At 34.0% G+C, this 72,089-nt stretch overlaps 3 protein-coding genes across 5 annotated transcripts; 1 reads left to right on the top strand and 2 right to left on the bottom strand.

Annotated features, from left to right (window-relative positions):
• Positions 1-15,652: 15,652 nt before the first annotated feature.
• On the bottom strand, positions 15,653-16,125 carry LOC128043031 (uncharacterized). Its single transcript, XM_052634824.1, has 2 exons — positions 15,889-16,125; positions 15,653-15,814 (listed from the first exon to the last, which is right to left on the bottom strand). The coding sequence occupies exons 1-2, from the start codon at positions 16,123-16,125 to the stop codon at positions 15,653-15,655; spliced, it is 399 nt and encodes a 132-aa protein (XP_052490784.1).
• Positions 16,126-19,299: 3,174 nt separating this feature from the next.
• Positions 19,300-21,726, bottom strand: LOC105793260 (uncharacterized). The gene is made up of 5 exons (XM_012622184.1): positions 21,470-21,726; positions 21,067-21,359; positions 20,882-21,021; positions 19,662-20,791; positions 19,300-19,630 (listed from the first exon to the last, which is right to left on the bottom strand). Exons 1-5 carry the CDS (start codon positions 21,724-21,726, stop codon positions 19,300-19,302), a joined length of 2,151 nt encoding a protein of 716 aa, XP_012477638.1.
• Positions 21,727-50,055: 28,329 nt separating this feature from the next.
• LOC105791273 (uncharacterized) lies at positions 50,056-65,192 on the top strand. 3 transcript variants are annotated; one of them, XM_052634242.1, is made up of 28 exons: positions 50,056-50,441; positions 50,526-50,621; positions 50,708-50,865; positions 50,970-51,243; positions 51,311-51,378; positions 51,478-51,547; positions 51,647-52,012; positions 52,995-53,074; positions 53,188-53,239; positions 53,460-53,613; positions 53,765-53,852; positions 54,711-54,813; positions 54,920-55,007; positions 55,661-55,675; positions 55,975-56,072; positions 57,123-57,305; positions 57,682-57,933; positions 58,765-58,860; positions 58,977-59,071; positions 59,173-59,236; positions 59,329-59,416; positions 59,520-59,593; positions 62,336-62,482; positions 62,603-62,676; positions 63,415-63,521; positions 63,684-63,802; positions 64,101-64,178; positions 64,413-65,192. In XM_052634242.1, exons 1-28 carry the CDS (start codon positions 50,265-50,267, stop codon positions 64,623-64,625), a joined length of 3,477 nt encoding a protein of 1,158 aa, XP_052490202.1. In that variant the 5' UTR covers positions 50,056-50,264; the 3' UTR covers positions 64,626-65,192. The 3 variants fall into 3 exon arrangements, with proteins under 3 accessions (XP_052490202.1, XP_052490201.1, XP_012474733.1); XM_052634241.1 differs by having other exon boundaries at positions 50,057-50,441; positions 62,219-62,482; XM_012619279.2 differs by lacking the exon at positions 55,661-55,675 and having other exon boundaries at positions 50,057-50,441; positions 62,219-62,482.
• Positions 65,193-72,089: the final 6,897 nt, after the last annotated feature.

Raw genomic sequence — 72,089 nt, 5'->3', positions numbered from 1 at the left:
ATTTTCTTGACATGTCATGTAACAACCCATTTTTGGGTCAAATCAGAATAATGGTTTCGGGACCATAAATCCAAAGTTAAAATGATTATTTTATTATTATTTTATTTTTTGAAGCATGAGTATATGATGGTGTGAAATTTTCGTAAAGAAATTTTACCGTTTAAATGCTTAATTCGGTAAAAAGGACTAAATCGCGTAAAGCGTAAAAGTTGTGTTCTATAAGCTAAAGGTGTCAAATAGCTATAGAATATTAAATTAAAGGTTATTATGTGATAATTAGCCCAATTTTGAGTTATTGAATGATATTTGGTGTGGCATTTGTGTAAATATGAATTTATTTTAATGGCAAATTAGTAAAATGTTAAATAATGTTTAATTAAATAAAACAAAAAAAACCATTTTCATGCTATCATCTTTCTCCATAGCCGAATGTCAAAATAAAAAGATGATTTTGGGAGCTTTGAGCATTCGGTTCATGCATGTTTCAATTGTAAGTCCATTTTGACTTGGTTTTTGATGTTTTTATGTTTTTGTGATCGTTGCAACTAGTACTAGCTAGCTCATGTCTTCGATTTCAAAACTGTTAAAGTATTTGAATGTTGCCATTTTTTAATGCATGAGCATTTTTTTAGTTGATGATGGAGAATAAATCATTGTTGTTAGATGTACAAGTTTTGTAAAGTGAATTTTGGTAAAAATGTCAATTTTGGATTAAATTGTGAAATATGAAAATTTAGTGGTTGAATTTTAAAATAGATGAAAAATATGGGCTGATATGAGAATGGGTAATATTCGACCAGCATGAATCTGTATTAAATTGAATGAATTGTGATTGTTTGTAACAAGGACTAAATTGTGATAAATGTGAAAGTCTAGGGGATAAAGTGTAAATATGCCCAAATGTGTGTTGTGGACTAAATTGAGAGATTATGTGATTAAATGAGTTGAATTTGTTATAATATAGATCAAGAAAAGAGGAACCCGAACTTAGATCGAGGCAAGAACAAAGTACTCGACTAATCGACTAGTTTCGTCGTTTTTACGTCCGAGGTAAGTTCCTATGTAATACGTACTATTTTATCAATTTTTTTATGTTTTGGAACGAATTAAAATGTGAATGTGAGGCTATAATAGCATTCGATGATGATTCGAAAGTATATGGCACTAAGTATGCGAATTTAAGATAGCTTCGACTGAATAAATGGCACTAAGTGTGTAATACCGAGAGAGGTTCGATTTAATGTGATGGCACTAAGTGTGCAACATCGTTATAGCTTCGGCTAATCATATAACACTAAGTGTGCGAGATCTTTAAGCATTGAAAGGTTTCGGGATGGTTTAACGTATTAAGCGAAGAGGTGAGAATGTGATAAATAAATACAATATAGTACAGGTACGTAAAAAAACCTATGTGGTTGTTAATACTATGTGTATGAGGTTTGATGGAATATATATAAGTGAGTAATGATCATATGAAATGAAATGGAAAGTTTGTGTATTGATATGCAAATTATCATGAAATGCTTATTGAATGTATTATATATCCAATTAATAGATTAAGTTTAATTGTATACGAACTTACTAAGCTATAAAGCTTACTCTGTGTTTTCTGTGTGTGCCTTGTAGTGAAATCAAGCTAGCTCGAATCTAGAGATAGTCAGCGACTCAATCACACTATCGGATATTTTAGTTGGTACTTTTGAAGCTTTGTATATATGGTATATGGCATGTATAGGCTAGTGTCAATAGGATACGTTTTGAGATATGAAATTAGCCATGTGAGCTGACTTGTAAATGATGTATACGCTAGTTTTATTATGGATAGTTTTAAATTGTATATAAGTAGCCATGTGAAATGGCTTGAAAGTGAAGTTAATGATGATGTATAATCGGCTATGTAATTAGATCAATTTGGGAAGTATGTTATGGTATATTTTGTGTGATGGGTGGTGGCAATTAAGTTTGTGTGATGACAAGGTAGTTGATGGATGTGTTTTTGATTTGTGGTACACGTTCCTATAAGTTATGATGTGATTATGTCATTGCTTGTGAATTGGTTATTTTGGTACGTAGTTAATGGTGAATGGTGGTCATGTTTTGTGAAGTACCTGTGGTCATAGGATGATTATGAAGTGTCTTGTTATTAGTATTATTTGGTCATGAGATGTTATAAAATTTGTGAGATTTAATGGTTATATTATTGGTATGACTTTTGTGGCTAATTTGATAGCCAAATAGGTGAGAAATGAATTGGTTGTGTATATGTAATTTTGGCATATGCTCGGTATATGAAATGTAATGATATATGCTTGAATATATTTTAAGTATTCGAATGACATGAATTTGATGGTAATAAGGTTCGAACATTGGATTTATGAAACACAAGTAATGTATTATTGATGTATGATAGTTTGGTTCGAAAATTTGATTAGGTAAATGGTAATGAAATGGTTGAATTTCGAAGCATGATTTGAAAATGTGATTTAATTAATAAAGCATGTTCGTTTAAATTAGCTACGTGTTTTAATTTTGTGTTTTATTGATCTAGTTAAATATTGAAGTAAGGTTCGATTATGTGAAATGATTAGTAAAGCATGATTGATTTTTGTTGGCTATGAGAATCTAATATGCGAATTTCGTTTATGTGAATAGGAGAATTGTAGCTAATTGAGTTTGGTAAATTTTGTTAAGAAGTGGATATTACTTTGTGCATGAAATGTAAGAAATGATTGTGTTGAGCTATGTTTTGTTAGGTAATGCCTCGTAACCCTAATCCGGCGACAGATACGGATTAAGGGCGTTACATTTAATTGGTATCAGAGCCAGGTTTAGTCGGTTTTAGGACTAACGTAGCGCGTTTGAGTCTAGCTATAAATGTCATATATATAAACTGCGATAGTGTGATGATTCCTGACAATTAAAATGTGTTTTTGTATAGTAAATGAATCTCGATCGAGCTGTAGCTGATGATCTGGAAAGTAATGCACCCGTTCCCGTTCAAGGGACAGCGCCAGCTGATTCTAGGACAATTATGAGTAGACACGAGGGACAGGCTAAACAAACCTTCTTCCAGATGATGAACGAATGGTTCACACAGTATATCCAGACAAATCCAGCTGCTCAACAACCTCCACCCCCGCAAATACTTGTGATGCCTCAAGTTGTTGATCTAATATGACTAAGTAAGCTTTCAGTCGATAAGATTCATAAATACGGGATCGAAGAGTTCAGGGTCACTATCGATGATGATACAGAGAGAGCTGAATTTTGGCTTGAAAACATGATACGAGTATTTAATGAATTGTCATGTACTCCGGATGAATGTAATAAATATGTGGTTTCACTCGTGAGAGATACTGCGTATTAGTGGTGGAATATATTGATATCTGTGGTTCCGAGAGAACGGGTTACCTAGGAGTTCTTTCAGATGGAGTTCAGAAAGAAATATATTAGCCAGAGATTTCTTGATAAAAAACGGAAAGAGTTTCTAAAGTTGAAACAGGTTCGCATGACTGTGACGGAATATGAACGTGAGTTCGTGAGATTGAGCAAATACGCACGAGAATGCGTTTCAAATGAAATTATTATGTGTAAACGATTCATCGAAGGGTTGAATGAAGACATTAAAATTTTGGTCGGAATTCTTTACTTGAATGAATTTGTTGTTTTAGTTGAAAGAGCTTGCAAAGCCGAGGAGCTTAGCAAAGAAAAGAAGAAAGCGGATTCAGAAGCTAAAGACGAGAGAAAAAGATCTATGAGTAAGCATTATCAATCTTCGTCAAAGAAATTCAGAGAATCACACAGTCGTTCAAATGCTTCAATTGGGTATATGAGTAGAGGTCGTGCAAAACAATACTCCTACCCTAAGGCTCAAGTTTCAATGGAATCAAGTGTTGGTAGTGTCAGAAACAATAAACTTGAGTGTCGACAGTGTGGGAGACGGCATGTTGGTGAATGTTGGGGCAAGTATAATAATAGATTTTGCTATAAATGTGGTTCACGAGATCACTTCATTTGGGATTGCTCAAAGTTAGCTAAGAAAGATAATGTCCAGTGTACGAGGCAAAGTAACACGGCAGCTAGAGGTAGACCACCCAGAAACACAGGAATTGTTAGTGGTAGTCAAAGAGGCACAACAGATACAGCTTTGAGGTCCGAGGCCAGAGCACCTGCTCGAGCATACGCTATTCGCGCTCGCAAAGAAGCGTCGTCTCCAGACGTCATTACTGGTACTTTCACTCTCTATGATACTACGGTAGTTGCATTGATTGATCCTGTTTATTCATAAACATATATCATTCATTTCATTATATCAATATTTCATATACCATCATTTCCATGTATTTCATGTACATTTATTTCAGTAATAGTTTATATCGAACTCAACATTAATCAAATTCCATGTACATATACTTTCCACATCATGTGTACATATAACACGTACAAATCATTATATATATTTCAAGCATATACGGGTAATAATTCATTTCATACTCATATTGTTTCATATTAGAATTTTGCCCATTGAATCATTTAAAATATTGATGGATACACTGGTAGTACACACAAATGTACATAACTGTAATCTGTCAATTCATATTCGGGAATGCTCATTAGAGCACATAATCGGGAAGCACTCTCTCGAGCCATATAACGGGAAGCTCATGTCAGCCATGTAACAGGAAGCTTATCCAGGCTGTATAACGGGAAGCTCGTAAGAGCCATAATCAATAAGCTCATGCGAGCCAATAACTGGTAGCTCCATAGAGCCATTAACAGGAAGCTCCGGATAATCATATATTAGGAAGTTCAAACGAGTGAATATCGAGAAGCTCTAGAGAGCCATTAATCAAGAAGCTCACAAAGAGACAATCAAGGGGAAGCTCACGAAGAGCCATATATCGGGACACTCATAAGAGTTGGGGTGTGTCCACAACACATGCAGGATCACAACCGATCAGGATGCTTCGAAGAGCTATTAACGAGAAGCTCGCAAGAACCATATAACTGGAAGCTCGAGAGGGCTAATAATGGGACGCTCTTTCGAGCTATGGTGTGTCCATAACATATACAAGACCAGAACCAATACGGGAACCCTATATCCATTGAATTTCATTTATTCAATCGGGACTTATTATTTATCAGATATTGTTGGATATGCGGTAAATTTCATGTATATGGCATTTACACAATTCACAAATACAACATTCAATTCAAACATATAAATATACATAATTTAGTTACACAAACTTACCTGAATTGAATTGTAATAATTACAGGAGTTCAGGGACTATTCTGTTATTTTTCCTTTTCACGAGTATCTCTGAATCTTGATCTAAAATATAAAATTATTCATTCATATATTTCAGTTCCAATTTATTTCACAATTTATACCCTTTAATTTTTGATTTTACACAATTAATCTCGCTTTTACAACTTTTACAATTTAGTCCCTTAACTAATTAATTTATCAAATCAACTAATATTTCTCAATTAATAATTTATCCAAATATTCTAAGCTATCATACAACCCTTAATAAAATATAAATTTAATACCAAACCCTAATATTTTAACTATTTTCACAATTTGATACTAACATTAATATTTAACAAAATCACTTTATAATATCATCATACAACAAAATTAAAACTCTAAACCCACTTGATATTAATAATTTCTTTCAATATATATTAATTTAGACAATAAAACAATTCATTTCGTGTAATTTGGTCATTTTATATTTTTACAAAATTTCCCTAAATTTTACTTTTATTCAATTTAGTCTCTAAGCCTAAAACATGCAAATTAGTCATTTTTCATGTAAACCCATGCTAGTTGAATATTCATATATTTTTTCGCCTCCTCCTCTCCATTCCACATCCTTAATGTATATAACATGCTTATATGTAATATTATCTATAATTCCACTATTTACTTATGTTCATATCAAAGTTGTCCACTTGAGTCATAGTCACTAAATTATTTATATCTTGAGCTTGAAATTCTAAATTAAGATCCGCTTGATATTTTTGAAACTAGGCTCAAATATCTTTCTACCATAAAAATTTCAGTATTTATAATTTAACCAATAAGTACAGTAAAATCTTCAAATTTATCATTGTTCTCATTGTTTAACAACTTTGACCTTTCTTTACTAAAATTAATTATCTCTTAGTACAGTGGTTTGGATGATGTTTCATTTGTTTCTCTTAAAAATAGACTCATTAAGAATTTAAACATATAAATTTAAACCTTTAATTCTTTTTTTTAAAATTTTTGATGATTTTCCAAATTCAAAATAGGGGAACTCGAAATCAATCTGACCTTGTCTTACAAAAAATTCATATATCTCATAATATGAAATTCTTTTGCTTGCAACGCTTATGTAAAACTAGACTCAATAGGATTTAATTTAATACTTTAATTAACCTCTAATTCAATTTCTATAATTTTTAGTGAATTTTCAAAGTCAGACTACTGCTCCTGTCCAAAACTATTTTAGTGTAAAATGTTGATAATCAAGTTTATAACTAGTCCTGATCATTGGTCGGGCCACCTGGCCCGGCCTGAAGGCCCACCCAAAATGTGGGAGGGTTTAGGAAAAAATATAGGCATGAAAAATGGGTTTGGACAAAAAAAGGCCCGTTTAAAAAATGGGTCGAGCCTCGGGTAAGGAATTTTTGGCCCGTCCCAGCCCGGCCCGAATTCACTAAAGGACAAAAAAAATCTGCTCTCTTTTTTATTTTTAAATGTTATTTTCTTGTTGTTTTCTCCTTATTTTACTACCTTTTTACTATTACGTTGCTCCTATTATGTTGTCATTGTTTGGATATTCTATAAAACTTATTTTATTGTTAACCTTGTTATTATTTTAAAGGCATTTGTTAATTTTGTTATTATTGTAGAGACATTTACTTGTTAAGTTGCATTTATCTTAGTGTTTTTTAAGTCTACATATTTTTTAAAATTTATTTTCAATTTGTTGGGAAATATTTATTTTGATGTTTTTAGTATTTCTGATATATTACATATATTTAAAAATTATATAAAAATAATATAAAAATTAATATGAGCGGGCTAGGTTGGGCTCGGGTTTTAGCATTTTTATCCAGGTCGGGCTTGGGCAAAATTTTAGGCCAATTTTTCGAGCCGGGCTGGCCCCGGGCCTAGTAAGTGGGCCTTTAGTTGAGCCCGGCCCGAACCCGACTCGGCCTAGCCCATTAGCACCTCTACTTATAACACCCTCCTTTCCTTTCTCTACAATATTTCCCATCACTTCCTCTTATTTCCCTTCACTAACAGATCAAGAATATAGAACCTTATATAAGAAAACTCTACTTTAACATAATTTTCATGCTTTTCAATAATATCACACTTTAAAATATATTGAAATGTTGATTTTCTTACATTGTCCTATTGATTTCAAACTTTAACTTGATTTTCTCTCTCCTCCAGCTTCTATTTCTTGAATCTAACTTGATATTCTACCTCCCCATAGTCTCCTTATTATTTTTCTCTCTTGATAGCTATGAAAATTCTTTTGATTTTTAAGTGAAAATGGTGAATTTTTGGTAAAAGAACTAAATTGTAAAGAAAAGAAAATTTCTTTCTTTCTTTTCTCTTCTCACGTTAGTTGCATGGAAAGATGAAGAGAATTCTTCATCTTTCTTCCTTATATACTAAATAAAATAATAAAATATAATTAAAAATCAAATTAAAATATTAATAAACCAATATTTATTTATTTTATTTAAAATATCACCAACATTATCATTACTCTTCAAAATTATCTTCCTTGATAAATGAATTTTGCCCCTTATGCTTCTTCAAAATTCCTCTATTGACTCATCACTTATTTTGGTAAAACTATGATTTAACCCCTCATACTTTTTGCACTTATTCAATTTGGTCTTAATTCATCCATTTTCCTTAGTTTCTAGATCATTCCACCCTTAAAATATGTGCACTATTGGTCCTTCAACTTTTTCATATTTACACTTTAACCCTTTAAATTTTGAGTATTCTTGGGCTACAAAACTTTTCTCACCTTTGTGATTTAGTCATTTCTTGAATTAATATATTATAATATACTTCTCAAACTGATTTTGTTGACATAACTCAAAATTCCCCTTTTTGTCACTTTATTTCCTTATTTTATTATATCAAGGACAATATTTCACTTTCTTACTATAGTAACTTTCGGGGTATTACATCCACAAATTTAAAGAAGCTACATGGGAGAGGGAAAGCATAAAAAGATACCAAAACCCGCATCTCTTCATTGGTTCAAAATTTTAAGGGTGGGGGAATTGTCACACCATCGTTTGGTGAGTTGGTTCGATTTGGGAGACTACTCTAGTGAAGACTGTCTAAGTTACGAGACTTAAACCGGTTAAAGTTGGTAACTTCATGGTGAAGTAAAACTGTAGAGTTCCACTTCGCGAAAAGCAAGTCTTTGGTTAGGGAGAGAACCGTATTAGGCAGAATTTCCCACTAATAAGACTATCACCTGTGTTTTTGTGTCGCTGCTAATGTAAGTATAATAGCTAGTGAAACACCTTTTAGTCATCTAATGTCCTAGTGAAGGTAACATGTCAATAATTAGGACACTTAGAGAGCCTCGTAGGATGTGATTACCTAGTGGAAGTGTGTGAGAACAAGTAATGATTAAAGGTAATCCTGAGTGGGATTTGATGTGAGTTATCTATAAATAAGATAGTCTAGTAATGGATAGAGGGTTTTGTTTCATCTTGTAACAGCCCGTTTTCAATGGTGTCAGAAACAGTGGTTTCGAGACCGCAATTCTGACGAGTGAATTATTATTTTAATATTTATTTAATGTCTACAAGATCATATTAAGGTCGTATTAAAATTCGTTAGGAAATTTTGATGTTTAAATGGTTAATTAAGTAAAAAGGACTAAATCGTAAAAAGTGTAAAAGTTGAGTTCTATTAGTTAAAGGGGTCCAATGGCTATGAAACCTTAAAATAATGGACTAAGATAGTAAATATACCATCTTTGATATTAGTGGACAAATTTGGACACAATTATGTTAGTTTTAAGTTATAAAATAATGGGTTGTCCAAGGTCCCTTGTAAATTTGGTTAAGTTGGATTTAGGTTAAAATGGTTAAATTTTAAGTTATGAGTTTAAGGACTAAAGTGTGAAAAGTCAAAGTATTAGGGGAAATTTTGTAATTTTACATAAATATGAAGTTTGGATTCACTTGAATTCTAGAAGTACTTAATTGAATGAAATTATTTATTTAGATTAAGATAAATCACAATCGGACTTAAATCGAGGAAAAGTCAAAGCTTCGGATTAACTTGACTTTACTACTACGACTTTAGTATCGAGGTAAGTTCGTATGAACTGCGATCGTTTTAATGTTAGCTAAATTTGAATGTTTATTATGTTGTTGTGATATAAAAGAAATTGAGTATAAATGTATTTATGCTATAATGAATTGACGGATAACGAGTCCCGGTTGAACCTTAAGAATTCTTAGGATACAAATGACACGTCATTAGGGATTTCATGTTTCGGGTGCTGGTCTTGAATGTCCTACTGATGGCTAAGGTCCTACATTTGTTGTGGATTCTCCACAGCTTGTGTGAGCAGTATCGTGCAGCTTACATTTCGACCCACAGCTCGTGTGAGTAGGCCCATTTCATAGCTCATATGAGCATTGATGTAAAGGAAATGTTACGGTTATATGGAAAGAAACACTATGTGTGAGCATTCTCGAGTATTCGATGTAATTCTAGATTGTTCAACAGTAAGAAAAAGAAATGTAACGGTAAGTATGCAAATGAATTGAATCTTGACCTTATGAAAAAGATTTATGAGCTAAATAATATTTTTACCTATGAAAATTTATTTATCTCTTGGTTGATTTGATTTGTATCATGGACAAGTATACAAACTTGTGAGTTTGATGATGTTCTATAGGTTTGTACTAAGCTTATGGTATTGGTAAAGATTTATGTTTAATCTATGAATTGCATAAATGACATGGTAAGTTATTTTTAAGTTTATACGAGCTTACTAAGCACTCGTTGCTTATGTAGTTACTTTCCTTTATTTTATAGATTATCGATTGGAAGCTCGTCGAAGACCTATCATACTATCCAGCAGTCAATTCGATAGTTTTTGAGTATTTTGACCAAGGTTAATAATTGCATGTATAGGGTGTTTTATAATGGTATTTTGAGAATGTGTTAATGGTGATTTGGTATGTTTATACTTTGAAGTTTATGGTTAGTTCGGTGCACTTTAATACCTTAACAAGTTATGTCAAATTCACTTTTAAGTGCTTGTAAATAAGGTTATTTTGGCATGTTTTGATGGCTTGCAAATGGTCATGTATGGTAGCTAAGTGAACTAGGTTTTTGTGTTTTGAGGTATGGTCAAATTGCTTTGGTTTGATTCATAATATATGATGCAATTATGGTGCCTTTGAATGACATATTGGTTAGGCGATTTAGGATGTTTGAAATGACATGTTTATGTGCATTTAAATGATGTTTAAACCCCTTGATTGTGTGCCCAAATGGAATGGTTAGTTATGCATGAATTGGACTTGAAGTGGCTTGATTTTAGGTAAATTTTTAGGTTCACACGCCCTAGGACACAAGCTATCACACAACCATGTGTCATTTGAAAGTTTTTTAATGCTTCAAGTCAGTGAGCTACACGGCCTAACACATGGGTGTGTGTGGCAACTCAGAGAGTTACACGGCCTAACACTCAACCTGGCACACAGGCGTGTAGGGTAACTCAGTGAGTTACACGGGTGAGGACACGGGCTGGGACACAGCTGTGTGTCCCTTGTTCGAATGTTACACGGCCTAGGGTGATGTCATATTGCCATGTGACCCCCTATTTTTCAAATTTTACAACTTTTTCTTAAAACTTCTATTTTCTTTCAAATTAGTCCTGAATTGCTTCAAAGCTATTTTTAGGGCCTCGAAGGCTCGATTTAGGGACAAAATGCATGAGATTAAATATTTTATAATATGTTTAATTTATTCAAATGTTATGATGTTAAATGTTATCCAGTTTTTTGGTAATGCTCTGTAACCCTAATGCGGCGACTGAGACGGGTTAGGGGTGTTAAACATATTCTCTACTAGGCTATTTTCTCATCAAAGAATAACCAAAAGAGTTCTTCGTCGATTAACAAAAGTGTTGTTTGTGAAGCTTAAGAGAACCGTTATCTTAGTTGTCTGTTTGTAAACTCATAAACCTTCATTTAAGTTTTATCAGATAGAAAGAAGTTGCTACAAGAGAGGTGTTGACACCATTTTTTTGATAAAACGGGGTCGACTTGGATTTTGAAAATGAATATGAAAATGAGAGTCGCCACCAATCCTTTTAATAAGGTGTGATTGGATCACCTCAAAAAGTGGTTGTTTTTAATAAACGATTTGATTTTATTAAAACAACGATTTTGGTCCACGAAATTCAAGAAAATAGGTTCGGGAGTCAGTAACGTACGAGGAAGGATTAGCACCCTCGTAACGCCCAAAAATTGGTACATGGTTGATTAATTAATGTCTTAATGTCAGATATTGAAAACTTTAAAGAAATTTAAAGTACGCTCCTCAGAAAAAACTCGAATGACATGGATTAAGATTTAGGAGCATATTTGGCTATTTGGCCGAACGAGAAATCGAAACCCAGCACATTAGGGCACGTTTTCTCGAATTTTCAAGCACAAAACATTGCCTTATTTTGAAATTTTTAAAAGGATATTTGGCTATTTGGTCGAATGAGAAAAATCGAAACCCAGCACATTAAGGCACGTTTTCTCAAATTTCAAAACGCAAAACATTGTCTTGTTTTGAAATTTTTAAAAGGATATTTGGCTATTTGGTCAAACGATCGAAACCCAGCACATTAGGGCACGTTTTCTCGAATTTTCAAACGCAAAACATTGCCCTATTTTGAAATTTTTAAAAGGATATTTCGCTATTTGGTCGAACGAGAAAAATGATACCCAGCACATTAGGGTACGTTTTCTCAAATTTCCAAACGCAAAACATTGCCTTATTTTGAAATTTTTAAAAGGATATTAGTATGCGTAACAAAATGTTAATGAATACAATGGTGTAGCATAAATAATACGAGTAATAACAATGAAAATAAATTGGATAAAAAGGCAAATCAATGACATACAAAATAACAATACATATGAGCAAATAAGATCAAACCATTCTTTCAAAATAATAATGGAAGTGTAAATAAAAAGTAAACAAAGAAAATGAATAGGACTATAAAAATATAAAAGAATATATGTGCATATACATAAAGTTATGGAAATATGAAAATATATGTATGTATATATTTCAAAATTGTTGTATAAAATATATATATAAGTAAGCATATACATACATATGTACGTATTAAAATATGTATATATACATGCACGTATATAAAAATTATAGAAGGTATATAAAAGTATGTATATATACATATATGAAAATAGAATATCTACATAGGTATATAGATATACATGTAAGTTATAAAATATATAAAGAATGTACAAGTATATATATGTATATGTAAACAATGTATAAAATATATACATGTATATACATCATAAAAACGCATGTATGTATATATATAAAATTCATGCACGCACGTGCATACATCATAAAAGGATGTATATATGTAAAAAAAATGAAACATAAAGATGAATTTATAATAACCTTTAAAGATATATGTACATATGTTAGAAAAATATATGTGTATGTAATATACAACAAGCTTTTGGAAATTAAAAAAATGCTTAAATGAGATAAGGATAATAATATTAATGATAAAAAATATAATATGATGATGTTAATACCATTAAAACAATTAGTTTAATAGAAAAAAATTATAATAGCAGATCAAGGACTAAATCACAAAGTAAACAAGGCTTTAGGGCTGAAATTAAAATGAAAACTACAAAACAGACTAATATCATGATGCGCCTGAAAAGACGAGGACCCAGGAGGGAAATATCCCATTGCTAGTTAAACGGCGTCGTTCCAGCGAGGGTTAAATTGAAATCAAAAACAAATTAAAGAGGGAAATTAAAAAAGAGGGAAAAACTAATTACGAAAAGTTAAAAAATATGGAGGGGTTAAAAGCGCAATTTTCCTCTCAGAAAAAAACACGCGGACTCCCTCCGGAGCGGGTCTGGTCGTTGGCGGGTCAGAGTGAAACGGTGCCGTTTTGGGCACCTGAGACCCCACCAAAACGGTATCGTTTTGGTATCCTTTAAAAGCCCCAAAATTCCCAAAAAATTTCATTTTAAACCCTTCACACAAAGAAAAGAAAAACACAACCCAAAAAAACTCTCTCCCCAGTCCCCGGTCCAGCCTTGGTCCGACCATTACTCCGACACTGAAATGGCCGTATTGGCATTGACACATTGGCGATCAAGGCCAACAGACTGTGATGGTTGAAAAAATTAAAATTTCAGCCCGGTCCCTTTAAAGCCTTTAAACCCAAATCTAGCCCCAAAATTTTTAAAAAATTGACAAAAGACCACAAAATCTCAAGAAACCTTTCGGTTTCCGACCACCTATCATCGGAGGTGGCTTCCTCGGCCGTCCACGGCGGTACAGGCTCGAAGATCCGGTCAGTTTTTCTTCTTTCTTTGTTTATTTACTTTCGTATACAAATAATAAACAAACACAAAACAAAAAAAATAATATATATAAAAATAGTAGACTAAAGCGAAAATAAAAAGCTAAAAAATATCAACCTTGAATTGATCTTTTTTCTTTTTTTGTATTGGATTCTCCGAATGTGTGTGTGTAAAAAAATACATGGTTGATGCGGCCTTTTATAGCCGATTTACATGTTGTTTATGTTTGCTTTTATTATTGTTTCTGCCTCTGTTCTTGTTGCTTTTGTTTCTGTCTTTTGTTTGCAGGCGAGGTCAACGGCGTTGAAGGGATAACCCTTGCCATTTTGGTGCAAGGTAGCCAGGGGAGAGGGTCAGACCTCGGGACGAGGTACCTCGGATGGCACGAGAGGGGGCAACGGTGCACATGGCTTGGGGGTGCTAGGGTTTCCTGAAATGTTTTAGTTTTGGGGCCATTAAGGTTTTGGGAATTTAGGCCATATTGGGTTATTGGGCTGGTAGTTTATTATTTTATTTTGTTTTGTAATTGGACTTTTATTGGGCTGGTCAAAAATTGGGCGTGTACAGCTACCCCTCTTTGCTCGTTGTCGTGTAACGAGGGCAGAGCAAAGACTTTGAAAGACCAATTTTGCCCAACCTCACCGATTCTTGACTTGTTCTAGTGTTTGTCTTCTTCAAGTAGCTTCGTTCCAGTCCACTGTGTCGTCAGGGAGATAAGACTGGATGCGATCTGCTCTACTACAACTTCAGAGAGATAAGATCTGTGTTTTTAATCCGCTCCTACTGCAACTTCAGGGAGATAGGATTGGCTTTTGTCTGCTCCACTACTGCTTAGGGAGGTAAGACTGGATGCGATCTGCTCTACTGCAACTTCAGAGAGATAAGATCTGTGTTTTTAATCTGCTCCTACTGCAACTTCAGGGAGATAGGATTGGCTTTTTTCTGCTCCACTACTGCTTAGGGAGGTAAGACTGGATGCGATCTGCTCTACTGTAACTTCAGAGAGATAAGATCTGTGTTTTTAATCTGCTCCACTGCAACTTTAGGGAGATGGGTAACTTCATTAATCTGTTCTCTGGGGAACATGACTTGCAAAATCCATTTCATGGACCTATTTATTCCTAGTGTTTAGGATGTCATGATTAGAATGAATCAAATGCTCCTAACTAGATGTGTATGCATGATATTTGTAGAATGCTATGAGAATGATCCCTTTTTTAATGTTTAGGTTGTCATTGCTCGTTGTTCATCAAGGGTTTATCACTGATGCCATCTTGTTCAGCCAGTATCTTTGACAGAAAAACTAAAGAAATAGTCACAATTTAGACTCTTCTTTCTCCAATTCCTCTGACCCTTAAGTTGTTTAGTTCTAAACAATAGCCCTATTTCAGGTCCTCATACTATTTAGAAGCTTTCAAAGTAATATGCAAAACTTCATTTGCTTGAATATTATTAGTCCATTAATTGTTATTTCAATGAAAGATGCTTGAAAAAGATTATCAAAATTGACACGATGAAATTTTATTGAGAGCAGATCTCTAAACAAATAAATCAATCAAGATAGCAAATTTTGCTGACATACGAAATGAATAAGATAAACAAGGTTATCGCAATGGATAAGATGAGAATTTATTGAGAGCAAAGCTCTAATGAACAAATTAATCAAGATAGCAAATTTTGCTAAGATACAAAGATGAATACAGGTGCCCCAGATATCGCAGCATGAGCTTCTTCGTACAAACTTCTTGAGGACCTTTCTAAACTTGATATGTGTTTATAAGTCCTAGAATGCTTTGTCGATGCCCCAAGATGTGGCCTCTTTCCTGCTTATTAATTCGGAGAGGACAAAACCATCACACACCCCACCTTCGATCAGAACTTGAACTGCCCATTCCTGGGTTTTCAATTCAAAATCCATTTGGTCTCAAAGCGCCCTTTGCGGGTTTTCACCTTGGCCTCTCCTTTTTTTTTGGTGAAGTACTTCTTGACTGAATCTGAATTTACAAGATTAGGCATGTTCTTTCCATCCATCTCGGTCAAAATCAACGTTCCTCCAGAAAAGGCTTTCTTTACCACATAAGGTCCTTCCCAATTTGACATCCACTTTCCTCAAAAGTCTTTTTGTATGGGGAGAATTTTCTTCAGTACCAAGTCTCCTTCGTGGAATTCCCTGGGACAAACCTTTTTGTTGTAAGCTCGCATCATTCTCCTTTGGTACATTTGACCATGACATATAGCTCGTACCCTCTTTTCTTCAATCAAATTCAGTTGATCATATCGGGATTGAATCCATTCCACTTCATCTAGTTTCAGTTCTGATAAAACTAGGAGGGAAGGGATCTCTACTTCAATGGGCAAAATTGCCTCCATTCCATACACCAATGAGAAAGGTGTTGCCCCGGTAGAGGTTCTGATAGACGTTCGATAGGCAAAAAGGGTAAATGGTAACTTCTCGTGCCAATCCTTATAAGTCTCAGTCATCTTTCCTACGATCTTCTAGATGTTTTTATTGGCCGCTTCTACCGCGCCATTCATTTTTGGGTGATATGGCGATGAGTTGTGGTGTTTGATCTTGAATTGATTATAGACCTCCACTATTGTGCTGTTGTTCAAGTTCAATGCATTGTCGGAGATAATCCTTTCTGGCATCTCGTACAAACATATGATCTCCTTCTTTAGGAATCTATTGACTGCTGACTTTGTAACATTGGCGTAAGAAGTGGCCTCTACCCACTTAGTAAAGTAGTCAATAACTACAAATATGAATCGATACCCATTTAAAGCTTTTGGCGAGATCGGCCCAATGACATCCATGCCCCACATAGAGAAAGGCCATGGAGAAGTCATGACATGGAGAGATGAATGGTGCACGTGAATCTTGTCTCCATAAATTTGGCACTTATGGCATTTCTTGGCATAGTTGATGCAATCTCCTTCCATGGTGGACCAATAATATCTGAATCTCATGATTTTCCTGGCCATTGTGAAGCCATTAGCATGTGTTCCACAAACTCCTTCATGCACCTCTTCCAAGATTTGCTTGGCCTCTACAACGTCTACACATCTTAGCAGCACCTGATCTTTTCCTCTTCTATACAAGATCTCTCCTTCTAAGACATAATTGTTGGCCAACCTTCTCAATGTTCTTTTTTCATTTTCAGTTGCTTGGCCTGAATACTCGCGATTCTTTACATATCGCAATATGTCTTGATACCAAGGATGATCGTCCTTTTCTTCTCCATCGTCAATGTTGCAGCAATGGGCTGGGACCTCATAAATACTCATTTGGATAGGCTTCATGTCCTCTTGTTTATTTACTTTTATCATAGATGCTAATGTAGCTAATGCGTCGGCCATCTGGTTTTCATCTCGTAGAAGATAACAGAAAGTATTGTCATCAAACTCCTCAATCAATTCAAGGACCAGCTTTCAATAATTAATCAACTTGGAGTCTCTTGTCTCCCATTCGCCTTTGAGTTGATAAATTACCAATGCAGAATCCCCATACACCTCTAACACTTTGATTTTGCGTTCAATAGCTGCACGAATTCCCATGATACATGATTCATATTCCACTATGTTATTTGTGCAATCAAAATCTAGTTTGCTAGTGAATGAGTAATGATCACCGTCGGGAGATACCAAGACTGCCCCAATCCCATTGCCCATAGTGTTCAAGGCTCCATCAAAATTTAGCTTCCAAGGACCGTCTTTTTAAAAGTCTTTTTCTGTGGTTGCAACATACATCAAATCCTCATTCGGGAAATTGAAATTTAGTGGCTCATAATCTTCCAGCGCTCTACTGGCCAGAAAATCTGCTATTACACTCCCTTTTACTGCTTTCTGGTTCACATAGACTATATCAAATTCAGACCGCAGAATTTGCCATCGGGACATCATTCCATTTAGAGCAGTCGACTCTATCATGTATTTCAGAGGGTCCTGTTTAGAGATTAACCAGGTTGTATGACACAACATGTATTGTCTCAATCTCCGAGTTATCCAAATCAAAGCACAACATAGTTTCTCAATTGGCGAATATAGTTTCTCAATTGGCGAATATCTCGTCTCGCATTCAGTAAACTTCTTACTGAGATAGTAGATCACTCTTTCTTTTCGTCCTGACTCATCATGTTGGCCAAGCACGCATCCCATGGAATTTTCAAACACTGCCAAATACAATATCAGTGGTTTATTTGAGCAAGGTGGCATTAGCACTAGGGCGTTGGACAAGTAATGTTTGACTTTTTCAAAAGTTTTCTGACACTCTTCATCCCATACACCTGGATTGTGTTTCTTAAGGAGACGAAATATGGGGTCACATTTCTCGGTTAACTGTGAAATGAACCAAGCGATGTAGTTTAATCTCCCTAGAAAACCTCGAACTTATTTTTGAGTGCGCGGCAGAGGTAATTCTTGAATAGCCTTTACTTTATCTGGATCAATCTCGATTCCTCTCTCACTGACCACAAACCCCAGCAATTTTCCTGATCTGGCCCCGAAGGTGCATTTTGCTAGATTTAACTTTAGCTAGAATTTTCTTAACCTTATGAACAATGTTTTAAGGACTCGTACATGTTCCCCTTCCCTTCTAGACTTCGTGATCATATCATCGACATAGACTTCTATCTCTTTATGCATCACGTCGTGGAACAAGGTTACCATGGCTCTCTGATACGTCGCTCCCGTATTTTTTAGTCCAAACGGCATCACTTTGTAGTAGAATGTTCCCCACATCGTTATGAAGGTGGTCTTCTCCATGTCTTCAGGATGCATTCTAATTTGGTTATACCCGGAGAAACCATCCATGAAGGAGAACAGCGAGTAACGGGCAGTGTTATCTACTAAGGTATCAATATGGGGTAACGGGAAATTATCTTTGAGACTGGCTTTGTTCAGATCTCTGTAGTCCACACACATTCGCACTTTCCCATCTTTCTTAAGAACAGGGACTATGTTGGCTACCCATTCCGAATACATGACCACCTGTAAGATACCAGCATCGAACTGCTTCTTAACTTCTTCTTTTATTTTCAACAAGACATTAGGTCTCATCCTTCAGAGTTTTTATTGAACTGATTTACATTCTTTCTTTATGGGGAGTCGGTGTACCACTATATCAGTGTTTAACCCGGGCATGTCTTGATAGGACCATGCAAAGACATCTTTGAATTCTTGGAGCAACTCAATGAGATCTCACTTCGTCTCCGCGTCAATGCAAGCTCCAATTTTCACTTCTTTTCCCTCCCCTAAGCTCACAACTTCTACCGACTCTTTATAAGGTAGGATCTGCTTTTCTTCTTGCTCTACCATTCTTAACAAATCAGGAGATAAGTTACAGCCTCGATCATCTTCAAAATCCTGAGAATCCTCTATACCCATGTCTTGCTCAAAAGGGGAGTCTAGTTAGTAGCAGTGTCGCTCATATCATTAATATCTGGGTACCTGTTATTGAGGTGAAAAGTAGATTCAAAGAAAGAATCTAAGAATAGTTATATGCACAGTATGTTTATGAATGGAATGGAAAGAATAAAAGAATATTTCCTCAAAATGAGACTGAATGATATATTTCATTGAAATAAGATTTTAGACATATGCCTTTTAAAAAAAATTCTTATTACTCCCAGGCTCAGAGCAACAAGTGTGTTCTGAATATTACTCTGAATTGACTTTAAAAGTTACAAGGATCTCCTCGGCAGTCCAATTATTTAGAACGCTTCCCGGCTCATAAGGGCGAATGCATGATGATTTCTCTTCTCCAATTTCTTCCTCAGATATGGCATTAATGCTTAGATCCCCTAACATCCCTTCTGCAGTTCCTTTTCTTGGCGTCCTTCGTTCAGGGTGAATAGTTCCCCCTGACACGAATGTTTTGGATATGTGGGGGAATGTCATGGGTTCCCATTTTGTTTCCTCCCCACTCAAGCGTGCCTTTCTTCTTTCCTGCTTCTTCTCCACCTCTTTCCTCTTTTGCTTTGCATCTAGCCTATATCCCAAGCCAAAGCAGTCTCATTTGCCCATCAATCTGGCCATCTCCACCCTCCTTTGGAGTTATTTCCCAAGTCTTTTTTCCAGGTAGAGCCCCTCTTCCAGCCATCATTTGCAGGCCCATCCTCGTTGTTTTGGATATTTTGGGTGTGGGGATCTTATTCCCTTCAACAATGAAGGTTGCATTTACAAATTCCAAAGATCGGAATGAACATTCAATTGCTTCTTCTTCTGTCCCTACATAAGGTGCGTCACTAGTTACAGCTGCAATGATGTCCTTATCTACATTGATTGTCACCAGCCGACCCTCTGTTACCAACTTCAACTTTTGGTGCAACGATGAAGGTACTGCTCCTGCTGAATGAATCCAAGGTCTTCCTAACAAACAATTGTAAGAAGGCTTGATGTCCATTACTAGGAAATCTACCTCATATGTGCTTGGGCCGATTAGGAGGGGTATTTCAATCCTTCCCATTACTCTTCTTTCAGTACCATCGAACACCTTCACTATGTTCTGGCATGTTTTCATGCGCGAGCTGTCCACAGGCAACCTATTCAGGGTAGATAAGGGTAAGACGTTTAGGGATGATCCATTATCAATTAGAACCCCTAGCAACGTATACCCCTTGCAGTGGGTTGTAATGTGCAGAGCTTTGGTCGATCCCATGCCTCTCGACGGTATTTCATCATCATTAAAGAAAATAAAGTTATCAGCGCTTATGTTACCAACCATACGGTCTAACTTGTTCACAGAGATGTCATTAGCGACGTAAGTTTCATTTAATACTTTCATTAACGCGTTGCGGTGTACCTCCGAGCTTAAGAGTAATGTTAGCACCGAGATACGAGTTGGCTGCTTACGTAACTGCTCTATGACACTGTATTCACTGTGCTTTAAGAATTTTAGAAACTCCCTAGCTTCGCTCTCCGTTACCGGCTCGTTGACAGGTGATTCAAGTCGGACCGCCTTTTCCTTCTTTCGTTCGACCACTGGGGCTTTTTCTTTTATAGGCTCGGCTTTTGAGGTTGCTAGATCGTAACGCCTTCCACTACATGTGTAGAAGCCATTATCATTGCTCTCTACTGAAGCATTTATCAAGTTCCTCTCTCCTGGAATTGTCACGTTACAGTCATAATTCCAAGGAACCTTTTTCTTATCCTTATAGGAAAATGGTACCAGTTTTTGAATTATGACTTTCGGTGGTATTTGTATCCCTGCTTCGTTGCTCCTTGGCTATGAAATAATCACCACTGGGTGATTGATCTTCTGCAACCTTTCTACAGGTCTTTCCTTTGAGGCGCAAACCTCTCTTTCTTCAAATTCCTTGAATTCTTCATAAAACTCTATCTCCTTATTGTCCATCAGATTTTGTACAATGGTCTTGAACACTGCACATTATTGGATATTATGACGCTTCTTGGCATGGAACTCACAGTACATTCCTGCCCCTTTAGGCCTTTCGAGTAAATCTCGAGTGATTAGACCCCTACATACCATTTGTTCCCAAACACATTTCATTGGGGTTCTTACCTCCATCACGTCTGCCTTAATTTTCTTACTTCCATCCTCGGCTATCACATTTACCCCTTTATCCGTATGATCGGGCAACGGGTTTCCTGCTACGTTTGGTCCGGAGGGGTCATCTAACTTTACAATACCCATTTTGATGAGTCTTTCGACCACCTTCTTGAACGCAGTACAATTCTCAATCAAATTTCCCGTTATCCTTACATGATATTCGCATTGAGTATTTGCGTCATACCACTTAGGGAACGGAGGTTGCATGGGTTTTAGATAAAAAGGGGCTACCACATGTGCATTAAATAGATTTGGTACAGCTCTCTATACGTTATCGGGATAGGTGTAAATTGGGGTCTTTCTGCCCTTGAATTGGACTCCTGCCTCGGAGGGCCTTGATGACTGGTAGCTACCATCCTTGGTGAACCAACGGTGATTGAGTTTGAATATCCCTTGTTGTATGTACTCACATTATTTACCTCGCCTTCTTTCTTCCTCGAAGTTGGTCTTTTAAAGTTTTCCCCCGCATCTATTTTACCATTTCTTACCGCGTTTTCAATTATTTCACCGGTCATCACTATATCTGAGAAGCTCTTAGTGGCGCTTCCCAATATATGGGTGATGAATGAGGCCTTTAAAGTATTGATGAAAAGCATTGTGGTTTCTTTTTCCAGAAGAGGCAGCTGGACTTGCGTTGCCACTTCTCTCCATCTTTGGGCGTACTACCTGAAGCTTTCGTTCTGTTTCTTCTCCATGTTTTGTAGCATGATCCTATCGGGTGTCATGTCTTCTACATGGCTATATTGTCTCATGAAAGCTTGAGCCAAATCTTTCCATGAGCAAATTTGGGCACAACCCAGCTGGTTGTACCATTTAGCCGTAGCTCTGATCAAACTGTCCCGGAAACAGTGAATTAACAATTGATCATTGTCAATATATCCCGTCATCCTCCGACAGAACATAGTGATATGGCCTTCAGGACAACTAGTCTCGTTATACTTCTCAAATTCGGGCATTTTAAACTTAGGCGAGAGAATTAAATCAGGAACCAAACTAAGGTCTTTGGCATCAATCTTGCAACGGTAATTAGCACTTTCCATTGCTTTGAACTTTTCCTCTAACCACCTACACCTATCTTCAAGTTGCTTCGGTAAATCTACCTTTGCCTTCTCTACTTCCGCCACATCGTCCAGATCAGGGACAACAGGGTTTGTTGGATTATCTCCTGGGTTGGAACCTGAGCCTGTCTGGAAATTCATCGGTGTTGAGGCACCGACTTGGCATTGAGGTCTAATGTGATCACACACTCCACGTGGACACATATCCGGTTGCACTTGAGTGTTCGTTGGGGCAAAACCTGGAGGATAAACATGGTCCTCTTTATCAACTCCTGAATTGATTACGAGACTCTTTCCTTTATCAGCCAATAATTGTGCCAGTTGGCTCATCATAGTTCTTTGGGATTCCAGTGTATCCAATTGTTCTTGCATCTTATCTTGCATTTCTTTTTGCATTTGTTCCAACCTTTCTAACCTTTGATCCATTGATTTTGTCTTCTTTCTTATGCCGTAAGGATGTTCCAAGATAACTGTCATAGTTTTAATAAATTAGGGCCCTTATTTTGAAACTTTAATGCATATTATGCGATGCAAATGAATGGAAGCAAAAAGCATTGATTCTAATTCAATTTCATTAGAAATACTTGACTAGAAAACAAATTTCTTTACATAAAGTGGATTAGATATACGGCTTTGCCTTTATGCTTAAAGCCTTGACTCTCCTAAGGAGCCAAGCTAACTCTCTACCCCGACTCGATTCCGATTCATGTTTCAAACTCAGCATATCTGCTTGAACCACTAAGGTTTGCAAATGATCAGTCACTTCCTGCACTTGAGTCATAGCTTCGCCCATAATGTAATCTCTATCTCTAATTTGACTTTGAAAATATTGCAGTTGCTCTTGGCACTGTTCATTGCGTCTTTCAAGAAGTTCTACTCGTAATTCATAATTTTGCAATGCGTCTTCAAGCTCTCATATCTTTTCCTTCAATTCTTCAATTTTACTCAAACTTGCTCTTAGCTCGATCATAGAGTTATGGCTACGGCACAAGTGAAGTGACTTTTCTAACTCCGCTACCCGAGCTTTTAATCTTACTTCTTCATTTCAGCATTCCAACAAACTTTTCTCCAAAGCGCTCTCTCGAGCTTGGGCGTCTTGAAATTTCTTTTCCCATTGATCAGCTTCGGTCTTTTCTTCCTTGATCTCCTGTCGCCATTGCTCCGACGTTTTAACTAAACCCGCAATTCTTATTGACAGACGCAGCTTTTTATAATCTGTTTTTAGACTATCTAAATCCTCTTCAGCCTTGTTCTTCCCTTTCCTTAACTTTTCAACTTCCAACTTGTGGATATCAACATCTAGTCCCAAATGCATCTTTTCCTCTTCTAGCTGCTCTATCTTCTTTCCAAACTCCAAACTTCTTTTTTCGAAGTCTTGTTTGATGATCTCTAATTCTAATGGAACTACTCGTAAATGCTCCTCTATAGATCGAACATATTCTTCTCTTGGCCTAGGGATGTTATCATTAATCCTCTTACTCCGCTACCCATGATATTCGGGAGTTGCCGTTGCTCCTACGGTAATTCTTTTCACCCGATGAATTTGTTTCCAAGCGTCAGATATCTCTCGAATCTTTCCCCTGTAATTATTACCCTTATAAGAAAACTCACACTCGGCCAGCCCTTGCGTTGCCGGTATGAACTGTCTTGATCTATATTGTCTTAACACAAGCAGAGGGGTGTATCCGACATCTCTCCAAATTCCAAGTAAGGGGACCCATTCGAAGTCCCCACACCGATATAAAATCTGGTTAGGCACCATCCAATGAGTTCTCCATTCAACCTCTTCATCTTTGAGGTTTTGAAGGATCGTCATCCATCTTTCCCCTGTAATATCATCGCATCTTGGCGTTGCCGCTAATTCCTTCAAAGGAGAATAATTTTCTGAGAAAACTTGACAAGAAACCTTATCCACCTTCCAGAAGTGGCTGTGGAACCAAACTAACAGGAGCTGTGCACAACCAATAAATCTTCCCTCTCCCGTTCTTCGACAATCGCTCAAAGATCTAACAGTTTCAGCCAAAATTGCTGGGACTGGTGTGACCCTCCTATCAAGTTGATCGAACAAATCTGTAACTGCTTCGTCTATATGCCCTAACACTTTAGGAAAAATAACCAACCCGTAGATACTTAAAGCAAAAACATCAACCTTCTTCTTCGTATCAGGGTGTGCCAAAATCTGATCTCGCAAACTTTTCCAAGGGATACATTTGTTTTCTCCTTTTTGTTTGATTCGTGCCGTGACCCATTGCTCGCTCATTCCGGTGATTTTCGTTAACTTCTTTGTAAAAGTCAGAACATTGGCAGCTCTAAACTTTATCAACTTGGATTCTCAGACAACGAAGCAAAGCTGTATATTCCTCCACAGTAGGCACCATGTCTACCTCCCCGAAGGTGAAGCAGCTATAATCAGAATTCCAAAATTGGGCCAGAGCTCGAAATAAATGCTCATCCACCTTGATGTCGAACAAGTAGGGCAAATCACCATAATTATAGAAAAACTACTGTTTGACTTCATCATCCCATTGAGCCTAAATTTCTTTCAACTCTTGAAGATTATTCTGAGTTACGTTGATACTAGTGAAATCCCATAATTCTGATGTGTACCCCCTTGTCAGACTATCACCTTTCTCGAGTTGCGTTTTTTCTGACCATATTCGGATAACCGCATTATCTTCCACTTTATAAAGAAATTCACTTTCCATGATTAGCTTTTCTATCTAGTAACCGAATGTGAATCAACGCCTTTTAATGAAATGCCATGTAGTCAAAATGCCATGCAGTCAAAATAAAACAACAAGTTAGTATCAAAATAAAACTCATTACAAGCAAGAAATACTAAAGCACCTATTTGGGTATCTACTAAGGGTTCGAAGTGGTTCTTACCTAGGGTGGGTTCCTAAGGTTCACTATATGTGGTTTGGTTCTAAAGTAAAGGTACCCGAACCAGCAGATTCCTCAATCCTCACCCATTATAGGCTCATACGAACTGAGTTCGGTTCAGGGGAATACATTTCCCTATGGCTGCACGAAGATGAAAATCTCACGAAGACATAGGTACTGATGTATCCCAAAAGCGATCCACTATCCTGCACGGAGGTGAAAACCTCACGAAGGACTAGTTTCTCGCTCCCACTTAAAAAGGTGTGACCAACGGTCATGCAATGCAATATGCAGAAATATATCAAAACTTAAACCAACATAAAATTGTAAAACCACAATGATTGTAATAAAGAAGAATGAAATGCAATGAAAGGATCGTAAATTTAAATAAAATTCTCGATTTTCGACAAAAAGACAAAAAGTAATCAACACATGGCTTGACTCTCTTTTTACGTCCCCAGTGGAGTCGCCAAGCTATTGACACCATTTTTTTGATAAAACAGGGTCGACTTGGATTTTGAAAATGAAAATGAAAATGGGAGTCGCCACCAATCCTTTTAATAAGGTGTGATTGGATTACCTTGAAAAGTGGTTGTTTTTAATAAACGATTTGATTTTATTAAAACAACGATTTTGGTCCACGAAATTCAAGAAAATAGGTTCGGGAGTCAGTTACGTATGAGGAAGGATTAGCACCCTCGTAACGCCCAAAAATTGGTACATGGTTGATTAATTAATGTCTTAATGTCAGAAATTGAAAACTTTAAAGAAACTTAATGTACGATCCTAAAAAAAACTCGAATGACATGGATTAAGATTTAGGAGGATATTTGGCTATTTGATCGAACGAGAAATCGAAACCTAGCACATTAGGGCACGTTTTCTCGAATTTTCAAGCGCAAAACATTGCCTTATTTTGAAATTTTTAAAAGGATATTTTGCTATTTGGTCGAACGAGAAAAATTGAAACCCAACACATTAGGGCACGTTTTCTCGAATTTCCAAACGCAAAACATTGCCTTATTTTGAAATTTTTAAAAAGATATTTGGCTATTTGGTCAAACGAGAAAAATCGAAACCCAGCACATTAGGGCACGTTTTCTCGAATTTCCAAACGCAAAACATTGCCTTATTTTGAAATTTTTAAAAGGATATTTGGCTATTTGGTCGAACGAGAAAAATCGATACCCAACACATTAGGGCACGTTTTCTCGAATTTCCAAAAGCAAAACATTGCCTTATTTTGAAATTTTTAAAAGGATATTAGTATGCGTAACAAAATGTTAATGAATACAATGGTGTAGCATAAATAATACGAGTAATAACAATGAAAATAAATTGGATAAAAGGGCAAATCAATGACATACAAAATAACAATACATATGAGCAAATAAGATCAAAACATTCTTTCAAAATAACAATAGAAGTGTAAATAAAGAAGTAAACAAAGAAAATGAATAGGACAATAAAAATATAAAAGATATATATGTGCATATACATAAAGTTATGGAAATATGAAAATATATGTATGTATATATTTCAAAATTATTGTATAAAATATATATAAATATATAAGTAAGCATATACATACATATATACGTATTAAAATATGTATATATACATGCATGTATATAAAAATTATAGAAGGTATATAAAAGTATGTGTATATACATATATGAAAATAGAATATCTACATAGGTATATAGATATACATGTAAGTTATAAAATATATAAAGATTAATGTACAAGTATATATATGTATATGTAAACAATGTATAAAAATATATACATGTATATACATCATAAAAAACGCATGTATGTATATATATAAAATTCATGCATCGACGTGCATACATCATAAAAGGATGTATATATGCAAAAAAAATGAAACATAAAGATGAATTTATAATAACCTTTAAAGATATATGTACATATGTTAGAAAAATATATGCGTATGTAATATACAACAAGCTTTTGGAAATAAAAAAATGCTTAAATGAGATAAGGATAATAATATTAATGATAAAAAATATAATATGATGATGTTAATACCATTAAAACAATTAGTTTAATAGGAAAAATAATTGTAATAGCAGATCAAGGACTAAATCACAAAGTAAACAAGGCTTTAGGGCTGAAATTAAAATGAAAAGTACAAAATAGACTAATATCATGACGCGCCTGAAAAGACGAGGACCTAGGAGGGAAATATCCCCTTGGTGGTTAAACGGCGTCGTTCCAGTTAGGGTTAAATTGAAATCAAAAACAAATTAAAGAGGGAAACTAAAAAAGAGGGAAAAACTAATTGCGAAAAGTTAAAAAATATGGAGGGGTTAAAAGCGTAATTTTCCCCTCAGAAAAAACACGCGGACCCCCTCCGGAGCGGGTCGGGTCGCAGGCAGGTCAGAGTGAAACGGTGCCGTTTTGGGAACCTGAGACCCCTCCAAAACGGTACCATTTTGGTACCCTATAAAAGCCCCAAAATTCCCAAAAAATTTCATTTTAAACCCTTCACACACAAAAAAAGAAAAACACAGCCCAAAAAAACTCCCTCCCCAATCCCCGGTCCGGCTTTGGTCCGGCCATAGCTCCGATCACCGGCCGCTGTGTTGGCCGCCGACCGCCGACGACGGCGCCGCCGTACGCGGTGGTCAGAAAAAATTAAAATTTCAGTCCGGTCCCTTTAAAGCCTTTAAACCCAAATCTAGCCCCAAAAATTTCAAAAAATTGACAAAAGACCACAAAATCTCAAGAAACCTTTCGGTTTCCGACCACCTATCATCGGAGGTGGCTTCCTCGGTCGTTCACGGCAGTACAGGCTTGAAGATCCGATCAGTTTTTCTTCTTTCTTTGTTTATTTACTTTTGTATACAAATAATAAACAAACACAAAACAAATATAATATATATAAATAGTAGACTAAAGCGAAAATAAAAAGCTAAAAAATATCAACCTTGAATTGATCTTTTTTCTTTTTTTTTTTGTATTGGATTCTCCAAATGTGTGTGTAAAAAAAATACATGGTTGATGTGGCCTTTTATAGCCGATTTACATGCTGTTTATGTTTGCTTTTATTATTGTTTCTGCCTCTGTTCTTGTTGCTTTTGTTTCTGTCTTCTGTTTGCAGGCGAGGTCAACGGCATTGAAGGGATAACCCTTGCCATTTTGGTGCAAGGTAGCCAGGGGAGAGGGTCAGACCTCGGGACGAGGTACCTCGGGTGGCCCGAGAGGGGGTAGCGGCGCACATGGCTTGGGGGTGCTAGGGTTTCCTGAAATGTTTTAGTTTTGGGGCCATTAGGGTTTTGGGAATTTGGGCCATATTGGGTTATTGGGCTAGTAGTTTATTATTTTATTTTGTTTTATAATTGGACTTTTATTGGGCTAGTAAAAAATGGGGCGTGTACAAGAGGTTTAGTAGGATTTTCTTTTGGATACTAGGTAGGAAGGAAACTTCTATCCAAAAACTATTTACATGTGTACTAATTCATGTTATTTCATAAAATTTTGGTTATTTTTTATGTTTAAAGAGGTCGTTTTATTGTTTTAGCCAAAGAAATAGGAGAAGGTCCAGTACCAAAGGGAAGGAACCCATAGAATAGACAAAGTTCTGAGTAAAGTATTCTAGTGAGTTCCTTTGTACCTTGAGTCTGATATCTATGTTATTCATTTAATATTTATCACAGTACAACCAGGTAAGTGGCCTTGTCTTTTGGTTCTTGTACTCGTGTATAAGGAAACACGTCCAAAAGCCAGTGAATGCAAGAGTGTAAACTGTTATTTAAACCTAAAGAATCGGTATATACACGGTATAAATACTCCTTCCTTGGTGCACAAGCTCCATATCCAAATTGGTGTAAGGAGGAAACGATGAGATGTTGCATATGATGATAAAAAGAAGACACAATGTAACACCCCTAACTCGTATCCATCGTTGGAACAGAGTTATGAAGTATTACCGAAATAACCAGATTAAATACAGACATTTCATCTTATTATTTAACATTCATGTCAGATATTATTCGTAAAGTCCCTTATGAGAGCCCTCGAGGCTCAAATTTAACTTTAGAATCGAATTGGGACTAAATCAGAAACTCAGAGAATTTTTTATGAAATTTCAAAATTTTCCAAGGTGCAGGGGACACACGCCCGTGTGGTCAGCCACACGGCCAAGTGACACACCCGTGTCTTAGGCTGTGTGGTATTTGAAGTAAGGCACACGACTATGTCCTCAACCCGTGTAACTCTCTGACTTGCAATACATTTAAGTGCAGGGGTCACACGGCAAAGCCACACGCCCGTATGCCAGGCCGTGTGATCAATTCTGAGCATTCTGTTTTAAAATTTTAAGATGCAGGGGACACAAGGTCAGAACACACGCCCGTGTCTCTGCCCGTGTGGAGAGAATAAGGTCATTTCCAAGCCTTATTTTTCACCCAATTTCACCTTCCATCTAAATAAACATTTAAACACATTCAAGAGCCAATTCAATACATTTAAACCTAGCCAAATTCAAGTCTTATGTATGACATATTAATACCTATGATCAAATGTTCAACTTACCAAGATAGCCTAATACTTATAAACATGTTTTACCAAATACACTATCATAAACTAATATCCAATATACTTATATGATTTTCCCAATTCACCCCTTTAAACATACTCATCAAGCATATTAAGACTATTTACATATCAAAACATATCATTTAATAGCCATTCCAATGGCTAATTTCAACCAACATTAAATTGCCATCAATGGTAACATTTAACCTATACATGCCATTATTACCAAAATTAGTTTACTATTTATATATACCAAAAAGTTTGGGGGATAGTGTGATGTAGCTCCGACCAGCTTCCAACCTTACGAGCCTCCGAGTACTATAAAACAGAGGAAATAAGACAAAGTAAGCACTTAATGCTTAGTAAGTTCGTATAATGGGAAATTGACTTACCATTCATTTACTTATATAATAAACATGCATAATACATCCAAAGCAATTTAGCAATTAGCCTAACACATATAACCTCACAAACATGTTAGTCATGTATTTCATGTGAATAAAAAGAACATGGATGAGCTCATCAGGTATTGAGTTTCCAAGTATTTCATGCATATACAAATAATAGTTTCATTTTGATTTCACATGTTCTCATGTTAGAATTTCACCCGTTGAATCATTTGAAATCTTAATGGATACTTGGGTAGTACACCTAAAGTGTATAATACTATAAATTTGTCAATTCATATCTGAGAGTGCTTTTATGAGCACTTAAACAGAAAGCTCTCTCCCAAGCACTATAACGGGAAGCTTATTAAGCCTTGTAACGGGAAGCTTATCCGGGCAATATAACGGGAAGCTCACAAAGAGCCTATAACGGGTAGTTCCAAAGAGCAATTACCGGATAGCTCCGAAGAGAAATTAACGGGAAGCACCGAATAGCCATATAACGGGAAGTTCAAGCAAGCACTAGCGGGAAGCTCACAAAGAGCCTTTAACTGGAAAGCTCACGAAGAGCCATATAACGGGATGCTCATAGGAGCTGCGGTGTGCCCACAACACATGTAAGGTCACAACCGATCGGGATGCTCCGAAGATCATTTAATGGGAAGCTCGCAAGAACACTATAACAGGAAGCTTAAGAGGGCTTGTAACAGGATGTTCTTTCGAGCTACGGTACGTCCGCAACATATGCAGGAACACTACCATTTCGAGAAACAGAACCCTGTATCCATCGAATCTCATTATCCAAACGGGAATTATTTATTTATCAGAGATTTTCAATTATGAGATCAATTACATACACATATATCAAATTTACACAATTTACATATTCAACACTCAATATAAGCATATAAATATACACAATTAAGTTACACGAACTTACCTCGACAATTGATCGTGACTTGTAAACTATTAATCCAATACTTTTTTCTTTTCCACGATCTAACTCCATTTTTGATCTATCCGGATCTATACGAGTAAATTTAACATCAATTTAATACAATTTACATTCAATTCAATCCAAGTCAAATCTTAAGCAAAATTACCATTTTACCTCTATACTTTTAATTAATGACAATTTCATCCCTAGGCTCAGAAAATGAAATTCATGCAATTTAATCCTTATCCCAAGCCTAGATATTTTCATATATATCAATTGCAGCCCATTAATTCTATGAAATTTTAGAATTTTCCATGAATTCAACAACTTTTCAATTTAATCCCTAAATTATGATTTCATCCAAAATCCTTTACTAAAATACCTTTAAATATCCATCAACATCTCAATTTCATCATATAATAACTAAAACATATAAAATTATCAATGGTATCTTTCAAAACTTTCAAAAAATAAAAACTAATGAAGTGGTTAGTTTGACCTAATTATAAAAGTCCCAAAACATAAAAATTTCAAGGAAAGAGCAAGAATTAAACTTACATGAAGCAAATATTGAAAAAAAAAGCTTAAACCCTCTTCAATGGTTGTTTTAGAACTAAAAAATGATGATGAAAATGTCTAGAATTTCAATTTCCCTTTTATTTTACTCAAAATTTGGCAAAATTTACAATTTTGCCCTTATTTCACATCAATTTCTTGATTTTTCTATGCTTATGCCACCTCAGCCATCCTATGTGGGTCCAATTTCCCTTTTAGTCCTCCTTTATTTACTATTTAGCCTATTTAATCACTATTTCTTTAATTAGCAAGTTTCGCACGTTTTTCAATTTAGTCCTTTTTAATTAATTAACTACCAAAATGTTAAAATTTTCTAACGAAACTTTAATACTACCTTAATGACACTTCGTAAATATTTATAAAAATATTTACGACTCGGTTTATAGGATCGAGATCTCAATACCTCTTTTCTAAATCACTTAACCTAATAAAGCCTTATAAAACACAAATTACTAATTCAAAAATCTTTTAAAAACCACATTTGGCTCCTAAATATTAAATAATAAAAATTTACAAGCTTATTTTTTGGATTTGGTGGTCTCAGACCACTGTTTCCAACATCACTGAAAATTAGACTGTTACATATAAGATAATATGTTTTGCCTCTGGTATGACATTTTGGTGCAAACTGTGACTAGTGAAAACCCAACCTTGTTGTGGAACACTTATGTGTTTGAAAACAAGGAGGAATGTTAATGGGATACGGAGGTGATGATTGGTAAATAGCTCTGATGAGAAGAATGAAGATATAGGAAAGATGGTTCTTCAGAATTTGGATCAAAAGCTAGCACAATAAAGGGAGTATGTGGGCAAAAGGTTGCATGTGTGAAAAATAGTAGTGCACATTGCCTAAAAATAAAACTGTAAGCCTGACAGTTGTAAAAAGTTAATCCATGCAAGTGGCATATACACGGAGCAATTGTGCCTAGGTCCGTTATATGCGAGTTTCCAAACCAATTAGTGTCCGCCAATAGGCTAAGTGTGTCTATGGTAGTATCTGCCAGCTGATACTTCGGATTAGAGAGTTGTATTCACCCGATGCGACCTGCTAGTCTATCAAATTGAGTTTAACCTATTTAGTGTCTAATGATAATTGTAGTGGGAATCATTTCACTAGGAACTCATTAAGTTCTCATGAACTTACCCAGTTACTTCTTCTTATTTTCAGGATCTTATATTAAACATCAAGCTAGCCAGGAATCAGACAGATCAACGGCCATTTGTGATCCTTCTTTGTTTTTCATGGGTAACATGTATTTGTTGGGGGTACTTGGTTGATTGATAGATGCCACCATTTATAAGTCACCAGACTGTATTTTTTAAAAATGATATTTTGTATTTGAAATGTTTACTGATAGCCTTGCTGGCTTTTTTTTTTATTAAATGTGGTTTGTGGAAATATTAGATTGAATTAAGTTGAGATTTAAAACTATAGGTCAAGTAGTAATTCGAAAGAATATTTTGTACTTGAAAGGCTATTTACTTGTACCTTTAATCTTTAAACTGGTATGTTACCGTTTTAAATTTTTGTTTTTCAAGTATATATATTCAAATTTTTAGTACACTGCTTTGGAAAATGGGTACCTGCCAAATTGCAAAGTTATTTAAAAAGAGAAGCTCAGTGCCTTCAATGGTTTGACTTGTGGCGCTCCATACCCAAATCTGACGACCAGGTCGAGTGTAGGTTGTTATAGACCAATTATTGTATTTCTTGCATTGCCCCACCCAACTCCAATATATTAAATTCCCATTTTATCATTGTATATATAAAACTGTTAAAAGAGTAAAAATGTAATAATGTATCATAAAAAACATATACTTTTTGTTTAAATAGTTTTATGAAGAATTATGTTTGAATATTTACTACACTTTAAAATTTTTAAAGATATTGAAGTTAAGTAGTAAAAAGTAAATTGAAGCGGAGTGGAGTAGAGTGGGGCAGGGATGGATGCATCTAACATCCATGAAGGTAGTAGTGATTTTTAAAATTATACATCTATAGTGTAGCGAAGCTGGTGATGGAGCAAAGTGTGTCAACTATGGAGCGGTGGTATATTTAGTAGCATCCACCCCAGTTTGCTCTATTGTCATCCCTAGTGAAGCGTGTTAACCATATTAGTTTTATTATTATTTTTGGACGAATACTAGTTTTATTAATACTAGATTTTATCACACCCACGATATGAGTGAATAAAAATATTTTATATTAAAAATATATTTATAAATTTATTTCAACAAATTATTGTTGGTGGAGTGGTAAGAGATTTTCATATGAATTTGTTGGTTTTGTGTTAAATTCTTAAATAATTTTTTCAATTGTTTTATTTGAAGATTATATAAAAGTAAGAAAAGACAAAAATACCCTTTAAAATAAGGTCATTTTAGTAATTTTACAATTGATTTGGTGTTGAGTTGACTAGAGACACCAACTCAACCATCCATTTTATATATAGTATATATATACAAATACATAACAAATTTACTAAAATCCTATCATATGGGTATGCATATGGAGACCACATATTTAGAACACCGATGTGTGTGTAAAAATAATTACAATAAATAATAAAATGTATGGTTTGAAACTAATTAATAATAATACACAATATGTATGATATTGAAATAAAAAATATTAAATTATGAGTAAAATAAAATTTAAACATATAAATACATCAAATTAATAATACTAAATGAATTACAATTATTTATTATGGTGTTGTCATCAATCATGAGTTAGTGTCGAGTTGACTTGTAACCAATGTAGTCAATATCGTATCGGTGGACGTTTCATTTTTCTATTAGTATTGGAACGTACCGGTACCAGTCTATTTCAGTGCACCATTTCAGATTTATTGCTATTTTTGTAAAACATTTTATGTTTTTAATATATATATATGAAAATTATTTACAAATATCAAATAATAAAATAAATCTCAAATATAAAATACTCATAAAAACAAAACTTTAATTTAAGTGGTAAAGAAAATATTATAAAATGTTAGTGGCATGGTTTCAAATCTCACACGACGTAAAATTTAAGATACCAAAAGAGTAACATAAAATACTTATAAATTGTATAAAATATTCTTTAATAAGCTTCACAAATACAATCCATTGTTAAGTGTTTGTTTGGATAGCACACAATAATTAAATGAAATTGTAATTACAACCCTAGTAATTACACTCTCTTATAATTATAAAGAATTGTAATTTCTGGATGTGTTTAGTTGACATATTATAATTACATTGTAATTCTCTTTGTCATGTTTAAGTAGTACAAATTATAATTACACAACTAAATAATTTATATTTTAAAATATTAATTACTATAAAAATTATTAGTATTATAAAAATAATTTCTAAATAAGTAACAAAATTATAATCAAATTATCATATGTTTTAGGTTAGTCTAAAAAGTAGTTGATAATACGATTATTAATAAAAATAGAAAGAAAAATAAACATCATATAAAATTTTATTTAATTGTTCTAGTACATATTTTGTTGGGTTATTCTCTCTTCAATATTTAACATATACTCCTTATCTCTGTTGGTCCTTCACTAATTTCATCGTCATTTAAATTTGAATATGCATTACTAACATTATCAAGATCTCATTCTTCCATGTACTCTACGATTGAAGTTATGAAATATGCAACATGCTATTACAATCCAACATTGATTTTATGTTATTCTAAGGTAATCTTTGTTAATATGAGAATTTCTTTAGAACAACAAATATTTTCTCCACCACATTTCAAAGCCTTAAATATTTCAAATTAAAGAGTTTGCAATATGTTTATGATGCATGTGTCTAGTACCATTCTTTCAAATTGTACCATAACCCACAATATGATACAAGACTACCATTTCTATTTGCATAATTAGCATTGACCTTATAATATTTAAGTTCATAGTCCAAATAGTATATAGCTTTAATTATAAAACTTATATAAACTTAATTTGGACAAAGAGTTATGTTAGGTTATAACCTTTTTATAAGACGTAAATTAAGTAAAAATAATATAGAATTTATAAAATATAACCTTATATAAAAAAGTTTTATAAGTTATCTAAAACTTTCATAATACTTCTTATAAATAATATAATTTTTTATAACATTAGAATGTTATTTTCTTAACTATAACATTTTTTATGAATAATTATATTTTTATAATAATATATTAAACACTTTTATAACATGTAAATTGTTTTTATAATAAATTATTTTGCCATAGCTTTAGAAATTTTTAAGATTTAGATAATATAATTTTTGTTATAACTTTACAAAATACACAAATTATTTTTATAATATATTTTTTAGGATTTAGAATATAATTTTTTTGTCATAACTATCTCAAACACTCATATATGTTTATGCTTATAATATAATTTTTAAACTTATGTAAAAATATTTTTTTAAATTGGATTTGAGTGTAATTAATTGCGTAATACTCCAATTGCTAGGTGACTTTCACCTTTGTGTAATTACAAACAAATACACCTAAATTCAATTCTTGGGTGACTTTCCAAATACTACCTAAACAAACTCAAAATAAACAACCAAAAAATTTATACCATAAATTAAATAATAAGATCATCTCATTCCATGTATATAACGGTTAATAAATCAATAAATCCAAAATAAATAATAAAAAATTTAATTTAATTTTAAAATATATTTTAAAATTATAAAATTATTTTTTTGGAACTAAATTACCAATAAATGCTGATTTTTTTTTTAAATTTACCAGATTAGGTCGTTTTTTGGAAGAATTGAGGGAGTAGGCCGATTTTATGAAAACGCTTCCACGTAGACGCATTTTCAGGTGTAATGTTGAAAAACGCTCCTAGGTTGACGCGTTTTCTGCATACTGCCAGTAAAACGTTTCCAATTGGACACGTGTTTGCCTAGTCACCTCAAAACCTTCCAACCGGAAGCGTTTTCCCCCTCCAACAACTAATTAAATAACCGGCCCCCCAACGATCACCTTCCCTCCTATAAACCCCCATTATGTTTGTCTCATGAATCACTCTCAAAATTCTCTCAATTCTCTATTAAATTATTATTTAAATTTTATTTCTCTACAAATTTTTTTATTAGAATTATCTTAATATTTTCACAAAATATTTTTGTTATTAAAAATTAATCTGTGTTTTTTGAAATTAGCAAATGATCATATCTCTAATTCGTTTTGATGGCAACCACATTTTCGTCAATTAATTGCAAATGGGAAGAATATTTTTTAACATATTTCAATGTTGTTTAATTTTTTTATTACATTGTTATATTTGAAATTAATATTTTGTATATTTTTTACTTAAATAGGCGGAAGATCGAATTTTGGAGTGCTATATTTGTAATCTACCCGCTCCTCCATCACCATTGGTCGAACTGTACTTGAGGGAAGCCGGTTTTTTGCATGTAGCCCTTGTAGGTATGAGGTGTAAGTTAAACCCCATATTCGTAAACACGTTGGTGGAAAGGAGGAGACCCGAGATGCATACATTTCATCTCTCCACGCGGCGAGTGTACTATCACTTTGGAGGACATGCAGTTACAGTTGGGGTTATTGGTGGATGGGTCGGTAGTCGCTGGGTTCACGCGGCTGATTGAAGAGGCGTATGCAGTAAACTTTTGGGTTTCACTCTGAAGACGATGTATGGAGGCTGGATCGAAATGAGTTGGTTAAAAAGAAACTTCGGGGGGTTAAATGAGGATTCGACTGAAGTTGAAAGAGAATAACACGCTCGAGCGTACATCCTTCAGATCATTTGGGGTATCCTGATACCGGATAAGTCACGAAATCTCGTCCATCTAAGGTGACTGCTAAAACTCATCAACTTTAGAGAAGTGGGTGAACTCAGTTAGGGATCTGTTGTTTTGGTGACCTTGTACCGGGACATGTGTATTTATTTAAATTTGAATCATGTAATATTAACATAGTCGATTTGAGATTTAGTAGTACGCAAATATCACTAAATTTTTTATTATTTTAATATAGTTTGAATGGACACCATATAAGGATCTGACAATTAAAGAATGTATCATTGAGGAATTATTTATGAATCTAAACATCTGGCACGTGAAGATGTCATTGGTAGTGTACGCTATCGTCGAGATACACGAGTCGGATAGAGTGTTGCGGTAATTCGGGTTCCGGCAATATATTCCTATGGCACCTAAAGACCTCGATGATGTGCATCCTATCGACTTATGGGGTTAGACGGAGTTAGCTTGTGATCTGGATTACATGTTATGGTTTAGGATCCATGGCAAGTCATACTTGTAGGGGGAAGAGGCGATGAGTCGACAACTGTATATGAGGGGGCCATGACGAGCCCCTATACATCCAAGGACTGATGAGGTGGGTCCATCGTTAGCACCTATGCAAGAAACGACACTAGTGGTTGTACCACCGATGGCCGCACCACCCACTGGTCAATATGTACCGTCTTATTTTGGTGTGTATACTCACCCTTTCATCTCCATACAAGCACTATATATTCCACCACATTTCCTACTTCTACTTCTATGCTAGGTTTAATTTTCGGACATCCATCCTCGATGTATTAGATGCCCATGCCATCTTCATTTTCGACGACGACGATGTCAATGATGACGTATAGGCCTTTTATGTTCCAGGTATCAATCGAGAGTCTAGTTGTTATGTCATCGGTGTATAAGACATAACATAGTTATACCCATACACCATTTGTGTCACAAACACCTCTAGGATCATTATTCTACCAAGGTGGATCGTCTTCCAAACCACCTATTCCTAGATCGAAGGATACACGATGGCAATCGATGCAATCAACCGAAGGTGAAGAAGATGAGAGGCTGAAGCCAAAACCCCAATCGGAGGTTCAACCAATAAAGAATCCAACGCGCAACCGTCGACCACCCCGATGTGGCATAGATTCTAATCAATATTTGGACTGATTTACTTTATCATTGTGCTCATCATGTGAATATTTAAATAAATATAAAATGTTTATATTGTATTAATGATGTATATTATTATGTTTTTAAATGAATATCATTTTTTCATTTCAGTTGGTATTTGTTATCATTTCACAAATTTAAATCAAGAATATATGTGGATATCGTATTATATTAAAATTGATATTAGCAATGTGTTCTGCTTGTATTGTCTCTTCGATGTGGACATGACGACATTATATGGCCCGAGTTCCTAAACCATCTGCATAACCTCGGTTGGTTTGACTTCTCCCGAATATCCATGTTGTCGTGTATTCGAGTCAATGTCGGTCGACCTTTTGGTTTGCAACGCAATAATCTATTGGGTAACAACTTAAATGGAGCGCTCGATATAGGCAACCACCTATGTTTATCTAAGACTGGTGGGAATACATGTCTTCACACGTTGTACATGCTTTCTAGTTTGTACATTTTGTCTACAAAGCTCATGGGATCCATACGTTGATTGCTACTTGTTGCAATTGCATGAGCACATAGAAAATGAAGTGTATCAAATCTCCCACAGTTTTAAGTCCTCTGTCTCATGTGTATACGGTACACTCCTCCGACAATACCTTGGTCCGGTCTATCAAACTCTGTTACCCGAAACCATAATTGTTTGTGCGAGTGACACACTGGATGTACATAATTTACTCATACTATGGCCTTTCTAACTTTTTTCAGTACATCCTAGCTCTAGATGTGGCCTTCTTGGATCTAGCCAACATAAATTGTCCCTCGATTTGAGAAAAGTTCAGTCAAATGGAAGTATGTCTCTTTTATAACTGAGGTAATCGGCAAATGACGCATTCCCTTCAAAATAAAATTGATATATTCTGCTAGGTTTGTCATCATATGGCCATATCATAGACTCCCGTCGTAAGATTGTATTGATTAATCGAAGGGTATGTTATAAAGGTAGCTTACACCTGCATTGTTAATTGCCCATAAGTTTGCTAACATTTTATGGAAATGGTCTTTCACGAGCTCGTACACTGTCGAAAGAAGTGAATAGTGGCAATTACATACCAAAGAATTTCAAAGAATATTTAATAGTAGTAATTACATACCAAAGAATTTCAAAGAATCTTTAGTAGTGGTGACTACATGCCCATGTTGGTCACTTGTGCTCGCTCAACATTTGAGGGACAATGTCCGTGGTAGTTTGATAAAACATTCCTTAAACAATACTTATGGTGTGTACAGTCCTAGAGGCTTCCTTTCTATTCAATTGCAGCCAATAATCCAAGTCCCCGATAGAAGATGATGTAAATATCAGGTTGGGGGTACGCATGTCTCTCCAATCGAGATAGGAGGAAATCACAATCGTTTATTGACTCTCCAGGGTTGATTGCAAAGGCAATCAGCAGGATTTTTTTATTGTCATCCTGTGCGACAGACAATAACAACTAATGGTTATATCTCCCATATATAAAAGTACCGTCGATCAGTAAAAGTGGCTTGCAGTACTAGAATGCCTCTCGACATTGCTTGAAAGTCCAGAACAAATGTTTGAACACTCGACATCCATGGAGCAACTAAGTATTGTAGTATGCATGACTTGTTTCCATATTGGTTATGTAAGAGCCCGATTTTGACCCTAATGGGAACAATGGTTTTGGGACCACAAATCTGAGCCTAAAAAATATTTTAATATTATTTTTTGTGTTAATTTTGTGTGAATTTATAAGTGTGAAAGTTTCGTGAATTTATTTTATTGTTTGTGTGCTTAATTTGAGAAAAAGGCTTAATCGCGTAAAATGAAAATTTGATGATTTAAATAAGAAAGTGCCTAATTGTTGTTGTCTTTATAATTTGGAGGTTTTATGTTGTAATTTTGCCAATAATAATAGGTAGTGGACGACATATTGATAATACATATGGTTTTTATATATTAAAAATAAAAGTTAAAATAATAATATAATATAATGTTATATTAAAATAAACAAAACTTAAAAGCCATGTTTTCATCTTTCTTCAAACCGAAACAAAAAGAAAAGAAAAAGAACTTAGAAAGCTAGGTATTCGGCCCTTGTTCAAGCAATTTGAGGTATGTTTCGGTTTTGGTTTTTGATAATTTTTATGTTTTTGAGATAGTTGCTAAGTTATCTTCAAAGCCCATGTTTTAATTTTTGAATTTGATGATGATTTTGTGTTTTGCCATTGATGATAGCTTGTGATTTTTGTTGTTTGTTGATGAAATATTAAAGATATGTGAAAGATTAACATGTTTTGTCTTAGGATTTTTGATGAATTTGAGTAATTTGAACTAAATTGTCAAAATAATTTTTTAAGGGACTAAAATGTGAAATAAATGAAAATTTTGGACTTGTTTGGAGCTTGTGAATATTCGACCTAGCTATGGTGAAGTGAAATTTTGTGTATTTTGTGTTTTATGCGATAGGGACTAAATTGCAAAAAGTGTAAAATGTCAGGGGAAAAATGGTAATTTGCCCATTTATGTGTTTTTGGATTTAATTGAATGAATATGTGGTTAAATTAGTTAAATTTGAATTTATTTAGATCAAGAACGGAAGAAAACAGAATTAGATCAAGGGAAATCGAAAGTAGATGAATAGTCGATTTAACCGTTCGACAACGTCCAAGGTAAGTCTATAGGCATTTAAATGTTGTTAAATTTGAGAATATATAAATGTTATATGATGAAATGAATTATTCGATTATATATGTGTTTGGGCGAATGTGATTTGAGATAGGGGAACTATGTTTCGAGCTCGTTTCGATCGAGATAAAATGTCCGAAAGTCCCGTACGAACCCTAGGAATAGATAGGATACATATGTCATGACATAGGACCTCTAATATGTGTTTTTAGTGTAAGACCACGTCTGGGACGTTGGCATCGATTTGTGTTTATGTGTAAGATCCTGTCTGGGATAGTGGCATCGATATGTGATTACATGTAAGACCACGTCTAGGACGATGGCATTGTATGAGCTTTCCGATTATCTGCGTATCCTTTTTAATTTCGAACGGTTCAACAGGCAATGTGAGGTAAAGGTCGAATGAAAAATCGAATTACGGGTTCAGGTATGTGATAGTAAATGTTTATATGGAAACGAGGTAAGTTGATTACTTGAAATGATATAATGTATGTGAATATGAATTTTGGATTAGTATATTTGAACATATGTATATGATTCGGCCTATTGAGGTCATTATGAAATTAAAAGTGAAATTTATGTATGTAATTATAATAGTTATATTCGGCCATGTAATATGTATGTGAGATCAAAGTATAACCTTGGTAGTAAATGATATTTTTGTATTGTAAATTAAGTGAATTCGGCTTTACTAGCGAAATGTTAATATGCCATTATTAATATTTATGTTTATGCTTAAGATTTACTAAGCTTTAATAGCTTACTGTGTATTTGTACTTGTTTACCTCTGTTTTATAGATTTTGGAGTGATTACGAGCTCGGGGATCGTTAGCAAAGTCTATCACACTATCGACTGTTTCTTTCGATATTTTACTAAGTTGATTTTGAGCATAAGGCATGTATAGCATAGTTGAAATGTTTGATTTTTGGGCATGTATATATAAAGCCATGCGAAAATGGCTTGATGACTTTGCTTAGGTTCGGTTATATGAGTTCTTGTTTAAATGTTTAATGTGTTTAGTTTTATCATTTGACCATGGCTTAATTATGCGGTTTATGGTTGTTATGTTAGATAATATTGTGGTAAATGTTTTGATATATATATATATAAAGTGTGGTCTGTATGGATTTAGTATTTAAGTGAGCTTGATTATGTCTTTTAAAATGAGCTATGTATTTAAAGGTTAGAAGTTAATTATATGTCCAAATGTATACGGGTTAGATGATTATAAGTCCAAATGTGTATAAGTTATATTGAATAGGTTTGTATTAGTAATGTATTCATATATGTTATGCTTGATTAATTGGTTAAATAGGTACGGTTGGTAACTTTGGAATTTATTTTATTTGTTATATGTGTACTAGGCTAAGCTATAGGAATTTGACAATTTGATATGGTTACATTGAGTCAAATTGAAATGGTATGTTTGCATTGGTGAAATGGTTTAGAAATGAGGAATATGTGTACAAGAATATTCGACTAAAGTATTAAACTTTTATAAATAGGTGTGTGATATGGTTTATGTTATGTATTAAAACCATCTTATAAGACTAAATATATAGTTAGTGAATGGTTATGTGTATGGATTTAAAGAATGCAATTTCGTGATTTTTTAGTATAATTTGTGCTCAAATGGTTCAAATCAATATGGTAATTTTGCATGAACTTGTGTCAAGAAAAGAAATATATTTGGCCATTGAAATGATACTTGTTTAAATGATTATATGTGTATATATGACTAGTATGCCATGTGGTTAATTAATGGAATAAGTTAATATTGATTCGGTAATTATATGTAGTTATGGTTTAGACATTAGTAAATATGCATATGATATTATAGTAAATAAAGTATGTTTGGTTATGTTTTATATTTCCAATGCCGTATAAATGAATAAATGGAAATTTTTAATAGTAAAGTTTGTTTTGTTTGAAGTTTAAATTTGTATATGTGCAAGAGTTTATATATATTTATAAAAATAAATTTGATATACGACTAAAGGAATAGTAATCTTGTATCGTTAGTTATATGATATGTTTAGATAGATGTCGGATTATGTTTTAACTATGCAATGTTTTTGAATGTTATGATTATTTTTATAAATTTGATATTAGATTAAGTTTCGAGATTTGATGTGGTAAAATTTTAAGTTGTGAAATGTAATGAATATCTGTATGAACTGTGATATGTTCGGTAATGCCTCGTAACCCCAATCCATCGACGGACAGGGGTTAGGGGTGTTACAGGTTACACAACCTGAGATGTATGTCTCCAAGACCCGACACCACTGTCATACCTCGATGTATGACGCGTCCCAGCCACTGTGCATCTTCTTCAATGCCTTTTACTTTGCAATCCACACTTTGCGGTATGAAGGCGTGTAATTGAACTAAGTACAAATATTTGCAATTATCTCAAAATCTAAATTTGGATGATCTTGTGAAATACCTGCAACCACATTGTAATTGGCCCAATTTTCCCAGCCCGTATGTAAATAAATAAAACCAAATACCAAATAAAAATTCAAAGTCCAAATACAGTCCAATTGCCAGCCCAAACCCAAACCCAAACCCGATTACAAAATACACTAAGATCCAATCTAAATCCCTAACCCAATAAACAGTGGCCCAATTATAGAGGCCCAATGCCTAGCCCTAGGCCACGAAACAAAAACCCTAACAAAGAATAGCGTTTCACGCCTCAGAAATTAACCAGCCCTCAGACGTGTTATGGCGTCCGCGCGTGCGCCCTCCGAGCTTGTACCTGCACAACAAAAATGGCAACAAACAGCACAGGCAGGAAAAAATAGCAAGAAAATCAAAAATCGCAAATCAAAGGCGTAGATAACAGAATAAATTTCTTTTGATTTATTTTATTTTATTTTATTTTTTCATTTCAGCTATAAAAAGCCATTGAAAAATTTGTGAAGGGATACGAAAAAAAGAAAAAAAAACAACACTTTGTATTTACAAGCAGAGAAAATAAAAAGGGATTCAAGGTAAATATTCATTTTTTTTCTCTCTTTTTCTTTGTTGAGATTCGTTTTTTTTAAATATAGTAAACAATAAAAAAAGAAAAAAGAAGACTTACCTGTGGTTTCACGACACCCCGCTTTCGGATCCGCTAGAAGGAGAGCCAAAAAGCCTTTTGTGGTGCGGCTCCGACCACCGTTCACGGTGGAATCGTGGCGGAGGCGCGGTGGCTCGAGGAAGGGTTTCGAAACCCTAGCAGAGAGGAAAAGGGGGCAGTCCTTTTTTTTTTTTAAACTGGGGCAGAAATGAACTGTTTTAAAATTTTTTTTTGTTTTAAATAAATATACAATACGACGCCGTTTTGAGCTAAGGTCCATAGTGCCAAAACGACACCGTTTGGTGGCCATGGATCCGATTACCCGACCCACTGGTCCCAGATCTACGTATTTTATAGCGTATGGGAAATGTGCCCAAATGGTCCCCTTCTTTTTATAGTACGTTTAAGTCGATCCTTTTATTTCCTTTAAATTTGGCCACGCATTTTATTTTGCTTCAATTTGGTCCGCGCAAAAACGCAGCGTTTTGGAAGGTAGGGATTATTTTCCCTTTTGGTCCTTCCCTATTATTCGCGCGTTCAGTGTGGTCCTTTTCTTTTTATTTATTTCAGATTTGCCCCTAAATTTCTATTTTAATTTCAAATTAGTCCTTTTGTTATTTCTGCTATTAAATTAATTAGTTTAATACTCTTATTATTATTATTATTACTACTACTGCTATTATTATTAGTATTATTATTATTTTTTATATCAATTTAACTAACCTTTTATATACATTATTTTATTCTATTATATACTATTATTTTAAGTTTTTATATTATTATCGTATATTATTATTTAATTTCATAATGAATTATTTTGTATTTTATGTTAATCCAATAGAATTTATTTTTTTAAATGATTTTATTTTATTATACGTAATTTATATCAAATTATTTTCATGTTCTATGTTATGGATTTGATATTATTAAAACTATCAATTTTAAGTTCTTTCTTTAACATATTTGTATATACTTGTTTAAATCTATCTTCATAAATATCTAATTTATTTCTTTTAAAAACCCTATTTTAATATATTTTACTTATTTCAACTTTTACACATATTGTTATATATATTATTATTTATATTGAGTATTTCATTTCATGTGTATTACCTATTTAGATTAATATATGTAAATTATTTTGGGTTTTGTTTGTTTTTTTCTTCTTATAATACTACTTTAAAATTTACTTAGATATTATTATTCATTTTTAATTCTATTTTTAAACTACTTCAAGTCTTCACATTAATTACTTCTTTTTAATTTTTTATATACGTGTAATTTTGTGTATATATATTGATAATTTCAAATTTATTTTCTCTCATGTTTTTACTTATTTTAAATTAGTTACATTTTATTTGTGATAGGCTTTTAGGTCATTAGCTTTTAAATGTTGGTGTTAATATTTACATGTGATGTGAGATTATTGTTATTATGCTTGTTTGTATTAATTGATTATTTGCGTTCATTTGTAAGTATGTTGGCTTACGAATTATTCTTTCGTGTTATGCATAGTCATTCCATTGCGTTTTATTTGTCAAAAAGATTACATTTCATTTAAACATTAAAATCGTTTTATTCAAAAGTTTTCAAAATAAAGCAATACTCGATATCCAAGGTTTTCGAGAGGATTGTGCCCTAACTTATTGGGCTTGAATTTTCTTCGTTGAATTTAAGTAACCAAGTATCCTTTTTTCAATTCAAACGTAAAAATTTCAAATCAAAACTTATCTCGAGAATTTGAAACGTTGTGTCCTAACTCATTGGATATGACCTTTCGATATCTCGAGATTTTTTTTTAAAATAAAGGCAAACTTATATATCATCTTTGGAACTTCGAGGAATTGTGCCCTAACTTACGGGGTTTTGATTTTCTCATCGAACCAAGATGGTCAAACATTTTAGTTTTCAAATATACAAAGTTTTAATAAAGATTTTTAAAGGTTAACTTATGCTCGGGAATACAAACGTTGCATCCTAACTTATGGGATACGACATTTTGTTGCCTCGGGATGAGAAGGCTTTTACATTTGTTCAAATTTATCTAAGTATTGTTTTCAAATATGGCATTAATAAAAAGGGGAATCGTTTTTAATCTTTTCAAATTTTCGACATTCGACTACAAGACATTAATAATCAATTAGGTACCAATTTTGGGCGTTACGAGGGTGCTAACCCTTCCTCGTGCGTAATTGACTCCAGAACCCGTTTTCTTTTTAAAACTCGTAGACCAAAATCATTTTCAAGGTGATTCGGCCACACCTCAATAAAAGATCGGTGACGACTCCAATTTTCATTTTTTAAGTCGACACTGTTTTTGTTTTCAAAAAGTGGTTTCGACTCACATGAGTACATTAAAATTAGCAATTCAACTGTGACGTAATATATATTGGTATTGATATAGTACCCATCGCAACACACGTATGCGAAGCGGTAAACTTCTTTATCATCCAAAACCCTATCTTCTTCTTAATAGAAGCCATGATTTTCCATCCACATCCATGGTCTTGCATTGCGCACTTCGCCTTGAACTTCTCAGATCGAGATTTAACCACATGGAAGTTTACCCCGATCTTGATGTTGTATCGCTTCACTGCATTGACAAAACTATCTTTAGTGGGAAACTCCTTCCCTACTTCAAAATCTCTCGAATTCAATGAAGAACTCGCTTGTCCCGACCTCCTATGTGGTAGTTTTGCAAACTCTAACCTATCCTCTACCGATAGGTCCACATTATGCATGTGGGTTAGAGACGAGTACGGCTTGAACTGTAGATCTTCTTCGGCATCTTCATCGGGATCTTCACCTCTTCCACCATCTTCTGGTTTAGTTGGAATAGGCAATTCATAAAATAATGTAATTTCTGAACTATCGACAACAGGCTCCTAGATTGGATCGGTATCAGATTCACTAACGTCTTCATTCTCAGACCCACTAACATCTGTCGTATTGGATGTCCCCTTGCCAGTAGACGTCGTAGGGAGTACATCATCCCTTCTCATGTAGTTATCGAAATGTTTAAAATCATTTGTCGATAAACAACCACTGGAAGTTGATGTCGTTCCCCTATAAAAGTTCCTAGCATTGAACATCGGCTGATTGAAGTTCAAATCAATACCACTAATTGAGTGACGTGCATGGGTTGTATATTCTGCCCTACCACTCTAACCTGACTGTTCAGTGTTCTGCCTACCGTAGTTGAAATCTAGGGCTGAGATAGATGAGTGTCTTCACATTGATGATTCTGAAATATCATAATTGGAAGTTCCTAACAAAATGGTGAACCCACCACACAATTGTGTCATTGAACTATCAGCATGTTCTTCCATTCTGGCATCTTGAACAAGAACAGATGTCGGCATTTGAAGGTTTTGGTTTGGCCTTGAAAATTCGACATATAACTCAAGAAATAGTGATCCACTATCCAGATGCGTCTACAACATCGCCTCTAGCCCCCTTGCACCCTGATATTGAAAATGTCATATCTAACGAGGTCATCCGAAGCACCAAATTGATATTTAAGGGACGATACTCTCAGTTGGTTGGATCAGACAATTTTCGCCTAATTCTTGTCTGTAGTTCTAGTAATTGTATGTTCTAGTTAAAAGCCAGTCACACTATGTTCTCTAATAGAAAATGACCCCATTCTCGGTGTCACACACTTCACCGTCATAATAAATAATAACATTAATCCGTCCACTCATTTTCAACCAACAATCTATCGAGGGACATTCGAAACGAAAACATTATGCAAAAAATTAATGCTGCAACTAAATATGAACAACAAAAATCAATGCTTACTTTTATGCAAATTGCGTCGTTGCTCCAACTTATATCTTCTCCACGAACTTATCTTCTTCTGGTCCCCCTAACAACTTTTTATTTGCCTGTAAATGGCTTATTCCACTCGAGGCTAAAATATGTTTCACTTATAGATCAGGGGATGAGCTTCAAGTTGATTTTGAAAATTTTCCCCAGCTAGTGGGAGGTTGAAATTTGTAGAGAGATAACATTCCAAGTAGGACGCACTGTCAGCAAGAGTACTGAAAGCAAGTTCAACTCGAAACATTTTCGGTGCCATGTTAGTTGGATGCTCTTCCAGTTGGACGTGCTTTTAGTACTCTTGCTGACAGTGGATCCTGCTTGGAGCGTTATCTCTCTACAAATTTCAACCTCCATTTGGGACAAAATTTCATCATATATCCCGAGAATCTCGGGATATATTTTTAGAACCCATCTCGTCAATATTAATGCACTATGATAAATAATTTACTAAAATATCGGATCAAACTAGTATTAAAAATGTGCAAAAATTGTAAAATTAATATTTCATCCCAAACGAGTACTCTGAGTTTCGATGAAAATACGATGTTTTTAAATTTTGAATGCAATAATAATTATTTAACAATTAAAAAACCCTAAACCCTAAATAACCTTACTTCAAAAAACCCTAATCTCAAAACCTAAAACATAAAACACTACCCTAAAATAAAAAACCCTAACACCATAAATATATAGGTGGAAAACACTTCCAGTTGGAAGCTTTTTTAGTTGATTAGTCAAAAAACACGTCCACTTAGGAGCGTTTTTCTGCATTACACCTGAAAACGCGTCTACGTGGAAGCGTTTTCGTAAAATCAACCTATTCCCATAATTCTTCCAAAAAACGACCTAATCTGGTAAATTTATATTTTTTTTGGCATTTATTGGTAATTTAGTCTTTTTTGTACTGACTGGTACACCATATTCCGACCTATATGGGCGAAATTAATCGATATGCATCGGTACGGCTGGTACCAATCAGAATTTGCATCGGAACGGAACCTAAAGTTTATTTTTTCGATTTGCATGAGCAATTATGGAATGATACTGACTACAATGTTTGTAGCACCAACTCAATTAACAACATTATCAATATATACAATTGAGAGATGTAATAAAATATGCATAATACAATTGAAATGTAAATATTATATTAAAATAAAGCTTTGATTTAGAGATAAAAGTTAATGTTTTATAAATGCAAATAACATAGATTCAAATGTAATCTCATGCAAAACTTTTATTAACTTTTTTTAAAAATAAAAAGATTAATATATACTCAAATAATATAATTTATTTTAATTGTCACTTTTACTTGCCTGGTTAATATTCTATTGATTGTAACACTAACTCATATACGTAATTAAATAGTAGTATAAGATAAAACTTAAACCCCAAAATTAATATAAAACCAAAAATTAAAGTTGAGTGTCGAGGTGTGCATAGGTCGGGCCGGGTTCAACTAAAAATTTAGGCCCATTTGTTAGGTTCAGGCCCGACCTAAAAAATGAGTCTAAAATTTTGCTCAAGCCCGATTCGAATAAAAATGTTAAACTCAGGCCCGACCTGACCCGCCCATATTAATTTTTATATTATTTTTATATAATTTTAAAATATATAATATATCAGAAATACTAAAAACATCAAAATAAATATTTCCCAACAAATTGAAAATAAAATTTTAAAAATATGTATATAGTAAGATAGTTACAACTTAACAAGTAAATGGCTCTAAAATAATAACAAAATTAACAAAATTCTTTAAAATAATAACAAAATTAACAATAAAATAAGTTTATATAATATCTAAATAATAACAACAAAATAATAGCATAATAGCAACATAATAAAATAGTAGTAAAATAGAGAGAAAACAATAAAAAAAATAATATTAAAATTTTTTAGCAGGACCCATAAAATTTCAGTTGAGTGGAACTAAACTATAGCAAATGATTCGAAAAATCTAATTGAATCGAACCCAAGGCTTTATTTAAAACCGCGCCGTTAACCGGATCGAAGTCGAAGGTCGTGATACAGCGCGCAGGCGAATTCCCACGAGGCCCCAGCCGCGTTGAACTCCATCACCAAAACGGAAAATTTGAAAGAATAATTAAGCTTGTAGTATTTGGTCATCCCAGGCGGAGACACCGTCAATGGCGGCATCATCATCGTCACTGACGGCGGTGAGGTCATGGAGAACGGCATTTCTTACTCTGAGAGACGAAACACTAACAAGCCCTCCTTCCATCCCTCAACTTGTACAATCCCTAATCTTCTCTCACTCTCACTCTTCTCTCATATCTGCCGCCTCCGACCTCCCTGCTCACGAGGTATCTTTTATTTCCCAAAATTCCACCATCTTTCTCGCTCTTATTTGTCATTTAATGTTAAAGATTTTCGATTGTTACTTTCAGGTGACTTCCGATCTTTTATTTCTCATCCAACTTGTTGCCAATGCCTCCCAATTTCAACACGATTTGGTCCATACATTTTCCAACACTTGCCGCTTGGTATTTGAATTTCGATCATACTTGTTCTTATTTGATTATTTTTTATTTGTTATCTAGTTGCTAATCCATATCCTTGTTTGCCCCAGATCCATGATGTCAGTCATCGGGTTTCTCTCGATATCAATACCTCATCTTGGGCCTTGCTTCTTGACTCCTCCACCAAAATCATTGATCATTTTCTTGCCAAAGCAACGTCCAGTGCTTCTTTGTATAAACCAACTTTAGAATGCTTGGGAACTCTCAGGTTCGTTCAATTTCACATTCTTTTCTTATCCATTTTTCTTTTATTTTTTATGCTTGCTCGAATTCATTAATAATAACAATGTTATTAATTTATTCAATCCTCAGATATCTTGTCAGTGAAAACCAACGAAAATGCTCTCTGCCAGATGATATTCAGTTGGTAAATGTTCTTCTTCACATCATTGCACGTTCTCATACGGATTTAATCTCCTTGTATTCTTCAAGTCGCAATCAAAAGAGTGCTATTGAAATGGGGAAGAAATTACAGAGAAATGGTAGTTTATGGGAAGTTCTAACTGCTTCCTTTACTATGCTTGGTGAACTATATTCAAGGAGTGGTTCTTCCTTTCCAGTTGATATTTGGCAGTCAACCATTCAGGCAAGTTCTCTATTTGGCTTTGGTGGCTTCTGTAAACATGATGCTGAAGTTGAGTTTTTTTAATTAGGTTTTTAGGAAGATGATGGATTTATTAGCCTCTAAGAATTTGGTTGTGGAAGACATTATCATGTCAAGGTATGATCTTTCCTTCTTATCCGTGGAGAGAACTTGATAAAATAAAAACACGCATTGCTCTTTCAAGTATTAATTAACAAGTTTTCTTGTTGTGTACAGGTTTTATGCTTCTCTTCTGCATTGCCTTCATTTGGTTCTTCTGGATCCTAAAGGTTCTCTTTCAGAACATGTAAGCAAATCGTTACAACTTATGGACATAGTTTTAATTTAAATGTTAAATTCTTTTTGCTTTGCTACTGCATGAATGTAATACAAAAGTTACTTTCAGGTGTCTAGTTTTGTGGCATCCTTGCGTATGTTTTTCGTTTATGGCCTTACCAGTGGAAACCAAGTCATATGTGCTGCTGTCAGTTCCAAGGAGAAAGAATTTGGTTCACCAAGGCTTAAGCTGACTTTAGAAGAGCCTAAACAAACAAATAGTACTCCATATAGGCCTCCACACTTGCGCAAAAAGGACAATTTAAATACTAGGCAGGCTAAAGCTCTAGATCCTCAGAGTTCTTCTGATCAAATTTCTTCTATGGTTGATGTTACATCATCAGACTCTGATTACAGTGACAGTGATGGATCACTTAAAGATATTAATGATTCTCGATGCTCAAAGATTAGAGTGTCTGCCATTGTTTGTATACAGGTAAGTTTAGAACATCATTCCTTCTTACTTGTGACTACCTTTTGATTTTATTTCCCCAATGTTTATATGCAGCTATAAAGCCTTCTTTGAGGTGATTTTTGAGCTTTCCATATTAAATGTGGAAAATTTTTTAAATGTGGCGTTTTTTTGATATAGGAATTACTGGGAATACTCATGAACAATGAGGAAGATACCCAAATCTAGGTCGTTCAGCGTAGACCAAGTCTTTTAGAACTGAAAATTTGTAGTCTAAATTGTTAAAATTTCTGATTAATCATATGAATTGAAATTAAATAATTACTATGAAATCAACATTGATATGGCATGAAGGATGTTTTTTTGGTGGTTTGTTTTATATGTTTGATTTGATACTTCATGCATTTAGGATTTCTTATGTCTGTAAATAATTAGGTTGGAAGTCAAATTGGTTTTATACGGTTAATTGCTCTCCATGTTCTTCAAAACAACCAAAACTCTATTTTATGCTTCCTAAATCTTTATTAGTACATTCTTAAGTACTCGTTCCTGAACACCAGTCATTTTGTTGATGCTGGAATTTCTGAAGTATCCAGCTGTTTTATATTTGGTTCAAAACTATGATCTGATAGCCCTTTACCTTTTTTAGTTTTGTGATAGTATTTATTTTGTTACTGTGATATTGCTTTCTGCCACTCCTGGATTAACTAATGTGTATTGATGATATCAAAACATGGACATCGCATGTCTTATTAATTTTTTATTTTATGGTTTTCAAAATTTTGTGGAATGGCACTTCTTGCTCGGTAGCATTTTGTGGCTCCATTTTGGCCATTAATGGGAAAGGTACTAGTGAATGATCTCATTGTCCCTAAAAAAGGAAGAGTGCCCTAATTCTTTAATTGCTCCAAAAGACTTGGATTAATGTTCGTGTACTTTCACTTTGTGCAAGCACATGAACTTGAATCTGAATCAGGGCTTCTTTGGTTGCGTGTTTCTGGTGCAGGATCTTTGTCAAGCTGATCCCAAATCCTTTACATCTCAATGGACAATGCTTTTGCCGACCAATGATGTACTACAACCAAGGTAATGTAATCCTATTATTGCTCTATTGAGCTAATTTTCCATGAAGTTTTTTATCATTTTGTTTTCCTGTAGCAAGTCTTTCTGTTCCATTTATTTAACATAGCTGACTGCAGAAAATTTGAAGCCACTTTGATGGCATCCTTGCTATTTGATCCTTACTTGAAGGTAAAACTTTTGTCTTTGTAGGTTTTTTTTTTCCTTAGCCTTTATTGTTCTTGGAAAATTATATGACACCTATGCCTCATGTTTAGTTTAGTTGACAATACTGGATTATGACAAAGATATGTTCTTTGTTGTTTATGGCTTTACATCATGTAGTTGCCAGATGTGTTACTTAAACCTAAATCGTGCTTTTTGCTTACATGAGCAATTTTGTGATGCCTAGGCACGGATGGCATCTGCCTCAGCTCTGGCTGTCATGATGGATGGGCCTGCTACTGTTTTTCTTCAGGTAGCAGAATATAAAGAATCTGCTAAATTGGGATCTTTTATGGCACTTTCTAGTTCACTTGGCCAGATACTAATGCAGCTGCATACTGGTACTTGATTATATCCTGTGTGGTTCATTTTTTTAAAGACTCTGCTTGCCTTTGGTACTTCCCATGTGTGTTTCTTACTTGTTAGTTATTATTATGAATTTTGATAAAGTTATTTATAATAATATCTTTGGCGCTTGCCTTTGTGATGTAGGTACTCTATACTTAATTCAGCATGAAACTAATAGTCGTTTGCTGGTGTTGGTTTTCAAGATTCTAATGCTTTTGATATCATCCACACCGTATGAGTCTTTCTTCTTATCTCTTCTTGTGGTTGTTAAAATGCTTACTAATTTTCTTCCTTTTTAGCTGGTAATTTATTTCTTTTCAATTAAAGCTTTCTGTTGCATTTATATTCATATGACACTGAACTCTGTTTCTTTTACTTCTGTTCAATCGGGTATAATAAAGCTAAATCTGTGGAGTCTCTTTTAGGTGGCAATATAGAGACAAATGTGGTGAATTATACCTACTGAGAAAAAAGAACAAAAAAAGAAGAGAGAATCTGTTCAAAACAAAGAGAATGAAGAGAAACTATAAATTGATGGGATTATTTTAAATTCATATTTTTTTACTTATGAGATTGATGAGTGGCCTTATATCAATCCCGGGGTGATTTCATTTCTATCTTCTTTCTGTCCTTTGTCGCCCCCATCATCCTTTCCCTTCTCTTTCACTGCTAATATTGTTTTGTATGCTCTTAGTATCATGATATCTGGTCATTGTCTGGAAGACCGATAGGATCTGCTTTTGTGGTGTGCATGCAAAATGATTTACATGATATGCACTTCTGTAATCCAGGTTAGAACAGTTTTACAATTCTCTGAACTGATAAGAACAAACTAGATAATCAGATCTATTTTCAGGGTCACTTGGACTTACGAAGGATTTAAGTGGTAGAATTGTTTGAATAGTTTCTACGCATAAAGAAAAAACCAGTGTGGTTTTTATTGGATGCGTTGGATAGCAGCTTGAAAAGGAACTGATTACTTTTTATCCATGACTTTATTAAGTTCATATGTTGCCTCCTTTGATCTTTTAGGAAGAGCCTAGCATGTTTATATTGGATTTATTTTGTCGTTTTGCTTGTAATTCCACAGATATTCACGAATGCCAGGTGAATTGTTGCCGAAAGTAATTTTATCTTTACAAGCAAGGATTGAAGCTGGTTTTCCTTTCAAAAGTGATCAGACTGGTTTGCAGGCAGGGTTCTTTTAATTGTTTTTATATTTTATCTTTGACTGGTGTGGATGGCAACATTTAGGCCTTTTCGCTTGTGAAGATAATTATATCTTACTTCTTTTGTTAGGCTGCTGCTATTAGCTGTTTGACAACTGCTTTATCAGTTTCACCTTCCATCCAAGTCAAAGAAATGATTTTAAAGGAATTGTCGACAGGTTATCTCACTTTTTATAAAATTTGCCCAATTATTATGGTCAAAATTAGTTTTCTTTTCAGTTAGGTTCTCCTCTCTTCTTTTTATGGGGGGAGGTGGGGGTTGGGGGAGGGTGGAGGACATGAATTTCGGTTGTGAAACTAGTTAAAGCATATATGGTAATCATTAGAGTGATTTCAAATGAAAGAATTTATTAAAAAGCAATATGCTGAATGGTTATACCTTTGGTAATAAAATTAAAACCGTGGAGCTGATAACTTTTATAACAACATCTCATGCTTAGGAGAGAGAAAGTTGAGTGACTGAACCCCAGTCAGAGTTATAGGAGGCACCGGAATGTACTCTACTCTTAACCTTTTGTCCTTGGTATTCATTTTGTTTCTTCAACCATTTCATATAATCACAAACATACGTCTCTCTTGAAGGATTAGAACTTTTTCCCTTTATCACTCATGTATCATTCCATTGCATGTTGTAGACTAATGTCTTTTAATGAGTTTTTCACTTTAATGTTGTAGACTAATGGCATAAGAATAGAAGCCGGTTATGACCTGCTCGCCATGTTTGTGACCCATTACCTTGTTGAACACTTTACACATGGTTCATAAAAACGTTTGTTAATGGAGAAATTGCTGCAATTTCTGTTTATTGTAGGAGGATTTTTGTTGGGTATGTCACAAAGGGACCTGAGTGAATGTGTGTATCATTCATGTAATGTAATAACTCTTTTTGGTTTCTTTTAATGAAATGATAGCCAGTACTTGATTATTTATTATTCATATTCTTCTTATTATTTTACAGTTGAGTCTTTCCGATGTGAACAGACCATCAGTTGAATGGATACCACTTCCAGTTTTCATTGACCTGTTCTATATCCTATAAGCTTATGAGTTAAGAAGTTGATTTTTTGTTTCTCTCTTCTAGAAATCATTTGCTAATTGAACCTTGTTATTTGAAGTCTATTCCAGGTTTTGTGGAGGCTGACAAGAAGTCTGGTGTTTTTCTAACATTACTTAAGCATTGTGAACGACTAAGCAACCCAACAGTTTGCTTTGAAGCACTTCAGGTAATTTCAAGTAAATTTAAAGTTATAGCATTTAATGTGTTAGTTGGTCATGTCGAGTTCTGGTGGCTTACTAATACTTCTCTGGTTGAGCAATGTATCATTCTTATCCCTGATTCTTGTGTGCTTCTTTCCTCCTTTTCTCCAGTTATTACTTCCTGATTTTTCACAATTTGGTATCTTATATTAATAGAGTGTAGGATTATTGGTAAATCATTGGTAATTATTCAATATATGTTGTTTCATTCAATTAGACATTGCTAAGATGCCAAAACTAGCTGCTTGCTATAGCAAAGATAAGAGGAAATAATTGAAGCTGAAGAGGGAATGAGATACATTTGGATGTGTTGTGAACCACTGGATTACTAAATAATAAATCTGGTATCTGTGCAATAAAATTGATGAACCTTATGTAAAGTTAAATGCGAAGATAATGCTTGTTTTATTAATGTTGATGTTAAGTGAGCATGTTTACAAATGCCCATTCTTGTCTTTGGAAGCTTTCCTTTCCCCATAGACAACACACACAAAAAGGAACAAATGAAGGAATTGGCTTTTGGATGATTGTGATCTATATTGATCAAGATGTATGTGGAAAAACAGAGTTCAAGATAAAATAGAATAAATTCATATTTGTTTGTCTTAAAAAAGATACTTTCATTTTTGTCATTGTGCAATGTTGTATTTTGATTGAGAAGGATAATGATGGAAGATATTCTTGCAAAATTTTGAAGTATGCGATTTACTTTCTGTGGGGTTCTTTGTTTGGTTTCTTTTATTAAGACTTTGTGTGGCATATAGGTGGGCTTTATTTTCAATGGGTTGAAATTAAAACCTAGGTTTATTCATACGCACATGTATATATGCATGTGTATCTCTCTCTCCTCCCTCCCTCCCTCTTGCTATACGGATAGAGAGATTGGTTGTGTTAGGTTTGGTTTGTTGATTTTTGATATTGAAACTTGAGATTTGAGTTTATTCTATTGAGATTCCTTTGAGCATTTTGATTTGAAAAAACCTTTTGTGTGTACATATATGCATTTCATGTTGCAGGCCCTTCGAGCCGTTTCTCACAATTACCCGGACTTAATGTTAGTATGCTGGGGAAAAATTTCTGCTATTGTTTATAAATTTCTGAGAGAAGGTAATGCCGAAGTTGCAACAAAGTCCTGGAAGGAACTAGCTGGAAATACAGCTCTATTTGTTGGGGAAAAAATTGTTACAGCTGCTATAAAGGTGAAATTGCCAACTGGTTTCCTCTTCTTTTTTATATACATATATTTATGTATGTGAGCATGTCTATATATGTCTGTATATATGTTTGTGGCAATTTTTGTGACCAATTGACATTTCATATCAAATCCTTTTATATGTACTCTATAGGTATTAGTATCATTTTTATTTTGCTCCTCTGGATTTTGTTGTCTGGAAACTCCAGAAACACATCCATGCACCAAATACATGGAAGGCCAGGAGACTCTTCTTGCCAGAGTTATTAGTGTGTAATGGGCAAAGATGCCCTTATCTGTGTGGTAGTTTTTGTCAGTTTCCATTTCTGATTTTCTTTTCTTTTTCTCCCTTTTGATGTTAATTTATTATTTTCATTCTTCAGGTTTTGGATGAATGCCTTCGTGCAATATCTGGTTTTAGAGGAACTGAGGATCTTTCGGAAGAAAATTTTTTGGATTCCCCGTTTACTTCTGATTGCATAAGGACAAAGAAAGTATCATCAGCTCCATCATATGGACCCCGGAGTCCAGAAGATGTAAAAGAAGAAAGAAATACATTTCCATCAGGACTTCAGCAGTGGGCTGAGACAATTGAGAAGCTCATGCCTCTCATTCTATGGCATACATCTGCAATGGTTAGTTAGCTTCTTGTTCCCCCTCTTCAGATAGCTTCTTGTTCCCCCTCTTCAGATCACCCAAACAACTGACATTCAGCAGATTAAGGCTTATTCAAGCTGAGTTGCTTGATTCTCTGTTATTATTATGATGATGATGGTCATCATGGTTGTCTTTAATCTTCTATGTGCAATTAGAGGTTGATACATGCATTTCGCTTTGCCTTAAACTTTTTATTTTTTTTATTTTCCTCTAAATACCTAGTTTTTGGCCAATTATGTTATGGTGTAAATGATTCACAACTTTAGTGGCTAATTTTTTTTATGGAAAAAGCCTAAGTACTCTAGTGTCGAATGGAAACACATGACCTTCAAAATTCTGAACTGCTGGCACTCTTGGAGAAGCTTGAGAATTCTGATTTATAACATGGATGGCCATTGGTGCTAGATGTAAGAGCAACATTGAACTGGTGAAGGTTAATTGTTTAAGCACAAGAAACTGATTTGTGAGAGCTAGTTGAGAATTCATTTTGGCCTCATTTAATGCCCTGCAGACATACAATAACTTATGACAGCTTTGATTTCCTTCATTTTATTGCTTATCATTATCTATTTGGTTCACAAAATAGATCTTGACCTTGTGGATAAATTCTATTGCTTGCTGCAGACATTGGCTTTAGTGAAGAATATCAAAGAGTTCGATGAAAGTTGGGCTTTTTATTTTTACATTGTGGTTTTTCTTTTGCATTGAGATTATCATATCATTCATTGTAGGTGGTAACTACACTTCTAACAAGATTGAAGTATTATATTCTTACCTGTATATGACACTGAACTGCTTTTCTTTGGAAGGTGAGAACTGCATCAGTAACTTGTTTTGCTGGAATCACTTCTTCTGTATTCTTTTCTCTCTTGAAGGAAAACCAGGACTTCATTGTTTCATCTCTAGTAAGTCCTGATTTAGCATTATTTAAAACTTGAAATTTTGTTCCCTTCCCCTTTTGTGTTGATCTTACATAACATTCACTCCATTTTATTGTGATTTATGTTTGAAAAAAAAATAGATCAGTGCTGCTGAGCATGATAAGGTTCCTTCAGTTAGGTCAGCTGCTTGTCGAGCCATTGGTGTTGTCTCATGTTTCCAGAAAGCTTCTGCGAGGTGATTCTGCAATGTTACTAGGATATAAGTTTTTATGATTTAATGGGTTGTATGTGCAAAAATGATGAAAACTAAATTTACGGAAAGCCTAAACTATTTAGTGCAGGGAACCTTGGCAAGTTTATCCATGCTGTTGAGATTAACACTCGTGATTCTATGGTCTCGGTAATTTTAAAATCTTTTTTATTTAGACCTTAGGAGAGTGCTTATATATCTAGTGTTTAAGATGCAAGTTTTGCTTACAAATACTTTTGCAGGTGCGAATACCAGCCTCTTGGGCTTTGGCAAACATATGTGATTCTATCCGTCACTTTGTTGATGATGTTCCTTTAAAGCACTCAACAGGTAGCTTTCTGGCGTGGTGGAATTATTTTTTGTATTTTCTATATCTAATAGACTAATACAATATTTCCTATATCTAATTATTCTTTTCTTGACACTTTTATAGATTCAGAAACAAACTTCCATTTGGTGGACTTGTTAATTGAGTGTGCTCTGCGTCTAACCAAGGACGGGGACAAGGTATAATATATTATAAGGCATCTTATAACCTTTCATGGACTAATGAGATTGGTGTGACGGTAGCTTTTAATTGTTAAATAGTAATTTGATGCACACTTTGCCTTTTTGTTGTGTATGCTTCGGATACAGTCACAGCTTTTTTGTTTTTGTTCTGGCAAAACTTTTGAGTTTATTTCTTCTTTCATGAGTTTCATGATATGGTTTTTTATCTGCTAGAAGTTTGTTATGTGCCTTGGCGTAGGATCTAGTCACAGGTCTAGATAAGAAAGAATTCTTGCTTCGACCTATGGTTACTCAAAAGGCAGATTTGTCCTTGACTGAACCCCCTCTCAAAATAACGTTTCTTTTTGATAGAATGCTTATCTCTTTATTTCATATTGGCACCCTTTTATAGATTGTTAATAACAAAGAAAAGAGTCCTAATAGAATTCCTAACTTAGAGTTTATGAAGGAAATAAAAACCTAATATGATAGAGAAAATAAGTAAAACTAAAACTCTTAATAAAACCTGATATAATAAATAAATAAAACTAAAAACTCCTATTGCAATAAAAGCATCCATATCATTACTCCCCTTCTTGGAGTTGAGCTTGTCCTCAAGCTCAAATTCAGAATAAACTTCAGAACTTATCCAAAATCATCTATCGCATCATCATCTTGCTTGCCTTCAACATCTGGTACTTCTATCCAAAACCTTTTACATTTGTGTCCCATGGAATAAGACTCGTCACAATTATAACACAGACCGTTAGCCCTTCTTTCCGCCATTTCTGTCTGTGTCAATCGCTTAATAAATGGTGCAGAAGAACCTATTTTGCCATTGTTCCCTGTTGGTTCTGTTGTTTGTCTCCCTCCCTTTGCAATGCTCTTAGTTGTTAGAATGATTGAATTGCTGCCAGTGTTTTGGGAAGTTGGCCAGTTCAGGATGGCTCGAGATGACAGTTTGGAAGAGACATTTTGTTACGTTCCAATGTTCGAGCCATATTCATTGCAACTCCAAGGTTTTCCGGATGTTGCATCACAATATCAATTCTAAGTTACTCTACCAACCCGGCAGTAAAGAGGTTTACTTGCTTTTCGTGCCTCCGCTGCTGCCTTGTTCTTCATTATTTTTCTTTGAATCCCCTTTCGTTATCTTTTGGACCGAAAGAGATAATATCGCCACCTGCTCCTCTAATGCTTGTTGCCTTGAAGCCATTTGTTCCATGAAAGCCTCCAGCTTGGCTGTCAAAGTCTTTTCGTGACCCATGACAGCTGGCTCGGATACCAAGTTGTTATGTGCCTTGGCGTAGGATCTAGTTACAGGTCTAGACGAGAAAGAATTCTTGCTTCTACCTATGGCTACTCAAAAGGTAGACTCGTCCTTGACTGAAACCCCTCTCAAAATAATGTTTCTTTTTGATAGAATAATTGCTTATCTCTTTATTTCATATTGGCACCCTTTTATAGATTGTTAATAACAAAGAAAAGAGTCCTAATAGAATTCCTAACTTAGAGTTTATGAAGGAAATAAAAACCTAATATAATAGAGAAAATAAGTAAAACTAAAACTCTTAATAAAACCTGATATAATAAATAAATAAAACTAAAAAACTCCTATTGCAATAAAAGCGTCCATATCAAAGTTCAACTGGGTAATGTAGGTATGAGTTACTTCATATGAGAAACAGAATGTAGAAGATGGGAAGGGCATGGGTATCTCTCCTTTTTACCAATTTAGAAAATGTATAGGGTAGTCTGGCTTAGACTGCATATTCATTCATTGATTCGCTCATTATTACAACGAGACAATGTTTCTATCTCTCACTAAGCTAGTAAAGTACGAAAAGTAAATCGGGAATCTTTGGAAGAGGCAGCAAGAAGTTATCAAAAATTATGTATCTGTTTTTATTTCCTAAAATTTGGTTTGGTAGACAAAGCAAATCCCTTCATCTCATGTTTCGATAAAATAGACTGGATCTATGTCGAATTGCTAAGATACATGTATTAATCAAATAAATGAATTTCATTTTGTTCTTGTGGAGGTAATTTTCTTTTGCTTGTACACATCTCTTAGTTTTATCTTAACTCATTTGTATTACTAAAATGTTGCTAGTGAGAATGTTTTCTCATTAAACTTGAATCTGGAACTTGTAGGCTCAGCTATATGATTATTTCTTCCATAATAAATCCAGGAACATATGAAATGCTGTCAAGTTGTCTAGATACCTTTTGCTTGACAGCAAATTGCAGAACCTGGTTTGTTATTTTGTATATATTTTCTACATTTGATCCCAGTATCCTGGCTGCATTTTACTTTGTTTGGGTAATTATTGGTTTATGATTAATTGGACTCGGGGGTGAGTGTTGGATACGAGTATGTATCTTATGCTGGTATGGTTAAATTTTTCTAAGTTTTTCCATATATTGGAGCATCCATGAAGGTCTTATCTATACCAATGTGTTAAGACAGTCGGAAATGGGCACTTAAAGAAAACTGAGAAGTTGCAGCAACATATTCGGTTGATGTTCAGCCAAGTGATAGTTTATAAGCTTTCATATCTAGAAGAGATTGAATATATCATCTTAGCACATCAATTAGAAGCTCTTTTAGCTTTTATTTCTCTTCATGTTTCCTTCTATTAGGTTAAATCAAATGCTGTAAGAGCTCTCGGAAATCTTTCAAGATTTGTCAGATATACGAGTTCATATTTTGATAAAAAGCCAGTGGCAAAATTAGGATTTTCGTCCACTTGCAACCAGGTTACTATGTTGCCAGCAAGAAATGATCTGAATGCTTTTGATGGAGGTGTGATAACTTCATCCTATCCTGCATCATTGAAGGATTTGCATTGGCTAGAGAGAATGGTGCAAGCATTTATTTCTTGTGTTACAACTGGAAATGTCAAGGTATTATCTTGCATTGTAGTTTTTCTGTAAACTTTAATCTCAACATGGTGCAAGCATATAATCATTTTTAATGTTAGTTTAACTATATTCTGTTTCTTATTGTGACTTTACATTTACTAGGTTCAATGGAATGTCTGTCATGCGCTGAGCAACATGTTTTTGAATAAGACAATACAACTGCAGGATATGGATTGGTACGACGATGCTAATTACTTCATGCTCTTTTTCTTAGGAATACAGCCCCAATAGGTTTAACTGTTCATGTTCAGTACAGTTTGATGTAAAGGTTGGATAAATTATTGAATGAGCAATTTGCCCTCACATTGTTTGGGCATGTGGGCATCTCTCTTGCCTTAGTCTACATTATCATGGGTGTAGCCAATCCTAGTTTTAAAAACCTGCACATTAAGGTTTGATGATAGGAAGAAGTCACGAAATTCATAGTTGTTTTCAGCTAGTAACTTTTTGTTTGGAATGGTGCTTGTGGATAGAAAACTAGCTTAGCTCCCTTAGATCTTTTTCACTGTTAATTTTGTATGGTTATATTGTGCGAACACTTTCTCATTATTTGGTATGTTTCCTACCTGGGACAATGTTTAATATTAAACTCTTTTTGCATGTAAACAACTTTTAATACCTCTTCTTAAGATAACATATCCAAGCCTGTGATGAATATACTGGCACGAGTCATTATTCTCAGAATCCTCAACTTCTCTTGCCTCTAAACTTTTGTTTCTTGGTTTTATTAGTAATAAGACTTCGCTGCTCATATATCTGAAGCTAAAATGTGAAGGTCCTCCAAGATATTTGAATTTTAGTTACTAGATCATTTTCAATTTCACATGCTATGTCTATATGAGCAACTTATTTTCCTTTTATACTTTATGATGCATAATTGATATATATTGTATGAATGTATATGATTTTGGCAGGGCTCCATCAGTTTTTGGTATTCTTCTATTGCTTTTACGTGATTCTTCGAATTTCAAGATCAGGATACAAGCTGCTGCTGCATTGGCTGTGCCGGAAGCGGCAGTTGGTGAGTAATACTGATACCTTCAATCATTATTTATGGCTAAACTTAGACTTAATAACTGGGAGTCTGGGATTTATCTGCTTCTCTTCTGTTTACTCTTGGTTTTAATCTTATGTTTGACATTTTAAAGCTGAGTATTGACATGGCATACCTCGTTTGACACAGATTATGGGAAATCTTTCCCTGACATTGTCCAAGGCCTGGAGCATGTAGTGGAGAATCTAGGTTCTGACTCAATTTCGGCACCTTCAAGTTTCAAATATAGGATCGCACTTGAAAAGCAGGTTATTCTATGCATATGATAGTCTTTTGAAATGATATAACAGTTTAGGAATCTTGCAATTTCTGCATTTATAAAAGAAATACTTATTACCTAATCCATGTCAATTGTATTAAATTTAGTGAAATTAAGAGAAAATTTGAATCACCTCAATAATTCCTGTGAATCTGAAGTTTCATGACAATTTTTAAAATGAATTCCTTCATTTATTACTGATTATTTCATAAAATTTTGGTTGGATTCCAAGGTAATTAAGACAAGGCCATGCCTGATCATTAATTGGATATTTTTTTCTATCGCAGTCAACTTCAACCTTGTTGCATGTTCTTAGCCTTGCTTCAGCTACTGACCACAAACCGCTGAAAGATTTTCTTGTCAAAGTAAGATTTAATCGACCTTATTTGACATTCACAAATGCCATGAATGAATTCAGTGCTCCTTTGTTTGTAAGTTTGGCATATCATTTTTGTTTCTTAAAATAGATGGTTTCTCATGTTCCAAATAGAAAATAGCTGCATTCTTCATGGAGTAAGAAATTTCTATAAGATATGAACTATTAAAGCACTAACGAGTGTCTTTTCTATAAGACATTAACTATTTAACTCGTGTAACAGAAAGCATCTTTTCTGGAGGACTGGTTTAAGATGCTCTACTCATCACTAGGGGAGACGATTTCTCAGTCTGATGCCGTTGGAAGTGATTCTGTTGGTAACCGAAAGAAAGAGATGATAGCCAAAGCTATACAGTCCATAATCGAAGTTTATGAAAGCACGGACCAGCATACGATTTGTCAGAAATTCAAGAAGCTGAACAATAGCATAATCTGATGGTCCCATAATCTGCCATTTTTATTTTGCTCGGTAGCTCTGGCTGATATGTTATATTGGGTAATTTTAGTTTGGTCACCTTGGACACTACTTTTACTCAGATGAATTGGCCATTCGTCCTTGATGTACCAGTTCATTGGATTGGAAATACCCTTTCCTATCCGATGATTAAACAGAGATTGGAGTAACTGAACTAATCCCATATGCAGAAAAGGCCCCTCCTGGTGGTGAGGAGAGTTTGGTACAGAATTTCCAGTACTCCGCTAGGCCGGCAGTGCAAAAAAGGAGGGGGGGGGGGTTGGATCCTATTGTGTATTGAATTATGATAGGTTTTTGGTTGTATTGGTGCTGTGTGCAGTATGAAGTGGGACTGGGATTCCAATAATTTAAATGCATTCACACATGGATTACTGCATTCTAGCCTCTGATATAGATTTTCTTTTTGTTCTTGTAACATGATGGTAGTGTAATCAAAGGATCTCTGATCAGATTCTCAAACTATGTAGTACTTTAATTCGTTTGCATCTATCAGCATGGTCTAATGGATAACTAATGCCATTTTCCAAAGAGACGACGGGCGGTTTTTTGGAGTTGACTTGTATTCGATTGATTGTAAGGTAAGGCAACTTCTTAAGTTAGAAGTTTCAAATTGTTGGTTAAGAAAGGCGTAGAATTATAAGCAACGAACACTTGGAATAAAAATTTGGCTTTAAGCGTTTAGATGGTCCTTGAATCTTTTCAGAAAAAAAATATCAATTAAGTCCCTCTGATTTTTTTTTCAACTAAGCCCTCAATCATTAGGATTTTCATAATTTAGATTCCATAATTTTGAAAGTATTACAATTTGACTACTACAAATTTTAAAAAGACTAATATTTTTTTCACATACTTGTTTGGATGAAATGAATATCAAATACTTCAATTATTGAATTTTAATATTTTGATAATTTGATTTACTCATCTAAATTTTAATTTTAAAGTGTATAATTACAATAAAGTTAAGAGTTCAACTTTAATTTTATAAAGTAAAATAATGAAGATTTGCTTCCTAATTTTATAAACTTGAATGCTTATTTAACTATTATATCGATATATTTTAGTGTAAGAAACAAAAAATTTATTATGGTAAATTGGGTAAACTACATTGATAGCTACCCAACTATCAAGAAATTTATTTTGGTCATCTAACTATGAAAAGTTACAAAATGTTCAGTTAATTATTAAATTGTCCTTTTCAGTCACCAGCTAGCTTATGATAATAGTTTTTAAAATTGGCATAATAGCAATATTAACCCTCAACATTTATACATTGTCAATTTAGTCTGGATTCTAAAAAGTTTAGTCCTCAACATTTACACATTGTGTAATTTGGTTTTCTTCTTGTTTTTCTTTGCGACCCTTTCACATAAAAAGCTAAAAAAACCAATATATCAGCTAAATTTGATTGAAAATATACAAAAATGTAAACACCAAAAAATCCAAGGTAATAAATTTCTTCTTTTCTCATTTTTTTAAAATTAACCCTCAATGTCATAGAGAAAAATAAAATTGTAAAAAAGACCAAATTACACAATATGTAAATGCTGAGGGTTAAATTTTTTTAGAATCAAGACTAAATTGACATAATTTGTAACAGCTCAATTTTGGGTCTAGTCGGAACAGTGGTTTTAGGACCACAAATCCAACGAGGAAAAATGAAATTGTAATGGCCTGAATTTTCAGTGGTGTCGGAATGGTGATTCGAGATCACTAAATCTGACAAATGAGTAGAAAATATTATTAATTTAGTGAGTATAAGTTAAATTAAATGTGAAGTTAGGAAAATTTTTGAAATAGTGAATAATGTACTAGGAATAAATATTAAAATAATTAGAATCGAAAATGAGGTATTGAAACTTCAAACTCATAAATCGAGCCATAAATATTTTTAGAAATATTTATAGAGTGTCATTGAGTTGGTATTAAAGTTTCGTTAGAAAATTCTAACGTTTGGGTGGTTAATTAATTAAAAAGGACTAAAATGAAAATACTGTAAAATTTGTTAAAAGTGATTAAATAGCTTAAGTGGTAAATAAGGAGGGACTTAAGGAATAAATATGCCAATATGAAATAGTTGAGACGGCATAAGAGAAGAAAAATCTGGAAAAGTGATGTAATAAGGGCAAAATTAGAAATTTTGCAAAAGTTAACAAATAAAAATCTTAACTAAAAGAGTTTCTAGTCAATTCTTCATATATCTCAGCAAAAAACGCCATTGAACGGTCCCTCCAAGCTGGTTTTTCATATATTTGAATCATGTAAGTTCAATTCTTGATTATTTCTTAAATTTTTTGTGTTTTTGTGACTTTTACAACTAGATCCACTTGTTGAATTCATTAGTTTTTGATTTTATGAATGAAATTGAAAGTTGCTATGAATATGTGTTGTAAGTTTATGATGAAATAGCATGAAATTGAAGCTTTAATTTGTTTATGAGATGATTTTATTAGGTAATTTCGATAGAAATTGATTTGTAGGACCTAATTGTGAAAATGTTTGGAATTAAAGTCTAGTGCTAAAATTCTGATTTCCAAAGGTTATAAAGTAGTTTAGAGTGATGGAATAATGTGTTAATTGAGAAAAATCAGCTCAATTGAGAGGCTAATTGAGCAGGGATGAAATTATTGTTTATTGAAAGCTTAGGGAAAAATGGTAATTAACATTATGCACAAAAACAGTTTGGACAGCTGCCATAGGTCAACTTTGAAAAATCATCATAAATTGTAGAAATTGAATTAGAAGATGAATAAAATATGAAATTAAATCTTATTGAGTCTAGTTTCTCATAGAAGAAACGATGTAAGCAATAGAATTGTAAATCATGAGATATAATAGGTTTTGTGAGACAAGATCAGAATGAATTCGGGTTCCCCTGTTCTGACTTTGTAAAATCATTAAAATTTGTACAAAAATAATTATGAATTATAATTTATATGCTTAGAATCCTTATTGAGTCTATTTTCATAATAAACAAACGGAAACATCATCCGAATTCTGTACCATGAGATAATTAATTTTTAGTGAAGAAGGGTCGGAACTATTGAACAGTGAAACAGGGGAAACTTTAAAGAATAAACTGTACTTATTGGCTAAACCAAAAATTCTGAAAAATTTATGGTAAGAAGATATGTGAGTCTAGCTTCAGATAAAATTTATGGATCTTAATTTGGAGTTTTGTAACTCAAGATATAAATAATTTGGTGACTCTGACTCGGATAGACAGATTTGAATTTACTTATAAGTAAATAGTGAAAATATAGTTAATGTTATTTAAGTGTGTTATATACATTATGGATGTGGAATGGAGAGGAGGAGGAGAAAATTAGAAAATATATGAATGAATTGTGTATAAATCGGTCATATATTCGGTCATAATCGATAAACGTTGAGTTAAATGGTAAATACGTATTAGTATTGAACTTAATGATATTGAATTGTATGAGAAGTAAATGGAAATGAAACATTGAATTGTTAAGACTTGTGAACTGCATGAATATAAACCGGGTCTCGTAGGCCATATTTATTATGAATATAATATTTAGAGGATATATTGTGAAGAATTATAAAAGCATGTTAAAATTTTGAAAGTTTTAATTTAGATGAAATTTTATAATACGGTTAAATACGTTTACAAGTGTATGTGTTTTGGTAATGCCTCGCACCCTATTCCGGCGACGGATACGGGTAAGGGGTGTTACATAATTCATAAATGTTGAGGGTTAAAGTTGTCATTATGCCAATTTTAAAAGCTACTTGTCACATCCCAAAATTCGGTCCAGTAGAACCGGATTTGTAGACTGGATATTCGATTCGGATCTCGAAATTAATTTCAGAGATAAAAAATATAATAATATTAGTGGCCTAAAATTAGTTAGGGAAATTGGAATTAAGCATCCGAAAATTAATTGTCTTAAAACGGATTTTAAAAATAATTAAGGAAAAAGTGTTTTAATTTAATAAGGACTAATTTGAAAAATGGTCAAACTTGAAAGTTGCCCAAAAGAAAATAACCCAAATTTCAAAAATCAGTTTTTTTTTTCATTCCTTTTTAAACCACTCCCACGTTTTTTTTCCTTCTCATAACTCTCATTTGAAAAAAATTCCCAAAAAAAAATTTGAGCATTTTCTCTCTAAACAACAAAAGCATATTGATTTTCTCACCTCCCTAACAAGAGTTACTCTCAATTTTAAAGAAAACACTCAAATTCTTCAATTTTCCTATTCTTCCCCAAAGGTTTTTCAAGCAATTAAAGCTTCAAATATTTTTTCTTCTTTAACCAAGGTTAGATTTTGATTCCTAATAATAATTCTGATTCCTAATAATAATTCTATGTATGTTGCTTTTATAAATTAAGATTTGATCACTTATAATGAGATTTCTATGAATCAAGTTTTAAGCCAAAATTAAGCTTGAAAATGGCAAAATTCAGATTTCTAAGTTAAATCACTATTTCCAAATGATTTCATCCTACTTTGATGTGATTAAAATGTTTTAAACTCAATTTAATAGATCATTAAAGGGTTTTAAAGATTTCTGAGTTATTGCTCTTGAATGTTCATGAATGGTGATTTTTTAGAAAGCTTAAATCTAAGTTTCTAGGTGTTATAAATGTTTTAGATCTATTCTAATATGATATATAAGATATTTAGAAGCATGTTTAAGCAATAGAAACAGTAGTCGAATAAGAAAATCAAGTATTTCGGTAAACTAGTCAAAATTTCGATTAAGAAGGGGAGTGGATGGATCTGCGCTTTTGTTAATGTTTCGCTGTGTTTGTAGCTGTAAATGATCATATTTTATTGTATTCAATGTATTTGTAAAGTGTCGGATCCATCGGAGCCTTCTACGAGTAAGGTTAAGCGTAATGAGAAACTCGTTTAAGCTTTGACAATCGAGCGAAAGCTAATTGGTGAGCGATCTAGAATTGCTGATTGTAAGGACAATTCAATGAGTTAATTGAGAGCTTAGGTTAGCATAAATATCTATCCTAAGTTCCAAGTGTAAGCCTTCTTACTCAAACTTATTTTATTTTGCAAATAATGCTTATATGTTGTGAGAAATGTATATGATGAGCTATTATGACAAAATGCTATGTGTTTTTGATAGTATATAATATGAGACTTTCTGGTTTTATGCACACATATGAGATCTATAGTTAATGTGACTCAATGAGAATTGTGTTGACACCTGAAAGTGCATTAAAAGTGATTGTGATAGTGTTGTGAATATGTTGTTTATGACAAGTGAAAATGTGCATGAAACAGTAAGTATTTGTGTATAAGTGGATATGTTGGCCTCGTGATCTCTTGAAACCATTGGATATAATTGGGATGTCACAAGATTTGAGTACTTACATATGTGTTTGATATATGGGACATGTTGGAGAGATAAGGGAATGTTGAGTTAAGCTCCATTCATTGGGACATGTTTGGTGTGTTGGTGAGTGTTAGCTTATTACTTCACTTTATTTGAGACATGTTAGACTCTTTGAGTCATTGGTGTGTTGGAGATCAATGTATTGTATTTTCATACATGTTTCATAGTCATAAGATGCCAATGTATCATTATTGAATTATTGAACCATGATTAAATGTATCAAGAATGACTTTAGCATGCTTTCTTTTAACCTTTGATAATGTGTTTAATTGTGGTATTCTTGAGCACTCATTGAGCTTTGTTAAGCTCACACTCGTGTTAAATATTTTGCAAAGAAATATCTCAATCAAGGAGGGAGAAGTGGGCAAGCAAAGTGATCCATTCAAGGCAATTTGCTTGTGTATGTGTGTGGTTTTAAACTCTCTAAATAAACGCAATGTGGGTTGGTTTTGAGGGATATGAACTTTTCTATTTGGTATTGTAAAAAGGGCTTTATGGACTATTGTTTAAAGACTTTAAACATTGGTTTTAATCTTTTGATTTCTTTTGAATAATTTTTGAAATGCATGATATGTGTTGGTTGTAGCGTAGGTGTTAGAAATGCATGAAGTTGGTTAGAATTTGATACGAGTGTTAGAATTGTATTATGGAAATGTTGACAAGTCTAAAATGACCAAATGGTATGAAATGAACATGTTCTGCCTTTATAAAAACATGGTAGGCTGATTTGGGTATGTTGAGTAAATGAGTTGTAGATCATAGGATTGTATACTAGCACAACTAATTACTTAGGGTGTCAAATTTTGCTAGGATGTAGACATGTTAGAATTGAGAAATAGGATTAAATGCACGAAGTCGTATGTTTAGTATTACGCCAAAATGTCAAATGCAAATTACTGGGTTGCTTTTGCAGAAATTGCAGACGACGTCGCTACGAGGGATCGACGTCGGAACGGCCTTTTTCATGTCGTTATGATGAGGGGCCTTCTCCAAGTCACGTTGAGTCTTGTTTTGTGAACTTTGCAATTTAGTGCTGAATTTTATGAAATGAAATTGGATGTCCAAAATGCGATAAAATGCTTTGAAAATTTTTATGACTAAGATTCAGATGCTTAATTTCATAAGGTTAACTTCAATTTTGTAAAATGGTATTTTGAATATGTTGCTACCTTTACGATTTAGTACTTAAATATTTGTTTTAAAATTACTTGAGAAATAGTAATAATTTTATACCGATTCTTTCAAATATTGTTCTAATAAAATTCTAAAAGCTGAATGTATGTTTGATTTGGTGTTTATAAATGTATCCGTATGCTGATAGTAAAATGACAATTTCACCCTTGGATGTCTGTTGAATGATTTTGTTAGATAAGCATGTTTTATTAGGGTTCGTATGGTTATCCATGATAGTTTGATTGCTAATTATGCATAAAAATGTGTGGTGTGGGCGGTGATTTGTCGTGTGGTCATGTAAGTGAGTAATGTGACGTTCTAGATTTAGGTTGGACCGTCCCACCCGGGTTTGGGGTGCCACATTTCCACCGTTAGCTAGCTGGCGACCAAAAAAACAAAAACAAAATTGAATAGTTGGATGATCAATTTGTAACTTTTCATAGTTGGGTGACCAAGAAAGAAATTCACTAATAGTTAGATGACTACAAATATGGTTCACCCTAGTAAATTTAGAAAATGCTAGTAATGAAACCGTATTAAAATCTTATCAACAATGAACATTGATAATGGAAATCAAATATTAATAAAATAATTTTTAACAAACGGAAAATTTAGTTGCTATTGATGGAGAAAATTTTTAATTACATAGTCGTCAATCACTAAAGATTGTATGTTATAATGTAATAGCATTAGTAAGATGTTACATAGTACAATCAACCCTCTCTATCACAACCCCATTTGTTTGTCCAGATTTTGCCTGTTATAGAGAAGTGACTGTTATACACCTATAACAACATGCTACTATAAAGAGAAAATCGTTGTGAGCTTACAATATAATTTATATCATGAGTTTTCATCAAATAAAGAAAGTGATA

The sequence above is a fragment of the Gossypium raimondii genome, chromosome 8, assembly GCF_025698545.1.
Source record: "Gossypium raimondii isolate GPD5lz chromosome 8, ASM2569854v1, whole genome shotgun sequence".
Lineage (NCBI taxonomy): Eukaryota > Viridiplantae > Streptophyta > Magnoliopsida > Malvales > Malvaceae > Gossypium > Gossypium raimondii.
The sequence above is the reverse complement of the archived record's forward strand: the minus strand, read 5'-3'. Positions and strand labels throughout refer to the sequence as shown.

Excerpts from the sequence above, each read along its gene's own strand:
- LOC128043031 (XM_052634824.1), bottom strand. The coding sequence starts at position 16,125 with ATGACTGAGACTTATAAGGATTGGCACGAGAAGTTACCATTTACCCTT. Across the intron at positions 15,815-15,888 it reads ATTTGATTGAAGAAAAGAGG|GGAATTCCACGAAGGAGACT; the intron begins GTACGAGCTATA and ends GGTTTGTCCCAG.
- LOC105793260 (XM_012622184.1), bottom strand. The coding sequence starts at position 21,726 with ATGACCGGTGAAATAATTGAAAACGCGGTAAGAAATGGTAAAATAGAT. Across the intron at positions 21,022-21,066 it reads TAAAGGGGCAGGAATGTACT|TGTTCAAGACCATTGTACAA; the intron begins GTGAGTTCCATG and ends AATAATGTGCAG. Across the intron at positions 19,631-19,661 it reads GGAGATGGCCAGATTGATGG|GCTAGATGCAAAGCAAAAGA; the intron begins GCAAATGAGACT and ends CTTGGGATATAG.
- LOC105791273 (XM_052634241.1), top strand. The coding sequence starts at position 50,265 with ATGGCGGCATCATCATCGTCACTGACGGCGGTGAGGTCATGGAGAACG. Across the intron at positions 51,548-51,646 it reads AAGGTTCTCTTTCAGAACAT|GTGTCTAGTTTTGTGGCATC; the intron begins GTAAGCAAATCG and ends AGTTACTTTCAG. Across the intron at positions 53,240-53,459 it reads TATTTGATCCTTACTTGAAG|GCACGGATGGCATCTGCCTC; the intron begins GTAAAACTTTTG and ends TGTGATGCCTAG.